This window comes from Oncorhynchus kisutch, linkage group LG7 (genome assembly GCF_002021735.2).
Source record: "Oncorhynchus kisutch isolate 150728-3 linkage group LG7, Okis_V2, whole genome shotgun sequence".
Classification (NCBI taxonomy): Eukaryota; Metazoa; Chordata; class Actinopteri; order Salmoniformes; family Salmonidae; genus Oncorhynchus; species Oncorhynchus kisutch.
In genome coordinates, this window is record NC_034180.2 from 17,418,059 (window position 1) to 17,476,715 (window position 58,657).

Sequence of the window (58,657 nt, forward strand, 5' to 3'; positions counted from 1 at the left end):
TAAAGATGAATAAAAAATTTTTTTTTTAAATGAGGCTGTTTCGCTGCTAGACAAGGCTCTGCTGATAGCCAGGTGTAGCAGTGGTAAGGATTCACTCTATGGTGCTGAAAAGAAAGCTCAGCTTTATGTAGGCCCTAACAGTTTGTGGGCACCACAAGACACCATTATAGTGCAATTCATGTATTGTTTAGTGTTGTGTTGTGCAGTGGCTTTGCTGGCATGCATCTAAAAAAATTAAGTTGGCGTTTGCCCAACCAAGATGTTTATGCTAAAATCGCCACTGCCATACAGTATGACCTGTGATAGCATGTAAATGGAGTCGGTAAAGTGATAGCTACCACAGACATCATGGTGAGAGTTAAAGCTGAGTATAACGTATTTCAAATCAATCCACACTCATGTCTCAGCTGTGAAACTGTAAATGTCAAGTCAATTAGCTATTTTGTTAATAACTTCAATATTTAAAACGCAGCCATTATTTTTTACCTCTTAAAAGATATCTACAATCCACATAAAAGTTGTGAATTCAACACTTCAAATTCAACCCAGAAAAAAACGATTGCGCAAAAAGGAAATATGAATTTCAGTGTACAAGTATTTACATTATTAGCAGAAACAAATGAATTAATCCATCCATCTTCTTTACCTAAAACCTAAAAGAACATTCACACTTAAAATGAAAAGGGAAGAAAATTGTAAAACACAAATGCACTGTACATGCATACTTACAGTGACTTCAGAAACTATTCATACCCCTTGACTTATTTCACATTTTGGTGTGTTACAGCCTGAAGTCAAAATGGAATAGATAGATTTTTTTTCACCCATCTACACACAATACCCTATAATGACAAAGTGAAGAAAAAAAATATATATTCTTCTTTTTTTTCTAAATGTATTGAAAATTAAATACAGAAACATCTCATTTACATAACTATTCACACCCCTGAGTCAATACATGTTAGAATCACATTTGGCAGCAACTACAGCTGTGAGTCTTTCTTGGTAAGTGTCTAATTCTTCAAGCTCTGTCAAGTTGGTTGTTAATCATTGCTAGACAGCCATTTTAAAGTCTTACCATAGATTTTCAAGACAATTTCATTTAAAACTGTAAATAAGCCACACAGGAACATTCAATATTGTTTTTCTAAGCAACTCCAGGTTATATTTCTCCTCGTGTTTCAGGTTATTGTCCTGATGAAAGGGGAATTTGTCTCCCAGTGTCTGTTAGAAAGGAGACTGAACCAGGTTTTCCTCTGGATCTTGCCTGTGCTTAGCTCAATTCCATTTATTTTTATCCCCAAAAAACTCCCTTGTCAATAACAAGCATACCCATAACATGATGTAGCCACCACCATGCTTGAAAATATGAAGTGGTACTCAGTGATGTGTTGTGTTGGATTTGCCCCAAACATAATGTATTCAGGATATAAAGTACATTTCTTTGCCATATTTCCACATTGCAAACATGATGCATGTTTTGAAATATTTATATTCTATACAGGCATCCTTCTTTTTACTCTGTCATTTAGGTTAGTATTGTGGAGTAAATACAATATTGTTGATCCATCCTCAGTTTTCTCCTATAACACCCATTAAACTATAACTGTTTTAAAGTCACCATTGGCCTCATGGTGAATCCCTGAGCGGTTTCCTTCCTCTCCGGCAACTGAGTTAGGAAGGACGCCTGTATCTTTGTAGTGACTGGGTATATTGATACACCATCCAAAGTGTAATTAATAACTTCACCATGCTCAAATGGATATTCAATGTCTGATTTTTTTTATTTGAACCCATCTGCCTATAGGTGCTCTTCTTTGCAAGGCATCGGAAAACCTCCCTGGTCTTTGTGGTTGAATCTGTGTTTGAAATTCACTGCTCGACTGAGGGACCGTACAGATAATTGTATGTGTGGGGTACAGAGATGAGGTAGTCATTCAAAAATCATGTTAAACACTATTGCTGACAGAGTCCATGCAACTTATTATGTGACTTGTTAAGCACATTTTTACTCCTGAACATACTTAGGCTTGCCATAACAAAGAGGTTGAATACTTATTGACTCAAGACTCATTTCAGCTTTTCATTTTAAATGAATTTGTAAACATTTCTAAAAACATAATTCCTTTTTGACATTATGGGGTATTGCGTGTAGGCCAGTGACACAACATCTTAAATGTAATACATTCAGGCTGTAACACAACAAAATGTGGAAAAAGTCAAGGGGTGTGAATACTTTCTGAAGGCACTGCAGGTAAGGATCACTTAAAATAAGTGGAATGTTTGAACTCACAATAACTCACATGATTGTTTTTTATTTCTCCTCACTCACCACCTCAGTCAGTTATCAAAGTTAGGAGGAAAGTGCTTATTTCAATTCATAAAGGTTCAGTGGCCAGAATAACAAAAACAAGTTTTTGATTCAAAGCCATAAGTTATAAAGCAATGACATGACATCATAAGGATCTCATACGCTTCGGTCAGTGGGACACACTGTTGCATAAGTGGAGATCATATACAGCATATAAATAGTAGTCAAATATTTTCCATCGTCAACAAGAGAGTACTTTTCTAATATATAAAGACATCTCACAGTATACATAATATTCACTTCTCTATTTGTGCAATAGCATAAAGATAAAAACACAACATTGAGAATCTGCAACATAAAACATTTCAAATGGATACATTTACATTAAACGTAGCGGCACAAATCAGCAATTTCATTCCACAAAGTAAAAGATATGTTTTAGTGCAATATTCATTGATAATAAATAACACTGTCACGTCAGACAATTCTGATTAAAAGTTCCTTAAAAATGATATTCACTTTTCCCTTGCTTAATATGCTCGTTCAAAACATAGGTAGAAAGCAAAGAAAAGGCACAGACAGACCTTTGCTGTTCAATCAAAAGCACCAAACTGGACAATAAGCAAGTCTATGCAAAATTTGGTCAGACTCAATTTGCAAATACTTTCATATTTCAGATACTTCTGTTGTTACTTCCTCTCCAATGTTTTCAATAATCAAACCCTTAACTATCATCACTCGATATGAATACAATAACAGCCTATTTTCAAAGTAGTCAAATCAAATCAAATGTTATTGGTCACATACACATATTTAGCAGATGTTATTGCGGGTGTAGCGAAATGCTTGTCCACGTATACATGTCCACATATACATGTGTATGCACATACTGTAGGTGTTAAGAGTGGGTTATGGAGTATAATCAACATCAATAATTATGTTTGTGTGCAAGTGTATGCAAGCTTAACTAATATATAAGCATTTACTTTAACACCATGTTTTGCACCTGTGTCCACCGCTTCAACTGACTTCTTGCTTGTCCTTCGCTATGAGGATTCTGCTGACCTAAATGTTCAAAAACTCTTAATTCATAGAGAAATTCATAGAGAGCATGAAGTCTTGTGTTGTTCCTGTATGTCAAGGTTTGTTCTTCGCTCAGATATAGATATAGTCTGTGGGAGACAGGAGGGGAGGGGCTTGTTAGATGACTGGCCTTTACACTACTAGCATGCAGAAACCTGAACCGACTGAGAGGAGAGCCTCCAACACCCAACCAAAAGGGACTGGATGAAGTCATTTTGTATGTCTGACTGTCTGTCTGTCTGTCTAGAGGAATGAGATTGAGAGATACTGTGGATGTATTCTGGTGCCAGATCTTCTTGTGCTGTCTTGCCAACTCCTATGTGACCATAAAAGTTGGCAAGACAGCATAAACAGATCTAGGACCAGGCAAGCTGGGGACTGGGCGATGGATGAGAGGCTCAGCTGCTCCTGGAGGAAGCTCCAAGGTACACTATATATACAAAAGTATGTGGACACCCCTTCAAATTAGTGGATTTGGCTATTTCAACCATACCCATTGCTGACAGGTGTATACAATCGAGCCATCTCCATAGACAAACATTGGCAGTGGAATGGCCTTACTAAAGAGCTCAGTGACTTTCAACATGGCATCGCCATAGGATGCCACCTTTCCAACAAGTCAGTACATCACATTTCTGCCCTGCTAGAGCTGCCCCGGTCAACTGTAAGTGCTGTTATTGTGAAGTGGAAATGTCTAGGAGCAACAACGGCTCAGCCGCGAAGTGGTAGGCCACACAAGCTCACAGAATGGGACCGCCGAGTGCTGAAGTGCGTAAAAATCGTCTGTCCTCGGTTGCAACACTCACTACCGAGTTCCAAACTGCCTCTGGAAGCAACGTCAGCACAAGAACTGTTCGTCGGGAGCTTCATGAAATGGGTTTCCATGGCCGAGCAGCTGTACACAAGCCTAAGATCACCATGCGCAATGCCAAGCGTCAGCTGGAGCAGTGGAAACGCTACCTGCCCCAATGCATAGTGCCAACTGCATTGCATGGTTCAGGAACGGCCCCTTAGTTCCAGTGAAGGGGAATCTTAACGCTACAGCATACAATGACATTCTAGACGATTCTGTGCTTCCAACTTTGTAGCAACAGTTTGGGGAAGGCTCTTTACTGTTTCAGCATGACAATGCCCCCGTGCACAAAGCGAGGTCCATACAGAAATGGTTTGTCGAGATCGTTGTGGAAGAACTTGACTGGCCTGCACAGAGCCCTGACCTCAACCCTATTGAACACCTTTGGGATGAATTGGAACACCGACTGCGAGCCAGGCCTATTCACCCAAAATCAGTGCCCAACCTCACTAATGATCTTGTGGCTGAATGGAAGCAAGTCCAGTGGAGGCTGTTATAGCAGCAATGGGGGGACCAACTCCATATTAATGTTCATGATTTTGGAATGAGATGTTAGACGAGCAGGTGTCCACATACTTCTGGTCATGTAGCATATGTCCCAAATGGTACCCTATTCCCTATAGAGTGCATTACTTTTGGCCAGAGCCTTATGCAACCCCAGTCTATAGATGCTCCTCAGAAGTGATCCTGAGGGAGGCGATGGCCTTGGTGCAGGTCTGAAGACCCTCTTCCTGCTTAGGGTCCCTGACCGTGAGGACAGAGACAGGATCTTTCTCCTCCTCAGAGTCCCAGGGTGTCTGGTGGGGGGACGGCCTCTCCCTTTCCCGCTCCTTCTCCTGCTGCTGGGCTACTGAGTCCTCTGCACCGAAGCCCGCCACACAGACAGATCCCTCCTTATTGCTGTCCTGGTGGAGCTCAGTCTTCTGATGGAACAGGGTTGACAGATGGGTCCGGTCAGAGCTGCAGGAGGGCAAAGTGCGCAGTACCTGGATCCCCCCGATAGGGACCATGGGGAGTAGAGTTCGAGCCTGCTGCTGGGAGTGTAGGGGAAGGTGGCTGAGGACGTTATGATGTGTACAACTGGAGATGTAGGGACCAGGCAGTTTGGGGAGCGTGCTTCTCCTCTGATCCTAAAAACAACAAGTTATAGTGACTACCAGAAGACAGTTTTCTACAGTTTAATGCAGGGACTCCAGGGGTGGGGAAAAAAATGAATAAAGGTTTTATATCAAGAATACTAACAACCCAGCTGACAAAGATGGTTGAAATGAAGTCAGTGCAACTAGTTTTGCATGGACAAGCATACTAGTCAATCTAAAAATGTGTGTATAATATAGTGTATACAACTATATTACATACCAAATCCATTTCAATGGATACTCCCTTGTGGACAAGTTCAGCCTTGGCTTGTCGCTTGGTTTTATCGCCAGACCCTCTGTGTTGCGAGCCCCCTCTACGTGGAGACACAGCCCTCAGCACCACCCTCTGTCTGCCCCGGGCCGATGGCTCCCTCCTCCCAGGCAGGTCCACTCCGCCTGGGGATAGGGGCCTCTCCATGCAGGCCGGGGAGAGGTGCTGGATGGGGTTGAGGTTGGGGGAGCTGGGCCTCAGCTGGGAGGTGTCCCATCGAGGTGAGAAGCGACCCCGGGGGGAGAGGTCCCTACGGGGTGATGGGTAGCGGAGCTGGGAGGGGGACGGTTCCGTCAGAGGGGACTCCCAGCCAGTGGACAGCAGACCGGTGAACAGACAACCCTGGTCAGGAGACAGCATGGCCAGGCTACAGTCCTCCTCCACAAGCCTCTCTCTCTCACTCTGCTCCTTGTCCAGGCTGGAGGCCAAGACAGTCCTCCGGTCTGGCCCTGTGCTCTTGCCTGAGATGGAGGTGTGGGGATGGCACGGTGGAGGCACGATGGAGTTGGTGAGGCAGCTGGGGAGAGAACGGAAGGTACTGAGGGTACAGCCATGGAGAGCCGACGACACAACCTGGGTGATGGTGGTAGAGGTAACCGACGGAGAGGCTATGTCACAGGGCTGAGGGCTGGTGCTCTGGGAGCGGATTTTTGGAGTGGAGCCACCGTCGTAATCATCATCGTCATCTTCGTCGATGTCATCTATCTCTTCATCCATGCCATCGGAGTCGTCTGCGTCCGAGAACTGGTGTTTGGCTGAGCTCAAGACCCCGGTCTTCGAGTCTTGCTGGATGTCATCTGTATTGTTCGAAAGAACAGGAAAAAATAAAGACAAATATAATATTAAATTCCTTTCTGTCATTAACTCAGTGTTACATATCTGAATAATTCATATTAGGGAGTGAAGTATAGTATACTGGTCATTGGTCAATATTTTACCAGATTCCTGTGTCTCTGTATCATCCACTGTGACTGACACACCAAGCTCAAGACACTTCTTCATGTGAGCCTTTGACTTCATATGCTTGGTCAGGTTTCCTGTAGGACAACAAACATTTAAAGATTCATCTTGTTGAGCTTACTACATTAATTTCCATTCAATTGTACATTTTGGAAATAAATGTTCCTATTGTCATCAATCAATCAAATCAATTAAATCATCAGTTGTCACAAAGTGCTTTTATACCTCTTGTTTCATTCGTTTCAATGGAATAAAAAGACGGGATACCCACCTTTCGTTTTGAAAGCGAAGTTGCAGACCCTGCAAACGTAGGGTCTGACGTCAGTGTGGGTGCGTATGTGTTTCTTTAGCATACTAGGTTTCTTACAGCGGATGCCACACTCCTCACAGATATACTTTCCTCGGCCTCGGCCCCTCACGTACACATAGTCCTCATTGGACTTGAACCTGACGGAAGGGAAACAGTCCTTAATGTGATGTTCTATAAAAAAGCTAAGTTAAGTGAATTCATATATTTCATCTAATTCCAGGTCACCCTTCTGACCTCAATAGGACTACCGGGTTAAATAAATAAATGTACTAATATTTTGTACCACCAGGCGTTACCCCTATATAAAACATTACAAGCTAACATTATAATGAACATTCTATTGCTTATTGATACATGTGATAGTATCATAACTGACCCTCCGTCAAAGATTTTGATCTGGGTTGGTGTTGGTGTTGGCGCTGCTGTATGTTTCGAGGAGACCTCCATGTCTTTCCAGTCCTCCTTCGCTGCTTTTACCCTGCAGCTGGCATCCTTCACTTTCCTTCCACAGGAGATCACATCCAGCTCTTTGAGCTCCGGTTTGCTCTGTAGCTAAATGAGCCAGATAAATAAACATTAATATGAAGGAAGAATTTAAGAAAAAAATGTAACCCCATTTTCTCTCCATGATCTTGTCTCATCGCTGCAATTCCCTCGGGAGAGGCGAAGGTCGAGTAATGCGTCCCCAGAAACCGCCAAACCGTTTGCTTAACCCGGAAGCCAGCCGCACCAATGTTTCGGAGGAAACACCGTTCATCTGACAAACAAAGTCAGAGTGATGAGCCAAGTAAAGCCCCTCCGGCCAAACCCTCCCCTAACCCGGGCGACGCTGGGCCAAACCCTCCCCTAAACCCGGACGACGCTGGGCCAAACCCTCCCCTAACCCGGACGACGCTGGGCCAAACCCTCCCCTAACCCGGACGATGCTGGGCCAAACCCTCCCCTAACCCGGACGACGCTGGGCCAAACCCTCCCCTAACCCGGACGACGCTGGGCCAAACCCTCCCCTAACCCGGATGACGCTGGGCCAAACCCTCCCCTAACCCGGACGACGCTGGGCCAATTGCCAATTGTGCGCTGCGCTATGGGACTCCCGGTCACGACCAATATTGACACAGGGATCGAACCCCAGGCTGTAGTGACGCAGCAACCTTAGACCGCCACTCGGGAGGTCAAGAATATACATTCTGTTAACATGCAGTTTAGATATGTTTAGGTAATGGAGTTAGGTAATACAGGATATTAACAATGTAATATGGTTACAATATTATACAATATTAGATAGTTTATGATGTAACTTGAGTCAAGGATGGTAAACATACAATATGGAAATGTAAGGGTGACTAAATCAAAAATGAACAATAAAGGTTCTCACCAGCTCAATCCTCTGCCTCCATAAGAGTGAGGAGGAGACCAGTTTCCCAGTCCCAGGTTGGTACATGGCAGCCATGGTGTACACCCATGTGTTAGTCTTCTGTTTGGAGCGGAGCAGAGCCAGGGTTGCACTGGTGTTGAGGTTAGGAGGGTTGGGGTTATGGGAACTGACGCACCACGTAGTGTACACAGAGGACATAGGAGAAGTGTTGTGAGTGCTGTTTGGCTTGGTGTAGTTCAGATAGCACCAACTCACAACTGTCGTTGTGCGAAGACTTGGAAACTGAGATATCAGTTTGGTGTTTTCACCGTCAGAGATGAGGATGCCTTGACCTTTGACTACCTGCACCATAATTTCCATCTGTGACTTGCTGTCCATGCCAGACTCTTTGAAATAATTTAGGGAAAACAGAGAGGGTGGATGTAGGCGTGTTTCGGTTGGGCAGTTGTCCATAGGGGAATCAGGACATTCTGACCCTTGTTGCTGAGGTGAGATGAAGCTTTCACTTGCTCGGTCGTCTTGAGAATGACGTGAGGATGACACAGACAAAGAGGATATAGAAGAAAGGCCTGACAGTGATGCTCCCTGGTTGGTGTCACTTTTAAACTCAGTCTTTAAACTGTACTTGCTCTCTTCGGTCACATTACAGTTCCCTAACTCCACAGCACCCAACTCCTCCACTATCTCACCGTACATTTTCTCCTCTTTGACACGTTTCTGCTGTTTTACCTCCGTGAACAGGTCCAAGCTGCTGGCCGGAGACAACATGCGCTTGTTGGATCCACCACTGGATCCACAGTTGGTGGTGGAGATAGTCCTGGAGGTCAGGGTTAGTGGGATGCCTGTCTTAAACTTAGCTGGTGACAGATCTAGAACTTGAATCTGGGCTGGGTTGTTGGTCAACAGTCCTCGGGGGTGTCCTAATAACGCATCTAAATTTGTGGATAAATGTGCAAAGTGAGAAGTGAGAGAGTTTTCGTATGGATCCTCTACAACCTGTGACACAGTGGTGTATGTAATGCTACCGTAAGATGGCACGTGAGCCTGTACTCTAACAGGAACTAAGAGACCGGAGTGTGGTGGCTGAGGGGCAAACATTGGCAGAGACTGCGAGAGCAGAGAAGTGGTTGAGAGCGACAGGGCATTGCTGAGGTACTGAGGAAGAATATTTAGCGGAAGGACTGGATGTGTAAATTCAGGGTCAACATTCAAGGACGCCTGTCTTACCAAGTTACCCCGTCTGGGTTCTGAGTAACTGGCGCCGAGTTCCGCATGTCTAACTTTGGCCATTGGAGAGAGACTGCCGTAGTCAAATGATACGCTTCGGACCTCTGGGAGCTCTCTGCGCTGAGAGTTGCATGGTGCCTGTTCTGAAGAGGAGCGTCTCATTTCATGTTGTTGACGCTGGTTCAGGACAGAGAGGGAGTGGGTGCTTCCTGGCACAGCTAAGAACTCCAACGCTTTTCCAAACTCATCCTGTCTAGCTGCCAGGGGAGCTGGCTTGGGGATAAACTCTCGCTCTCTCTCTTCTCGGTCAAACGAGAAGCTGGAGCAGTAGGATAGGTTGCTATCCTGACTAGGGCTTCGGGAGAGGCTCGTACAGGCCGACTCGAAGCTAGACTCACCAGAAGAGTGCTCCAAGTCAGCTAAGCGCAGTCTCTTCTTCTTTGGAGGGAGTTTTTCTGGGGGGAACTGAGACAGGGTTTCACTTCTTTGAGGCCACTGGAACTCCTCTACATATCTATCGGGCTCCTTCGCCTTCACCTGTTTCACCTCCGCTGCTTTCTCTTTCTCTGGACTGTCAGGTTCTACAGTCACCCTGATCTCTGGGACCTGTATGTTGGACTGACGGACTAGCTTAGGTGTCATTTGATGTGATTGGTCTAACAATCTACTGTCACTTTTATCTCGGGTTTCGGTTTGCTCCACCACTTCCATTGAGGAAGGCTTTTCCCGTCTCTGGCGGTTGTAAGACTCGTCCGAGTGAGACCTGCTCAAGGAGTTTGTGTGTTGAATCACAGAGATGACATTACCTAAAGCTCTCTTCTCTGTAGTGTCTTCCAACATGTCCATGTCCAGTCTATCACACTGCGCTCTATCCTGTGTGTTCACGCCTTGGGCATGCACTTTCACTGAAGGAGTCGTGGTTAGAGCACCTTGAGAGGCTTGCTTTGAATCACAGTCCCTCGTCTCTTCAGCGTGGTCGTAGTCTGTGTGATACTGGCTTGCTATATCCTCCTCCTCTCTGATACAGTTTTCCTTCCGTCGTTTCCTCGTCGCAAATTCCATCTCTACTCCAAGGTTGGAAATATCAGAGATGTTTCCGTAGTGGTCAGGAAGTTCTGTGTGTCCATCGTGTGCAGAGTGTTCAAAGGCAGCCTGTCGCCTGAGTCTCCTAATACCTCCAGGGGACGCCCTCTCATCAAAGGAGTGGCTGCCTCGCAGGCCTTGTGGCATGTCCAGACACGCAGCTGAGGACGTGGGCATCGAGTTGCTCCGCACCAGCTGCCCAGAATCGGAGAGCTCTAGTTGAGCCTCTTTAATTTCTTCCCTTGTAAATGAATGTGTGTTTATTCTGATCGATTCTATCATTGATTCCTTTTCTTGTGTGAATACGCGGGAAACACCTCGCTCTGAAGACTTACGATCACTTATTAAGTCTGTAGTGCAAGTCACAACTGTTATGGCCTGTTTCGGGTTCGGTTTGTAACACTTCCCAAACATAATCTCTTGATAGGACTTGGCGTTTGTGTTGGGAGGACCACCGGTTTGGTGTTCTGCGCTCTCAGAGCGTGAGAAGTAGCCTGAGTCTGTGCTGCCTTTGCTTCCCTGGCTAGGCAGGGAGAGAGATGTGTCAGTGTCACTGCTCCTTTTCTCTGAGAGCCGGAGAGCCAGCCTCTGCTTGATGGCGCTGGATTGAATTGCACGATTGACCTGAGAAACAGCTGGAGCTTGATCACCATTGATCTCTGGGAGCCTGGCTGAATGCTCCTCAGATAATGTTGATGTAACTCCCTGTTTCTGGGCAATGAGATTCAGTACTTTCACAGCAGTGGTGCTATCTGGTTCCTCGACTGAAACAGAGTCCAAGAACGATGAATAGTCATCATCCGTGTCAGAGCTCTGCTCAGCATCAGAGTATAGCTCTCCTTCTCCTTCTAAAGATCCCCGGTCCTCAATGTTGGCATTGTAAGAACCCAGTTCTGAAATTGGCACTGTCCCAGCTTTGACAGAGTGAGCATGAGATTTTCTGTGTTTGTATAAATTGCTCTTGGTTTTGAAAGAGAAGCCGCAGGGAACGCAGGGGTAGGGTCGCTCCCCAGTATGTGAGCGAATATGCTTTTTAAGTACGCTGGGTTTGGCACATGCCCTCCCACAATAATCACAAACATACTTCCCAGGCCTCTGCTGCTGTTTCTGCTCCAGCTTACTACACACGTCCTTGGATAGCTCCTCTATCCCTGACTGGGAACAGTGTTGAAGAGACGCGGGTAAACTGGGGGCGCTCCTCTGAGGAGAGGGCCCTTCACAGTTGCCATGGGATAGCGGAAGTGCAGAAACCGAGCGATCTGCCGTTTTCTGTCGAGCAAAGGGAACTGCCTGTCTCCCCAGTGGTGGATATGATGTTAATACGTTGTAATGAGGATGACTGCAGGCTTGATCCTGTAATTGGCGTGGTGATTTCCCTAATTGTCTTAGTTTCCCTGAGTCAGGCTTGTCTGTTGAAACACATGTGGTTCTACTCTGGTCCTCCTCAGGTTGTGGGCATTGGTGCCACCCCTCCCCCTCAGAATCAACCGAAGGGGGCATTTTAGTTTGGGCAGTTGTAGGCTCTGGCGCTGCCCACTTTGTCTGTGTAGCTGTCTTTTTTAGATCCTCTTTAGAGCATTTCACCTCCACAGTAGCTTCTAGTGACTCCATGACGATTCCTCTTCAGGGTTGATATCCAACAGACAATAATGTCTGTGATGTAAATGTAGTAATATGTGGAGATAAAGGGTCATCTGAAAGACATCAGAAAGCTGAAATTATTATCAGTGAAATTGCATACCTCAAAACATTACCTCAAGGACACCCAAGCATTATTCCTAGCAAAGACAGAATACAAGATGAGTCGGTAGATGCAAAGATGGCTTACTTACAAAAATAACGTACTTTATGTTCCTTCCTCAAATAAACTTGGTACATAATGACCAGTGTTCACAGCAGGAAAGAAGAATCTGGCTCTTTACTAGACTTTTTCCAATCCTGTTACCTCATAGTATCTCATATTACACACACACATTGTGCACTACAATCACAATGTGTGTGTGTGTGTGTGTACTGTATTTGTGTGCACTTGGACTCTAAACTCAAAGACATTGGATGTACGTACTGTATATTATCCTGTCCTATATCTCAGTTCCATACCATGGGGCTATCTGGATCTCGGAGCTATTACTGTGCCTTCATCACATATGGCAGCCTATCCCCTTACATAGTGCACAACTTTTGACCAGGGCCCGTAGAATGAGATGTAATCTTGTCCCATACCTCAGCAAAATGCAATGGGGTTGGGTATGTAATCTTGTCCCATACTTCAGCTCTCTACCATGGGGCTCCACAATATGCTGCGTCTCAGAGGGAACATCATTTTCATTTTCTCGGTATCAAAGGCTGTGTGCTCTTTAACGAGGTTATGTAAGATTATCTGGTTCAAACCCACTGAGCTACTCTTAATTAGGACATTCTATGAGTGACGCCCTCTCTTTTTGTTTCTTCCTACTGCTCTCTTTCTTACAACCATCCTAGTATTCTCTCTCTCTCTCTCTCTCTCTCTCTCTCTCTCTCTCTCTCTCTCTCTCTCTCTCTCTCTCTCTCTCTCTCTCTCTCTCTCTCTCTCTCTCTCTCTCTCTCTCTCTCTCTCTCTCTCTCTCTCTCTCTCTCTCTCTCTCTCTCTCTCTCTCTCTCTCTCTCTCTCTCTCTCTCTCTCTCTCTCTCTCTCTCTCTCTCTCTCTCTCTCTCTCTCGGGGATGATACAAATCCAAGGTGACTCAAGATGCAGAGATAAAACACGCATTAAATCAAAGAGGCTGTGCTTATACTGCAAGTATGTCCAACTAATATTCAAATGGAAGTGCTTTAACCTCCCACTTGACATATGGCTAAAGACTACAGTAATCAGATAGAGTTTTGCATTCCTCACTTCGACAGACAGACCAAAGAGGATAATCCAGTATATTCTGTGTACTGTAAAAGGTTGATATTTTGAACATTCTATGAGAGAAGGTTTCCAGAGGTATCAGGGCAGAGGTGACAACATTGTAAGAATGTTGTGAGGGAGGGGACAGGGGATCTATCGCTCCTCAAGGTCGTTCTGACCTCATAGCTGGGTATTTTTCCATCCTTCCCAACTAAAGCAATGAGAGGAGGAACTACAAGTGCAGGGTGTCAGGGAGATAAGCCTGCCTCATTGAAACAATGCATACCTCGCCTCTGAATTACACCACAGAGAGAGGGAAGGGAACAGACCCTTTAGTATGTACACTTCCCAACCTCTTTTAAGTCTATCTATTCCTCATGTGGGTAAAGCTAACGGTCGTGTCGTACGTTACAGTAATATATCTCATTCGTGGTATATCAAAACTGTTCACAGAAAGATGCTACTTTACCACTGCTGTGCATAGCCAAAGAGCTCTATTTTGATTTAATCTGACCACATTTTTTTTGTTACCTTTATTTAACAAGGCAAGTCAGTTAAGAACAAATTCTCATTTACAATGACGGCCTACACCGGCCAAACCCTAACGACACTGGGCCAATTGTGCGCCGCCCTATGGGACTCCCAATCATAGTCGGTTGTGATACAGCCTGGAATCAAACCAGGGTCTGTAGTGATGCCTCTAGCACTGAGATGCAGTGCTTTAGACCGCTCCGCCACTTGGGAGCCCCTGATAAATAGCATTGGCACTTGGATTGGAACCGGTGCTATGGTTAGATGACATGAAGATAGAGCTCTTTGGCCACACACACACACACACACACACAAGTGGTGAGTTTGACATTGAAAAACTAAAGCAAATGCAGAAAAGTACTTTATACCTACAGTAAAATATGATGGTGGATCTTTGCTTTTATGGGGCTATTTAGCTTCAACTGGTCTTGGCGCCCTTGTTAAGGTCAACGGCATCATGAACTTTAACAAGTACCAGGACATTTTAGTCAAAAACCGGGTGGTCTCTACCAGGAGGCTGACACTTAGCCGCAAGTGGATCCCAGCAAGACATTAACCCCACGCACTAATCAAAATCCACAAAGAAATTGTTCATTGACCACAAAATTAACATTTTGCAATGACCATCTCAGTCTCTGGACTTGAACCACATTGAAAACCTGTGGTTTGAGTTGAATTGGGCAATCCATGCAGATGAAGGATATCAAGGATCTGGAAAGATTCTGTATGGATGAATGGTCTAAGATCCCTTCCAATGTGCTCTCCAATCTCATAAAAAGGCTCAGTGTGGTTATCCTTGCAAGTGGTCAGTGCTAGAGTATCTTCTTTCAATGTATTACTCATTAAACAAAATCTCTTTCTCTGAGCAATTGTATTAACATAATATAATTTCCCCATTTTTTTAGCATACAATATAGCTCAGTATTTGTATTATCAGTTTTATACAGCCTTTTTTGCAAATCTTTATCAAGGATGCCAATATTTATGGATCTGACCGTACATGCTGATAAGACATGGATGGTACAGCAGCTGAAGCATGTTGAATGGAGACATTGGGAAGTATACTGTATGTAGGTTATTGAAAACGACTTTATAATACCACTGCATCATATCACGTTCAAGCTATACAGAACATATCCCATAACAGGGATGACAGCCATGTAGGCCAACACTAGCCCCTCATCTATACATCTTATTAGGAAAATACATAGCGCCAGGGACACTGAGGCAGAAAGCCCATGGCATGACAGCCCACAGCATGCAGATTGAACACCAATGCAAGATGAGGCTGCTCAGAATACATGCAGTTAAAGCACAAGATCTGTGGTAAGAAAATAGTATCTCCTTATGCAACAGACAGACATACATGCAAATATAATCCTCATACAAACCTGACATTCGTATACTCCCTTCTTGTCCCATATCGCCAGTCACATACCTCATGTTGCAAATTCCAGCGGTCCATTCTCCATCCCTGGGTAATAACAACAATGATCAGATTTAGCGAGGAGTAAAATCTCAAAAATCTTACGTTTTTGCCGCTGCTGCAGGCTGACTGAGTATTCGTTCAAATATCTATTGATGTGAGCTAGTCAACAGAGAAAATACCCAAGCATGACGCGGACAGACCCAGGCACAAAAATAGCAAAGGGGCCCTGTGAGGGATTATACAACAGCCAACGTTTAAAGACATTTTCTCAAACACAGCATTTACACTTGTTTTAGTGTGGGTCCAAAACACAGCAGACAGATACACTTTCTCAGTGTGGGGGCAAAACAATGTTTAAACCCTTCATATACCAAAACGCTGCTTTTACCAGCGACCTGAACACAACAGACAGCAATGTTTTCTTAGCTAGAGGTTCAAAACATAGCAGACACTTACATTTCTCAGCGGGTCCAGAAGGGAATAGAATATTCAACTACACTTTCCCGGTGTGGGTGCTTTATACACCAAAAGGGATTCTACCAATGTCTGGGATCCTTGATTACACTAGTCTGATAACCTGGGATGACCCAAATACACAGAAGACAGACCCAAGGTCAGGGTTCATAGTGAAGTATAGTTAGGGATTTACCCTCCTCATTGGGCCACAGCAGACACTTACTTTCCCTCTGGGTGATGGGAAACAATTCACTGTGATCACTGACAACTACAAAGATATACAGTACCAGTCAAAAGTTTTAACACACCTACTCATTCAAGGGTTTTCTTTATTTTGACTATTTTCTACATTGTAGAATAATAGTGAAGACATCAAAATTATGAAATAACACATATGGAATCATGTAGTAACCCAAAAAAGTGTTAAATCAAAATAGATTTTAGATTCTTCAAAGTAGCCACCTTTTGCCTTTGACAGCTTTGCACACTCTTGAGATTCTCTCATCCAGCTTCACCTGGAATGCTTTCCCAACAGTCTTGAAGGAGTTCCCACATATGCTGAGCACTTGTTGGCTGCTTTTCCTTCACTCTGCAGTCCAACTCATCCCAAACCATCTCAATTGGGTTGAGGTTGGGTGATTGTGGAGGCCAGCTCATCTGATGCAGCACTCCATCCCTCTCCTTCTTGGTCAAATAGTCCTTACACAGCCTGGAGGTGTGTTTGGTCGTTGTCCTGTTGACAAACAATTTATAGTCTCACTAAGTGCAAACTAGATGGGATGGTGTATCACTGCAGAATGCTGTGGTAGGCATGCTGGTCAAGAGTGCATTGAATTATAAATAAATCACAGACAGTGTCACCAGCAAAGCACCCCCACACCATCACACCTCCTCATCCATGCTTTACGGTGGGAACCACACATGCAGAGATCATCCATTCACCCACTCTGCGTCTCAAAAAGATACGGCGGTTGGAACCAAAAACACAAATTTGGACTCCTAAGACCAAAGGACAGATTTCCACCGGTCTAATGTCCATTGCTCATGTTTCTTGGCCCAAGCAAGTCTCTTCTTATTATTGGTGTCCTTTACTAGTGGTTTCTTTGCAGCAATTTGACCATAAAGGCCTGATTCACGCAGTCTTCTCTGAACAGTTGATGTTGAGATGTGTCTGTTACTTGATCTCCGTGAAGCATTTATTTGGGCTGCAATCTGAAGTGCAGTTAACTCAAATGAACTTATCCTCTGCAGCAGAGAACTCTGGATCTTCCTTTTCTGTGGCAGTCCTCATGAGAGCCAGTTTCATCATAGCGCTTGAGTTTTTGCGACTGCACTTGAAGAAATTTTTTGAAGTTCTTGAAATGTTCCGGATTGACTGACCTTCATGTCTTAAAGTATTGATGGACTGTCATTTCTCTTTGCTTATTTGAGCTGTTCTTGCCATAATATGGACTTGGTCTTGGACCAAATTTGACCAATCTTCTGTATACCAGCCCTACCTTGTCACAGCAACTGATTGGCTCAAACGCATTAAGAAGGAAAGAAATTCCACAAATTCACTTTTAACAAGGCGCACTTGTTAATTGAAAGGATTTCCAGGTCATAAAGCTGGTTGAGATCATTCCAAGAGTGCGGAAAGGGTAGCTACTTTGAAGAATCTCAAATATAAAATATATTTAGATTTGTTTAACACTTTTTGGTTACTACATGATTCCATGTGTGTTATTTCATAGTTTTGATGTTTTCACTGTTATTCTATGTAGAAAATTGTAAAAATCAAGAAAAACCCTTGAATTAGTAGGTGTGTCTAAACATTTGACTGGTACTGTATATCCTCATCATATATAGGTATGCACTTGTACAGTATAAAGAGGGGGTTGCAATTTGAATGAGATTGAATCACTATAGCCTAACACCACTCTTCCACGGTCTGTTTAGCTCCTATGCCATGCTCTCTCTATCTTCCGAACCTGGTGGTTAAACTGTTTGAATTCAGAAGTGGACCAACAACGGTGAAAATGTCCCAAAGCATAATTTGTTGGCTAAAATTAGGACACCAACCGCAGGAGAGCAAACTGTCTTATTATATAGAAGTGCAGCCTAAAGCGCTTGTAAGGTGATGCCAAAGGAACTTTTCCATCCTTGGTTGGGCAATAAAACTCTGTTCCGTTCTGTTCCCTTATCAATGCTTTGTTCAGTCTGAGCTGGCTGTATACTGTGCAGCCTTTATACTACTGCAGTCACATCTACACCCACAGTCATTTTTAAGCATTAATTGTTTATGAACGTAATTACAATTATTTCTTTCATCTTTAAAAAAAAAAGTTCTAATTTAAACTGAATTTGATCTACACTACGTGACCAAAAGTATGTGGACGCCTTCTCATTGAACATCTTCGTCCAAAATCATGGACATTAATATGGAGTTGGTCCCCCCTTTGCTGCTATAACAGCCTCCACTCTTCCGGGACGGCTTTCCACTAGATGTTGGAACTTTGCTGTGGGGACTTGCTTCCATTCAGCCACAACAGCATTAGTGAAGTCGGGGCACTGATGTTGGGTAATTAGGCCTGGCTCGCAGTCGGCGCTCTAATTCATCCAAAAAAAGAGTTTGATGGGGTTGAGGTCAAGGCTCTGTGCAGGCCAGTCAAGTTCTTCCACACCAATCTCGACAAACCATTTCTGTATGGACCTAGCTTTGTGCACAGGGCATTGTCATGATGAAACAGGAAGGGGCCTTTCCCAAACTGTTGCCACAAAGTTGGAAGCACAGAATAATCTAGAATACTGCAGCATTAAGATTTCCCTTCACTGGAACTAAGGGGCTTAGCTCGACCCATGATAAACAGCCACAGACCATTAATCCTCCTCCACCAAACTTTACAGTTGGCACTATGAATTGGGGCAGATAGCGTTCTCCTGGAATCTGCCAATATTCAATACGGCCACTCAACTGCCAATGTTCGTCTATGGAGATTGCATGGTTGTGCGATCAATTTTATACACTTGTCAGCAATAGTTGTGGCTGAAATAGCCGAATCCACTCATTTGAATGGGTGTCCACATACTTTTGTATATATAGTGTATTTGAACTACTGTGCACAAATCATTACATGTAACATAACTATGGATACAATATGTGCATCTCTGTCATTTGTGTGAATCTTGCCCTTTTAATACAATACAATTAACACAACTATGAATAACTGCCATGACTCCCAGGTGTGTAAGAAGACCAGACAAAACCAATGGAAAATAAAACATAGATCAATGATGGCTAGAAGACCGGTGACGTCAATCGCCGAGCACCGCCCGAACAAGGAGAGGCATCGACTTCGGCAGAAGTCGTGACAATCCCCCTCTTCAGTTTCAGTAGGTGTTATTGGGTGAGAACAACTGGATGCTGCAATGAAAAGGAGTCCTTGGTAGGGTTTGCACCATTTATGTACTGTAGTTAAAAACATTTTAGGATAGGCTTATTGTTAACATAAAACCTACACAGCATAACAAAGGGTTGCTTACTAAACTTATGTAACAGTTATATGAAAATAATATAAATGCCCTTATCGTTATACATAAACTTCACAGTTCTGTCCAGACATACCCAAAGTACAACTTAAATTTACTCTAAACGAAGTTATTCAAAATGCAACATATCAAGAAGAAAAGACGCCGATATACAGTATATGGGACTGCTTTACTAAGTGTAGTACTAGTACATATAGGGATAATAATTTAGGCTTGAAGCTAAACTGCACTGCATTGCAGCTAAATCCATTATGCTACCTGTCTGTATTCAGTATCTGGAGGAGCGACACTAAAATGGCTGATACTGTGCAGTGAAGGTCAAGTTGCCAATCTATAAATATAATGCTCTGTCACAAATGGCACCCTATTCCCTATAATGTGCACTACTTTTGACCAGGACCCATATAGGGAATAGGGTACCAGTTGGGATGCACCCATGGTCTGTCCCCTAGACCTCCCACACACACTGCTTGGCTCTGTGCACACACACACGTTTGTTTTACTATCCTTGATTGATTGACATTCAATTGATTCCCATTCAAAATCCTATTTTCCCTAAACCTTAACACCAAATGCCTAACCCTAATTTTAACCCAAACCCTAAGACTAAAAGCCTTTTTCCTTGTGGAGACTGGTAAAATGTCCCAATTACAATCATTGTGAGGATTTCTGGTTCCCACAAGGATAGTGAAACCAAACACACACACACACACCACCCTCTAGTAGTGAGCCAATAAGGATATAAGTCATACAGTGCATTTGTATTCAGACCCTTTGACTTTTTCCACATTTAGTTACAATACGGCCTTATTCTAAAATTGATTCAATAGTTTTCCCCCCTCATCAATCAACACACAATACCCCCTAATGACAAAGCAAAAACAGGTTTCTAGAAAATTGTACAAATGTATAAATACAAAAATAAAAAACAGAAATATCACATTTACATAAGTATTCAGACCCTTTACTCAGACTTTGCTGAAGCACCTTTGGCAGTGATTACAGCCTCGAGGCTTCTTGGGTATGACGCTACAATTCTTGGCACACATGTATTTGGGGAGTTTCTCCTATTCTTTGCAGATCCTCTCAAGCTCTGTCAGGTTGGATGGGGAGAGTCTCTGCACAACTATTTTCAGGACTGTCCCAAGCACTGGCTAGGCCACTCAAGGACATTGAGACTTGTCCTGAAGCCACTCCTGTGCTGTCTTGGCTGTGTGCTTAGGGTCGTTGTCCTGTTGAAAGGTGAACCTTCGACCCAGTCTGATGTCCTGAGCATTCTGGAGCTGGTTTTCATTAAGGATCTCTCTGTACTTTGCTCCGTTAAACTTTCCCTCGATTCTGACAAGTCTCCCAGTTCCTGCAGCTGAAAAACATCTCCACAGCATGATGCTGTCACCACCATGCTTTACCGTAGGGATGGTGCCAGGTTTCCTCCAGACGTGACGCTTTGCATTCAGGGTAAAGAGTTCAATCTTGTTTTCATCAGACCAGAGAATCTTGTTTCTCATGGTCTCAGAGTCCTTTAGGTGCCTTTTGGCAAACTCCAAGCAGGCTGTCATGTGCCTTTTACTGAGGAGTGGCTTCTGTCTGGCTACTCTACCATAAAGACCTGATTGGTAGAGTGCTGCAGAGATGGTTGTCCTTCTCGAAGGTTCTCCCATCTCCACAGAGGAACTCTGGAGCTCTGTCAGAGTGACCATTGAGTTCCTGGTCACCTCCCTGACCAAGGCCCTTCTCTCCGATTGCTCAGTTTGGCTGGGCGGCCAGCTCTAGGAAGAGTCTTGGTTCCAAACTTCTTCCATTTAAGAATGATGGAGGCCACTGTGTTCTTGGGGACCTTCAATGCTGTAAAAATGTTTTGATACCCTTCCCAGATCTGTGCCGACACAATTCTGTCTGTCTCTTCGCTCTCCAAACAATTCCTTCGACCTCATGGCTTGGCTTTTGCTCTGACATGCACTGTCAACTGTGGGACCATATCAAATAAAATTGTATTAGTCACATGGGCTGAATAGAACAGAACAGTGAAATGCTTACTTACGGGCCCCTAACCAACAATGCAGTTAAAAGAAATACGGATAAGAATAAGAGATAAAAGTAACAAGTAAAGAGCAGCAGTGAAATAACAATAGCGAGACTATATACAGGAGGGGTACCGATACAGAGTCAATGTGCAGGGGCACAGGTTGTTTGAGGTAGTATGTACATGTAGGTAGAGTTATTAAAGTGACTATGCATAGATGACAACAGAGCGTAGCAGTGGTGTAAAGAGGGGTGTGAGGGGAGGGGCACTGCAAATAGTCTGGGTATCCATTTGACTAAATGCTCATGAGTCTTATGGCTTGGGGGTAGAAGCTGTTTTAGAACCCTCTTGGACCTAGACTTGGCACTCCGGTGCCGCTGGCCGTGCGGTAGCAGAGAGAACAGTTTATGACTAGGGTGGCTGGAGTATTTGACCATTTTTAGGGCCTTCCTCTGACACCGCCTGGTGTAGAGGTCCTGGATGGCAGGAAGCTTGTCCCCAGTGATGTACTGGGTTGTTCGCACTACCCTCTGTAGTGCCTTGTGGTTGCATGCCGAGCAGTTGCCATACCAGGCATTGATGCAACCAGTGGTGCATGCTCTCGATGGTGCAGCTGTAGAACCTTTTGAGGATCTGAAAACCCGAGTACCCATGCCAAATCTTTGCAGTCTCCTGAGGGGGAATAGGTTTTGTTGTGCCCTCTTCATGACTGTCTTGAAGAGGGCAGTCTACTTTTAAGCAGTAGCGTGCCGTGGTTCTGGGGCCTGGGCCTTCAGTGAAGTCCTACACAGTCCCACCTGAATTAATCCACCTCTTATTACCATCATTATGATGCCATGGCTCTAGACACGATACATTTAGACAGAAACACTGTATAACCAGGCATTGCGCCACCTTGAAATTGACATTTTTATTCAGAGAATTGCAGGGGAAGAGTACAATACCTTTTCATTGTGCGGCTTCGTTGCCCTGCGCGCTTGTTCGTTGAGCTGTAGATCCACTCGGGTGTCCCCAAAAGTTTCCAAAAGAACCATTGCTTGTAAGTGCCCAGCCGTACTTTGGTGTCTCGTTGCTGCCTTGGTTAGACAACTCAGGTTTGCAAAGCCAGTGTGGCTCCAAACACCAAATCGATCACTTGCAAATAATAGGCATTCCCAGCAGTACAGTTTGCAGTGCTTCTCGGAGCCTGTGAGTCATTGATAGCGCCCATAGTTGAAAGTGGCGAATGAACCCCTTTCCCGCCTGTGACAGGCTTTGTAGCGTCGGCATCTACCTCTCCTGACAATGTCTAACTTTTCTTGAAAAGTTTGTCTTGAGAATGGCGTTATAATTATATCCTCGACCAAATCGATATCTTCTCCTTCCGCCATTGTGGGTTGAAAAAAGTTTAGTAGTACGCGAATTAATTCGTTGATCAATTTCAGTTTCCTAGTTCTGGGACCTGCCTCTCAATATTGGTAATCCAATCAAAATACGTGCACGCACTATGCCTGCTAGCTGGCTCCTGTGTAACACTGGAGCCAGCTAGCAGGCGTACAATAGCCAACTCTAAAGCTGATTGGTTGACACTAAATTTTTATTTCCATTCACTTTAAGCTACAAGCGTTGATTCTGAAGGCCTGAGGGCAGATTTTAGACCCCTGGCAACACATGATTGGATTTAGATTTTAGACCCCTGGCTGAATATGATTGGATAAAAGATCTAAGATAAAGACCAGCCCTCCAAATCTCAACCTGGGGCTGGAAGCAGTGCAACCAAGAGGAACGCTATGAAATGAAGAGTGTAACTCTTACTCTGGGGAATAATTTAATACATATTAGTGGGAAAATATATTTTTTAAATTATATTCTGATGATGTTTAGGCCAGCAGAGAAGGCCTTGCTGGCCCTGACGGCCCACCACTGCTTTTAAGATATGGCTTGATCAGAGAAAACAACATGAAATTGCACTGACATTCCCAAGAAGGCTTGCTTTCCTCTCTTGGCATCCTGGCTGGAATCAAATGTCCTTCTCTCCATGATAAGAGAAAGAACAGATATGACCAGTCTAACATACATTAGCAGTGTGCTTTCTCTTGCGGAACTGGTGTCTTCTAAGGTCTAAGTATCCTATCCTGAGAAATAGACCGATGGAACATGAGAACCCCTTGCTCACCCCCTATTTCACGTCATGGAACATTTTCGTAACAATTCCGAAAAACCTCCTCTCTCCACAAGGCACAGGCCAAGCGCGTGCATTACAGATAGGAGTAGACAGACAACATTGAGACACGTTGCAATGCTCACAGATTGGACATATAGGTATCGTTCACACTTGAAGGCTTCGATTTAAGAAATTGTCCTTTTTACTTCTGGACATTAAATTAAAAGTAGGCTACAACGACTGACGGTTGAAATTAAGCGCATGCTAACTAACAAAAAAAGACCGCATAGCCTATACCGCAAATCGGAATACAGGACCTGTGTTGGAATCATGTGTGCTTGACTAGTTCTAATCGTATCCTATTCAAGGTTGCGTTTACAGTCGGAGAGAAATGCAGTGGATATTTGCCTCCATTCTCTATAGCTGAACGCGCTGGTCTGTCGAATTGTGACATGCATCGGTGCGTTAAGACATGTTACCACATGTTGCTTGATAGTGCTGACGGTAGGCAGTAGAGGGGGCTCGCGTACCGCTGATCGGCCAAGCATTTGACAGAGGATAAACGTACTCTCCCGAAACTGGAAGAGGCTATGCTATGTATCATTACTGTTTTACAATAACCTGCGGCATTTATGGATACAATTTTGTTGGCCAAAATATTTGATAACAGTTAAAGGTTTATTCAATTCAAATACATTTTATGTCATTTGTAAAGCCGTACAACACAATTAAAACGTATCAAATGCATTCAATTCCTAATAAAAAGTACATAAATGGATTGGCATTAGTTTAAGAAGTTTCTGTGATGGTCAGTCACAATCCTGAAAACAATATACAAATCTGATAAAAGCCTTTGAAATTCACATGTTCAATTTCAGTGCATACAGCATCAATCCCTTAGAAAAAGTGCAAAAATCATTATTAAATACCAATCACAAAAATTATTCAAGTAATTTAAAATCAATTTCATTAGTCTTCTTAACTAAAATAAAAAACAGATGAAACAATTGTTTAAATTCAGGTTCCATACTGGCCTCTAAGTTTCAGAATTACCATCAGTTTTCCACAAAGAAAGGTCCTCCCCACACACACTTAAAAAAAAAACTCTGGGGCCATTGTGAACTTTTGGTTACACCATGGTTTAAACAATTGGTCTAAAATGGCCAATTGGCTAGGTTGGGTTGGCCTATGATAAAAGCTAGCAGCTAGCCATTTTAGACCAATGGTTTAAACCATGATCTAAGCAAAGGTTCATGGTCTAAGAAAAAGTATAGCCCTTCTGTAAAAGGAGTGGCACATGATCTGCAAGCTATTTTACTTCCTCACAATTATATAAACTGGGTGTGCTCATTTGAATTGACCGGTGCCCCAGGTGGGTGGAGGTTTCACTTCAGGACCATTGGAATGGTCTAAAATGTGCAAACTCACCAGGCAATGCAAAACAAACACACCCATAGTTGAAAAGCGAGAAAAAACAGCTAGTCCATCATTGAGGCCCTCCCACCAGGTCTGCAGTGGCCTAGCAGTGCACCCCTCTGCTTAAAACCAGGTCATATTCAGTAGGCACAAAACAGAAGAAAAAGGACAAACAAACTATCTGACCTTGTTCAATAAGAAGCACTTGTTTTTGTTTTCTTTTTTTTTTGCTAATAAACACGGCCCTGCATTCTTTCCTATGCGGCACCGGTCAGGCGTAGGGTCCAGGCCCAGTGACATGGCATCTGACTGTAAGACAGTTGAGGCAGAAACACCTTCAGACCACGAGGCTTCACCGGCTCCCAGTACAGTGGCTTGTGACCAAGCAGCACCACCTGTGCAAATAACAGGTGATCAGAGTGGAAATGCAGATTTGGTAGCTTGTTTGTTCTACCAGTCTGTCCTGTTTTCCTCAGATGTAAAAAAAAAAAACATTTTTTATTTTTATTATTTTTTTAACTTGGTCCCTTTCACCAACTGCCAACCAACACTACCTGGTTGTATATATTTAAATGGAAATTGTCAGTATATCATACATTTTCTTTTTGCAATTGATAACACAATATTTTCAATCTAATTACCCATTCTACATGTGAAAATGTATACAGAAAGTAGCTGTGTGATCCTGTAGCTTACCTGAGTCTTTCCTGTAGAAACAATAGGTTCATTCAGAACAACATATCCGCTTGGAGGCCAGTCCAGGAGAGTTGCATAGATGGCCTTGTCCTGTGGTTTAGCAGTGTACCTATTGGAACACAGTCAAAAGCAATAATGAGCCGTTTATTAGTGAAAAGCTGTGCCTTTTTTTTAATAAGAAATGTTAACTTTAATTTAAACTATAGGACAAACAAGTTTTGGAACATATGGTTCCTTTTGTGGACTTATATCGAAAGCCTGTCATGAGAGCATCTGGTAGGCTTACCATAGAACATATTTTTTATTTTATTTTATTTCACCTTTATATAACCAGGTAGGCAAGTTGAGAAAAAGTTCTCATTTACAATTGCGACCTGGCCAAGATAAAGCAAAGCAGTTCGACACATACAACAACACACAGTTACACATGGAGTAAAACAAACCTACAGTCAATAATACAGTAGAAACAAGTCTATATACGATGTGAGCAAATGAGGTGAGATAAGGGAGGTAAAGGCAAAAAAAAAGGCCATGGTGGCAAAGTAAATACAATATAGCAAGTAAAACACTGGAATGGTAGATTTGCAGTGGAAGAATGTGCAAAGTAGAAATAAAAATAATGGGGTGCAAAGGAGCAAAATAAATAAATAAAATAAATACAGTAGGGAAAGAGGTAGTTGTTTGGGCTAAATTATAGGTGGGCTATGTACAGGTGCAGTAATCTGTGAGCTGCTCTGACAGTTGGTGCTTAAAGCTAGTGAGGGAGATAAGTATTTCCAGTTTCAGAGATTTTTGTAGTTCGTTCCAGTCATTGGCAGCAGAGAACAGGAAGGAGAGGTGGCCAAAGAAAGAATTGGTTTTGGGGGTGAACCTGCTGGAGCGTGTGCTACAGGTAGGAGATGCTATGGTGACCAGCGAGCTGAGTTAAGGGGGGACTTTACCTAGCAGGGTCTTGTAGATGACATGGAGCCAGTGGGTTTGGCGACGAGTATGAAGCGAGGGCCAGCCAACAAGAGCGTACAGGTCGCAATGGTGGGTAGTATATGGGGCTTTGGTGACAAAACGGATTGCACTGTGATAGACTGCATCCAATTTGTTGAGTAGGGTATTGGAGGCTATTTCGTAAATGACATCGCCAAAGTCGAGGATTGGTAGGATGGTCAGTTTTACAAGGGTATGTTTGGCAGCATGAGTGAAGGATGCTTTGTTGCGAAATAGGAAGCCAATTCTAGATTTAACTTTGGATTGGAGATGTTTGATATGGGTCTGGAAGGAGAGTTTACAGTCTAACCAGACACCTAAGTATTTGTAGTTGTCCACGTATTCTAAGTCAGAGCCGTCCAGAGTAGTGATGTTGGACAGGCGGGCAGGTGCAGGTAGCGATCAGTTGAAGAGCATGCATTTAGTTTTACTTGTATTTAAAAGCAATTGGAGGCCACGGAAGGAGAGTTGAATGGCATTGAAGTTGTATGCTGTCATTCTGGGCTCCTGCTGTGGTGTTAATAATAATAATAATAATAATAATAATAATAATAAATGATTAGCTTTAGGAATCACACTTAATTTTTTTTTATTACAGACTTGAAATGCTTCCAGCGCCGACAGAGATGGCCGACTCGCTTCGCGTTCCTAGGAAACTATGCAGTTTTTTGTTTTTTTACGTGTTATTTCTTACATTAGTACCCCAGGTCATCTTAGGTTTCATTACATACAGTCGAGAAGAACTACTGAATATAAGATCAGCGTCAACTCACCATCAGTACGACCAAGAATATGTTTTTCGCGACGCGGATCCTGTGTTCTGCCTTACAAACAGTACAACGGAGCGGATCCTATGCAGCGACCCAAAAAAACGACTCCGAAAGAGAGGGAAACGAGGCAGTCTTCTGGTCAGACTCCGGAGACGGGCACACCGTGCACCACTCCCTAGCATTCTTCTTGCCAATGTCCAGTCTCTTGACAACAAGGTTGATGAAATCCGAGCAAGGGTAGCATTCCAGAGGGACATCAGAGACTAACGTTCTTTGCTTCACGGAAACGTGGCTCACCGGAGAGACGCTATCCGAAGCGGTACAGCCAACGGGTTTCTCCACGAATCCCCCCGACAGAAACAAACATCTTTCTGGTAAGAAGAGGGGTGGGGGCGTATGCCTTATGGCCAACGTGACATGGTGTGATGAAAGAAACATACAGGAACTCAAATCCTTCTGTTCACCTGATTTAGAATTCCTCACAATCAAATGTAGACCGCATTATCTACCAAGAGAATTCTCTTCGATTATAATCACAGCCGTATATATCCCCCCCCAAGCAGACACATCGATGGCTCTGAACGAACTTTATTTAACTCTGCAAACTGGAAACGATTTATCCGGAGGCTGCATTCATTGTAGCAGGGGATTTTAACAAGGCTAATCTGAAAACAAGACTCCCTAAATTTTATCAGCATATCGATTGCGCAACCAGGGGTGGAAAGACCTTGGATCATTGTTACTCTAACTTCCGCGACGCATATAAGGCCCTGCCCCGCCCCCGAGATGTTTCGTATTGCGTCAGATAACAACATTGACGAATACGCTGATTCGGTGTGCGAGTTCATTAGAACGTGCGTTGAAGATGTCGTTCCCATAGCAACGATTAAAACATTCCCTAACCAGAAACCGTGGATTGATGGCAGCATTCGTGTGAAACTGAAAGCGCGAACCACTGCTTTTAATCAGGGCAAGGTGTCTGGTAACATGACCGAATACAAACAGTGCAGCTATTCCCTCCGCAAGGCTATCAAACAAGCTAAGCGCCAGTACAGAGACAAAGTAGAATCTCAATTCAACGGCTCAGACACAAGATGCATGTGGCAGGGTCTACAGTCAATCACGGACTACAGGAAGAAATCCAGCCCAGTCACGGACCAGGATGTCTTGCTCCCAGGCAGACTAAATAACTGTTTTGCCCGCTTTGAGGACAATACTGTGCCACTGACACGGCCTGCAACGAAAACATGCGGTCTCTCCTTCACTGCAGCCAAGGTGAGTAAGACATTTAAACGTGTTAACCCTCGCAAGGCTGCAGGCCCAGACGGCATCCCCAGCCGCGCCCTCAGAGCATGCGCAGACCAGCTGGCCGGTGTGTTTACGGACATATTCAATCAATCCCTATACCAGTCTGCTGTTCCCACATGCTTCAAGAGGGCCACCATTGTTCCTGTTCCCAAGAAAGCTAAGGTAACTGAGCTAAACGACTACCGCCCCGTAGCACTCACATCCGTCATCATGAAGTGCTTTGAGAGACTAGTCAAGGACCATATCACCTCCACCCTACCTGACACCCTAGACCCACTCCAATTTGCTTACCGCCCAAATAGGTCCACAGACGATGCAATCTCAACCACACTGCACACTGCCCTAACCCATCTGGACAAGAGGAATACCTATGTGAGAATGCTGTTCATCGACTACAGCTCGGCATTCAACACCATAGTACCCTCCAAGCTCGTCATCAAGCTCGAGACCCTGGGTCTCGACCCCGCCCTGTGCAACTGGGTACTGGACTTCCTGACGGGCCGCCCCCAGGTGGTGAGGGTAGGCAACAACATCTCCTCCCCGCTGATCCTCAACACTGGGGCCCCACAAGGGTGCGTTCTGAGCCCTCTCCTGTACTCCCTGTTCACCCACGACTGCGTGGCCACGCACGCCTCCAACTCAATCATCAAGTTTGCGGACGACACAACAGTGGTAGGCTTGATTACCAACAACGACGAGACGGCCTACAGGGAGGAGGTGAGGGCCCTCGGAGTGTGGTGTCAGGAAAATAACCTCACACTCAACGTCAACAAAACTAAGGAGATGATTGTGGACTTCAGGAAACAGCAGAGGGAACACCCCCCTATCCACATCGATGGAACAGTAGTGGAGAGGGTAGCAAGTTAAGTTCCTTGGCATACACATCACAGACAAACTGAATTGGTCCACTCACACAGACAGCATCGTGAAGAAGGCGCAGCAGCGCCTCTTCAACCTCAGGAGGCTGAAGAAATTCGGCTTGTCACCAAAAGCACTCACAAACTTCTATAGATGCACAATCGAGAGCATCCTGGCGGGCTGTATCACCGCCTGGTATGGCAACTGCACCGCCCTCAACCGTAAGGCTCTCCAGAGGGTAGTGAGGTCTGCACAACGCATCACCGGGGGCAAACTACCTGCCCTCCAGGACACCTACACCACCCGATGCTACAGGAAGGCCATAAAGATCATCAAGGACATCAACCACCCGAGCCACTGCCTGTTCACCCCGCTGTCATCCAGAAGGCGAGGTCAGTACAGGTGCATCAACGCTGGGACCGAGAGACTGAATAACAGCTTCTATCTCAAGGCCATCAGACTGTTAAACAGCCACCACTAACATTGAGTGGCTGCTGCCAACACACTGTCAATGACACGGACTCAACTCCAGCCACTTTAATAATGGGAATTGATGGGAAATGTAAATATATCACTAGCCACTTTAAACAATGCTACCTTATATAATGTTACTTACCCTACATTATTCATCTCATATGCATACGTATATACTGTACTCTATATCATCGACTGCATCCTTATGTAATACATGTATCACTAGCCACTTTAACTATGCCACTTTGTTTACATACTCATCTCATATGTTATACTGTACTCAATATCATCTACTGTATCTTGCCTATGCTGCTCTGTACCATCACTCATTCATATATCCTTATGTACATATTCTTTATCCCCTTACACTGTGTATAAGACAGTAGTTTTTTTGGAATTGTTAGTTAGATTACTTGTTCGTTATTACTGCATTGTCGGAACTAGAAGCACAAGCATTTCGCTACACTCGCATTAACATCTGCTAACCATGTGTATGTGACAAATAAAATTTGATTTGATTTGATTCAACCTTTAAAAACAGGCAGATTGGTCAGGACTAGGTTGCTTGTTTACAACTTTTTGGTAGCATTTATACTTTTTGCAGGAGTGAGTGATGGGATTTCTTCAACATTCTAAAGCTCCCATTGTTAAAAACTCCCCTTCTTAAGATGTGACTTCCAACATTCCATTCACTGTAAACTGACTTGACACAAATCAGCTACTTTGACCACTCCCCAAAGATAGAAAAAAAACACAAAATGTAAGGTAAAACTTGGTATAGTTATATCCTCTGCTATTCAAACCTTAAAATTATAACAGAAATATATTCTACCAATCAAACGATACAGCTGTTTTAGTAAAGGCGTCAACTACATTCTCTCAACTTTAAAAGACAACTGAAAATGTGACCACTTTTCCAACAACTTAAACAGTATGACATATTAGTCTACTTCTCTGCTTTACAAAATAAGCAATCATAATATAAATATATTCTACCAAATCAGGATATGCAGCGTGTTAGTTAGTATTATAGTACATTGTAAATAGTATGTAGTACGATTAGTACACAGTATGTCGTTTTAGTAAGTAGTAGGCATGACAGTCATGACATTCAGACAGTCTCTTTACTAGTCTGACAGTTTGTGAAGGAATAGTCATTGCGGTCAAATTGACACTCCATTTAGGGCAACAACGGCCATTTCCAATTTGTCAAACTTGATTAAAAAAAACTTGTCAGGATTGTAGAACCCACCAACAGTAACTGTCACTAATATTACACTCAATCTACATACAGTAGACTGAGAAACCAAGATGGCAGCATGTCAGGCTTTGTCTGTGGTAGTGTTTGTAGTCCAGTGTTCGTAAGTCAAATTGACCATTTTATCGTGCCGTGACCTAACCCAAAATTACATTTTTGGAATGTATTGTTGTGCAGCAACACTGAATAAGGCCTTTGCTGAACCACACTGTGCCTTTACTATTGTCCAGGCTCAGTTGTCAGCTGAAGTCTCTTTTAAAAGCTGATAATTTTTTTTAAAAGTTAATGGTTTTCAGGAAATTTAAGATGAAACCTCAGATTCTTCCATGTATAGTCACCAGGCAGGGCAAGCACATAGAAACTTACCTGGGTTTCTTGTTACATGACTGTCACCTTTTAGGTCGTGTGAAAAAGCTCAATCTCAAGTTGGGTTTTTATTTTTGAAATAAGTCATGTGTCATTACGTATGCTGGACACTGTACCATGGGGCACGGAGGCTTGTTACAAACGCCAAAGCTCTCACCCATCACGGCACCCTCTATTCGGGAGTGGGCTGGCCTTCCTTACCACTTCTGAGACAAAGTCATTGTCTGATAATTATCGCCTACGCTCACAGGACTGTATCGCTTTGACAACAGAGCTGGGTAAAAAAAAGCGTTCTAGTACTCTGACCCCCCCCCCCACCCTCTACGTGGAAAGAGCTACAAAACATGAAACTACAGGAGCTTGTCTCCTTAAATTATTCTAAAGAGAGGGTTAAATCTGTGGTGGAAAAAGCATATATATATATATATATATATATATATATATATATATATATATATATATATATAACATCACTAAAATCTAAAACCGACAGTAATGTACATCGTACCATCTCCTTCCTGGCCTCAAAAGAAAAACAAGCCTTATGCCGGTAATAAAATCCTATTTTCAGCTTCCTTATCAAGTTATCTACATACACAGTGAAGCTCAGCTTATCATCAACCCACACACCCAAATATTTGTACACTTTAACTTGCTCTATAGTATGTCCAGCCAATGTAGCAATGACGTGATTTGTAACATGCCTGGCATTTGAAAATACCATGCATTTTGTTTTACCCGAATTTAGAATCAGCTTTAAAATCATACAAATTCTATTGTATGATGTTAAATGCTCTTTGAGCATTTTCAAAAGCTAAAGATAAACTACTACCACTTGAATAAAGAACAGTATCATCTGTATAAAAATGAACATCCGCTATTTCAATAAGATCCCCAATGTTGTTGATATACAAAATGAACAACAGTGGGCCCAAAATAGAACCTTGCGGAACACCTGAGCACACCTCTATGGACTCAGATTTACAACCATCCACCATTACACATTGTGTACGATTTGATAGGTAATTTATAAACCAATCTAGAGCATGACCAGTAATTCCACAACATTTTAACCTTTGCACTAACACAGCATGGTCTACGGAGTCAAAAGCCTTCGACAAATCAATAAAAACAGACACACAATATAACTTCTTATCAAGAGCACAGTGGATGTCATTTAAAACCTTCAATGTTGCTGAAACAGTGCTGTGGCCAGACCTAAAACCCGATTGCATTCCATTTAAGATGTTGTTTTCTTGGAAGTAGGTCTTTAGCTGCCTACTAACTAAGGACTCCGGTACCTTTGACAGTACAGACAGTTTTGATATGGGTCGATAGTTGTCAAGTAGCGAGGGATCTCCACCTTTCAGGAGAGGCAGTACAAAAGCAGATTTCCATAAGTGGGGGATTTCCTTAACATCAATCATAAAGTTAAAAATACATGTTAAGGGGGAGCAATGATGTCTGCGGCTAGGTGTAGGAGGCGGGGTTCTAGTTCATCAGGGCTTTCAATTTACGGATCATAGCAACACCCATATTTCGAAGACGTTTAAAAGCCATCCAATCATCTGCCAAACCAGTCCCTATTGCTTTAGCCCACATAGCATTTCGTTCCCTTATGATTTTTTAAAGTTCCTTAGTAAACCAAGGGTTCTCTCTGCCCTTAATCCTGAATTTTTTGAAAAGGGGCATGCCTATTGCGTACATCCTGGAATGCGTTGTGGAAGTAAGAATAGGCTAGTTCAACATCAGGGATTAATTCCATTCAATGCTAAATATATCATGTAAAAAACCTTGAATATTAAACCGCTTCCAGTTTCTTTTCTTAATAACACGTGATATTACAGACATTAAACAAATTACTAAAATAGCCTCTAACAATTTAAACTTCTTCCACTAACATAAAACTACTTCTGGACAGTTGAAGAAAGTAAAAACATTTTCTTCATGAAAAAAAAAAAAAACATTTCTAGTTGCTATTATCATGAACATACCAGATCCCAGGTATGATGCTGTCGTTCTGGGCCCTCCATGCGGTGGTGTTGTAGATGGCCTCTCCATTGACCCCCAGCCACTGACCCATCTGCCTCAGACGCTCCTCAAAGATGGGGGCGATGCGTCCGTCATGTGTAGGTCCGACGTTCAGCAGCAGATTCCCTCCACAGGACACGGTCTCCACCAATGTCTGAATCACGCAAGACACAAGTATGCAGTCATAAAGCCTTTATGACAGCTATATGAAATATTATAACATCTTCCATAGGCAGGAATGCAGCCAACCCTGCACTGCTCCCAGCAACATTTTGTTGCGTAGTTTAGTTGTGTGGGGCTGGAAAAGTAACCAAATTTCAGTCTCCCCTATAACAAAATACATTTCTACTAGTTTCGTACATATATTAGTCTAGGAGAGAAGAATGAAGCCAAACAAGTCATGCTGTCGAGTTGAGCATTTAGGTTACCCAAAAAACAGTGACAGTGATTTAGACTGAGTGTACTTTACAGTTAAATTATGCTGTTTGAGTCATACTAAATCATATGCAAACAGGATTCAGCTACAAAAATGTGTTATGGTAGTGGAATAAGTTTTATTGGGTAGTAAGAGAGCTTAAGGGTCTGAATCTCCGGTTTACCATAAAATAAAGTGCTTTTTCAGAACCATTTAAAACTGACCGCCACAAGCTGCTCGATAGTGAAGTAGTCTTTAAGCTGGGCGTTTCTCCTGTAACCCCAGGAACCTTTGTCTATCGTAAAGCAGTTCTCCCATTTGTGTTTGAGCAGGTGTCCGGGCTGGTAGCGATCATCGCAGGTGTAGTAGCCTCCATGGGTACAGATGCTGCCGTAGCCCCAACGATCATTGGTCACCACGGTCTCTCGCACTGGGCTTTGGGTGGGGGCACATTACATGAAATCATATCATGACGCATGTGATGTTTATACAGTTGGCGCATACATCATACTCCATAGCATTAACTGACACATTAAATAGACCTATAAACTTCAAAAAGACATTGGTGTAGATTTTTATACATATACGGCCAGTTTCCCTGGACACTACTGTAATGATTTGTAGTTACACTGTAATAACATGTAACTGGTGTTAAATGCAGTCTGTAATTACAGGAGTGAGTAATTAAAGTTTCCGATCGCGATGCACCATATTTCAGCCTACGTAAAAAAGTGTAAGCCAATTGAAAACCGACCACCTCATTGACAACTCTGCAATTACGATCTGGAGTCTGATGCCCAGGCCCCAATGGCAAAAAACGGGTTCACAACAAACAAATAAAAAGTTATATAATTTAGTGGTGCAATTGACAATGGGTCAATTACTTTAACCATCAATTAACAATTTTTTGACACATTAATAAAGAGCTAGGGTTCAAATTGTGAGATAGTCATTCGTGCTTGTCAAATTGTAAGCCTGGTTGAATAATAGTTTATAAATGCATTTAAAAATGGTCATAAGACAAACTTTTATTCCATCATGTAACCCATCAAGGGTTTCACTGATGAGGAGCACTCACTTTGGATGGGATGCATTGGTGCAATTATTTATTTATACCAGGAATTAAGGCATCTGCCCATTTGCGCAATACACTCAAAATAACGACGACCTTGAACGTGTCTACATGTGTAGACACTGACATGTAACAGTGCGAAAAGAAAGGCGGTCGAGTAGATGGTCAGTGTGCAAAATCCAGTCATGAAAGATTGCCTTGAAAGAAACATGCGTTGTAGGTCAAAAACATAAACACAGGAGAGAGAGAAAATTTCCCATGAAATTTCTTTTTCATTTTTGGAAACTGTGACGACCCTCCCACTCTGTCTGCCGTATTATGTCTTTGTTCTTGTTTCCTTATTAGGATGCCGGTGGGCGGAGTTGGGAGGGTCGTCAGCTTTATGGGAAACACCTGGGCCAGGTGTCTCCCAAGATAAATAGACCTCTTCCACATTCATGGAGGAGACTCTCTCCATGCAGACACCTTTGTAGATTGTGTTGGGGTTCTTGGTGGCCTTTTGTTTGTTTGCTTTGGCACCTTTCAACACCCTGCATTATCACATTCATGCATGCAAAACACTCACTTACACTACTGATTACTGCTTACACACACCATTGTATATTTTCCTTAGTTGCTTTAGTTAATAAATATATATTTTGTTACTCCTTATCTCCACGTTGTCTCCCTTTGTTACGGGCTTTGAGCCGGTTCGTGACAAAACATTGATTGTGCTAGACGATTTAACATTGGTAGTTAGCTACCGAGGTAAAGACAGATTCAGGTTGGATATTCGCCTGTAGTTTTCCTTACGTCCACAAACAGCAGTTAGGGACCATCAACAGTGACAAATCAAATGTCAATAGCTCTAACCTTCACTCCTAAAAAAAACAACAACAAAAACACTTCAAAACTGTTTCTAGGAAACCCAATGGCATAAACAAACATTGCACACTTTTTTGCTGTCGATATACATCTCACACTATTTTAAATTATTTATTTAAATTTTTACATTTCAATATCTCCTTGGTCATGTGACCTACTGACATCAAACAAGGTTCAGAATGTCCCCTGACTACCCTCTATATTGCACACCCTTTAGTTTGTCCATTTTCATCTCACACGATTTTCCATTCATTTTTCAAACTTTATAATTTCAATAGCTCCTTGGTAATGAGACCTACTGACAGCAAACTACTTTCAGAATGTCCACGGATTGGTGGAGACGGGCACCACGAGGCATCCAGTGAGGTAACGCAACTGATCCCGGAGAAGCTGGCGGGAGCCCCGGGAGAGTTATTTTTTCTTTGTGAAGGACAGGGCACCCTGGAATGGGTTCGGCCCGAGAGAGGGCCCCAAGCCCTGGAAAGCGTTGCGGTTTTGGCGGCGTCCGGTGAGCTTTCCCTGGCCCTTGAAATTCCCGGGTGAGAGAGTGTAAATCTCACGCCGGGCCGTACCCATATCCGCAGCAGGTCTCCAAGGTGAACAACCTATGGCATGTTATAATAATGTAGTTTTAAGAGAAGTTGTCAAAACAAATCCGTAACTTCGGGATAAGGATTGGCTCTAAGGGCTGGGTCGGGCTGGGCTCGAGCCGCGGCTGTGGGAGCAGTTCCTCCATTGTCCTCGCAACCACTGGAAGTTCATTCTACGGCCCATCTTGCGGTTTCTCGTGCGTGGTCTCGCAAGGGGCTGCGTGCTGGGGTTCGTCGGCGGGCCGAAGGCAGACCAGTGGGGGGGGGGGGGGGGACCGGCGGCGGAAACTCTGGACACGCGCCAGGCCCTTCTCGTGGATCTCCCCAGCTACGGCGCTCGCCGGGGAGGTCTCCTCTACGCTCACTAGACTTGAGGCTGAGACTAAACCCATTGGCCCCGCAGTGACAGGGCATTGCATGGATCTGTCTCATGCCCTACGAAGTGGGGAGAGGTATCTCCAGCTTGTCTGGGGAGGGAGGCCTACATCTGATGTGGGTAGTACCATCCACGCCCATTTATTTGCTGCGGAACCATAAAACAGACGGAAGAAGCCTAGGTTCCCACTGGGCATGGATCACTGAATGTCAACTTGGATGAAATTTAACGGTGCGTTAAACCTGCCGCGGTCGCACTGAAATCACCCGTGACCCCCTCTTGTCAAAGTGAGGAAAGGGGATGATTATTCTCTGTTGCTTCTTCCGGCACCCGGTCGATGGTGCCGCTAGATACTGCATTGGGTATTTGGTTCTCAAGCCTATAAGTACTGCGCTGGCACTTGATATCGATTGGGTGTAAAAACACAGTTAAAGGCTGCTGAAGGTTAGTAGCGGCAACTGATGTCCTGTTTGTAAGACAGAAAAGCCTCTGATAACACCGGGCATGACTGAAATGGATGTCAATTTGATGATATCTGACCGTAGCATGCTACCCTTCGTGGTCGCACTCAAACCACCTTCGGCGTGGCTGTGACCCCCTCATGTCAAAGTGAAGAAATTCGATGAAGCTGGGGTAAACTGCGGGAGATTATTAAGAGTCTCGAGGCATCCAAATTCATCGTCATCTAATTAGTGACGAGCATGATTGGCTGAATGAGATTTCCACTGTCCTTACCTACCATCTGTTGAAACCACAGCCAAGGGAACGGGCTTGACGGAATAAGCGGGGAAAGAAGACCCTGTTGAGCTTGCTGCCCCTCTCTTGAACCTGGTGCTAAATCACTCGTAGACAAGCTGATTCTGGGTCAAGGTTTCGTACGTAGCAGAGCAGCTCACTCGCTGCAATCTATTGAAAGTCAGCCCTTGATCCAAGCTTTTGTCTGGGAAAGAAGGAGTCTTCCTCCAACATCCTCCTTCTTTACTTACGGGTTACCAGGTGCACAGAGAAGGGCCAAGGGCCAAACACAGAGTGTGAGAGAGCCTAGGCAGGCGGGTAGAAGGCATAAGACATTGGGCTCTGGATAGTTAGGGGGCTAGGTGGTGAACGTCCATCCACCCGGGCCCGTCCTCTGGTGGGACTGCGAGTCGGTTGGGACTGTGGAAGGCAAAAGGTCACCAGGTGCACAAGGAGGCCTCCCCCAAGGCGGGGGGCACTCAGAGTCCGAGCAGGGACGGCCAGACTCAGGGGCTGAGGGCAGCACCCAAGCCATGGAGGTTGGAGTGGGGACTTAGTCTGTGAGCAGAACAAAGGTGGGCGGGTCACCAGGAGCACAGAGCCTGTTTCGAAATACCAAGTTTACAGAGCCTGTTTCGGGTTACCGGGTGCACGTGGATCCTGACAGCGGGACTATAGACGCTTTAGTAATTCCAGGGAGTAAGGTATACTCTAAGGCCAATGGAGACGGGTGTTGACCGGGTAGGGAGACTAGGTGTGGAGGCCTGGAGGTCTGTAGTTCCAGGGAGTAAGCTATACAAGCTCAGGCCCAGGGAGAGGGCAAGGGAGCAGGCAGGGAGTGTAGCTAGCCATCTAGGCTACTCACCATACTATAGGCTACAGGTTTGAGTCACCATTAGAAGTTATTTTTATGTTATTGAGTAGGCACACACACACGCCTTTGTTTGATCGAATTATTAATCTAACAATACAATTCCTTATTATTTTGTAAGAAGTGTCAAGTATTTTTACATGTTGCAATTAAGTTGACTAAAGTTGAAGCTCATCTTTTGTTTCTGGGTATTGTAATGAAACGGCAGGGAGCAGGTCTCGAACTCTCGACCTTCTAGCCCGAGGTCCGGTGAGCTATCGACTGTCCCGCAAAAGCATGCTCATGCAGCAGAGTCGATTTCCGAGCTTATAAACCCAGGGTCGTTCTTTTCATTTAGTAATGAGTAATTATATAGAAATTGCCCATAGATAACTATAAAAAGTTACACTTCACTTTAAATAGCTAAATTCTGGTAAGAACTAACGAAAACCTTATACTTATGCAGTACTAATTTTTTCACTTGGATGGCGCTTTTAGAAACTGATTGTCAGAATGGGTAACTTATTTTGTAGGTAAACAATAATTACAAGTAAGGACACCTAGTAATTACATTGTGTTGTACTAGTGAGTTTATTTTCTCACTTGGATGGTGCTTCAGGAAGCCTTAAAATAAGGGTCAGGATGGATCATGTACTATATAAGTACACATTAAGTACCCATCAACATACACTTCATTTTAACTAGCTAAATCCTGTGTAAACACCCAGTAATTACATTGTACTTTTGTAGATATTACATGCACTTTGTGGTGTACTAGTGCGTCTATCCTCCAACTTGGATGGCGCTTCCGGAAGCCTTAAAATAAGGACCAGGTTGTCAGGATGGGTAATGTACTATATAAGTACACATTAATGACAAGTAAGTATCCCTCAAGATACACTTCCTTTTAAAAAGCTAAATCCTGTGTAACACCTAGCAATTACATTGTACTAATGCAGATATTACATGTACTCTGTGGTGTACTTGTGGATCACTTGGATGGCAAGGAGGTACACGTTGTTATAATGGGTAACGTACACATTTTTAGGCCCCAGTTAGTAATGTTGACCTATTTCTGATCTGTTATTGTAAACTCAACCACGTTAAACCAGATGGTACACTTTTGGGGGGCAACACCTAGCAACAAAATCTTGGAGTGCCCATTCACGGGTAGCTAATTAGAGCCCATTGAGCCTTCAACCTTTGTAATCTCGGACACCCAGTACATCTGTCCACAAGAGATTACAATCTTGTGACAGTTATTACTGAATCTGATGCAACAATGAAGAAACTAAACACTAAATTGAAGAATTTAGTGGAAACTTGTCCATTTGTAACAAGCATTAGACTGCAATTACCACCAATTACATGTTAATACAGTGTAACTATGAGTTATTACAATTAACTACAATACTTGTTAGTGTAATTACACTAATAAGGACCCCTTAAAATGAAGAGTTACTGAAATTTGCATCAACTGGAAGTGTGCAGATTTTTTCTGCTTTCTTCAGTTTTGCAATTAGCCTCTAGCACCTTCACTAATATGTTTTGGGAGTGTGGTAGATTCTGTCTATTATCTCTATGACTGTACCTCTCGTTGTATAGCCAAGCCAGGAATCCGGTGCTGTTCCAGTATTTATCAGGAGCATCCCCATCTCCATCGGACCACAGCAGCTCCGGCTTGTACTTGTTGATGATCTCATAGAGCTCGGGAAGCGTCTTAGTTGTGGGGAAGAGGTTGGTAGTGTACAGGTTGGCAGCGTCCTGCTCGTAAAGCGGGTTAAACCACTCAAACAGAGAGTGGTACAGTCCCAGACGCAGGTCGCTGTTGGCTCTGAGTGCTCCAGCCATTTCTCCGACAAGATCACGTTTTGGACCCACGTCCACTGCGTTCCAGTTCCAGGAGTTCTCCGAACCCCACAGAGTGAAGCCTGCAGATAGAACAATAACAATAAACCACAAATACATTTTTATAGGCCTAATCTAGTGGAATCATATGTATTACTTTATTAAAATGGCTACAGCAACACACACACACACACACCTTCATGGTGTTTCGTGGTGAGGACAATATATTTTGCCCCGGATGAGGCAAAGATGTCAGTCCATTCTTTGGGATCAAAGAACTCAGCTGTAAACTGTGGTGCAAAGTCTTGATACTTGAAGTCTGGAGGATAGTTCTTCTGCATGAAGTCAACATAGGACTTTATCTTCTGCTTCTGCCAAAACCACCTGGAGTAAACATCCATACACATGATAAAACATATATTTTTTTAAATATGGGCTTGGGGAGTGAGGTACAGTTGATCAAAGCATTTAAATTCTTCCGTAATCTATCAAATTTATTGAATTGACCACAGCAGAAAATGTATATTGTGCATTTAAAGTAGGACTAGTGAGGAAGAAACAGCTTATTACTTTCTGTATTGTACAAAAGTATAGGCTAACCAGCTTACCAGAACCACTCGCTACCAAAGCTTGGAACAGAAAACACTCCCCAGTGAATGAATATTCCGAACTTGGCCTGGTCATACCACTCTGGCAAAGGTCGGGAGTCGATGGATTCCCAGGTAGGCTCATATTTACAACTGCATGCAGTAATCATCAGTAGAAGTGCGACAGAAACGAGGGCTAACTTTGAAGAAGACATAACTCCTACGAAGTCAGGTAACCGAAAGCTGCGTTCAGTTGAGTTTTTGCATCTAAAATAGCTTACCGATATCACATGATGCTTCCGCAAATGAATCACATGAGAAAAACAGGAACACCTTTGCTAAAAAACAATAGACTCCGCTCATTGGACGCTGATTGGATAATGTAAACGGTGACGAACCAGGAAGTGGAATCCACAATATTTCGTTAACGTGACAATTTGGGGAGAGCTTTTGCAGAGCATGTTTCTTTGAAAATTATAGGCTATTTAGTCTAAATTTCTCCAACTTTAAATAAATTAAGTTATCCATGAAGGGCTTTATTGACTGCCACTGTCACATCTCTGCAAGAGATTTTGACAATGTAGGACTTTTACGTAACGCATATTTTATTTAAGCTTTACCAATTGTTGGTTCTGTATTAACGTTAGATATGACAGTCTGTCTGTTTTGTCTAATGCTTTAATCAATTTATTGTATTTTCTTTCAGGACATAGAAGATGTGATTGAGAATTCTAAAAAGGTAACTGTAACTTGCATAGTTGTTGTTGCTAATGTCGTAGTCCAGGGGAGGTCCCCTAGTCATTGGCGTGTCCTACATTTGACCACTAGCCGGCCTCTGCCAAGTACCCTGCCCTGAACTTTAGTACTTTTACTAGCTGGCTACCACCCGGTCCTCGACTCTGCACCTTAGAGACTGCTGCACTATGTACATAGTCATTGAACACTGGTCACTTTAATAATGTTTACGTCACTGTTTTACCCACTTCATATGTATATACAGTATTCTAGTCAAGGCTAATTCTATATAACTACTGCTGTACACACCTTTTCTATTCATATACTGTCCATAATGTCAATACACACTATGAAAATGTTTTAATGTGTGTATTGTTCGGTGTTACTGCACTGTTGGAGCTAGGAACATAAACATTTCGCTACACCTGCAAAATATGTTTACGTGACCAATAAAACTTCATTTTGTTTCAGGCTGGGCTTTTAGCCCTACTAGCAGTAGCAGAAAATGTTGGAGAGTTTGAAAAGATTATACAGCTGTCACAGAGGTTCCCAGGCTTTATTTTCCCTTGTTTAGGTGTCCATCCTATACAGGGGACAGCTCCTGAGCCACAGAGAGGAGCCGTACTCCAGGTATGTGCCCCAAACAAAGATCATAATCTTCATCGCCACCACCATCATCATCATAATGCATGTCTACTACGGCACTGTTTGTTAAATGGTCATATTTTCTCTATGCAGGATTTAGATGCTGCTTTGCCCCTGATAGAGAAATATAAAGACCATCTTGTTGCTATTGGGGAGGTAAGTAGTCTTTGTATTGATTTTGTGTGCAAATTGATACAGATCCACACTAGTCTCGTCCAGCAGGCAAAACTCTCTACATACACTGCTTTTCAAAAGTATTCTTACCCTTTGGATTTCTTCACATTTTATGTTACAAAATGTATGTTACAAAGTGGGATTAAAATACATTTAATTGTCTTTTTTTTTGTCAACAATCTACTAAAAATACTCCAATGTCAAAGTGGAAGAAAATGTATATTTGTTCAAAAGATTAATCAAATCTACATAACTAAAATACAGTTGTTGCATAAATATTCTGCCCTTTTGTTTAGGCAACCCTAAATTAGTTCAGGAGTTGAATAAATCACATAAGTTGCATGGACTCACTCTTTGTGAAATAATAAAAAATAAAAAAAAATGACTAACCCTTCCTCTTTCCCTCATACATACAACATCTGTAAGGTCCCTCAGTCAAGTATTGAATTTCAAGCACAGATTCAACTACAAAGACCAGGGAGCATTTCAAATTAGTAGATGGGTAACAATAACAATTCAGACATTGAATATCTCTTTAAGCATGGTCAAGTTAATAATTATGTTGTGGATTGTGTATTAAAACACCCAGACACATCGAAGATACAGTCGTCCTTCTGAACTGAGCTGCAGGACAGAAATGAATGGATCAGGGATGTTACCATGAGGCCATTGGTGATTTTAAAACAGCTACAGAGTTCAATGGCTGTGATAGGAAAAAACTGAGGATGGATCAACAACATTGTAGTGACTACACAATAATGACTTCAATGACAGAGTGAAAGAATACAAATATACAGAATACAAATATTTAAAAACATGCATTTTGGATGCAACAAGGTGCTAAAGTAATACTGAAAAAAGACACGGCAAAGGAATACACTTTTTGGCCTGAATGCAAATTTTTATGTTTCGGGCAAATCCAACACAACACGTCACTGAGTAACTGCCTTCTTATTTTCAAGCATGGTGGTGGCTGCATCATGGTATGGGTATGCTTGACATCGACTAAGACTGGAGAGTTTTTCAGGGTGAAAAGAAACAGGATGGAGCTAGACAGGCAAAATCCTAGAGGAGAACCTACTTCAGTCTGCTTTACACCAGACACTGGAAGAGTAATTCACCATTCAGCAGGACAATAACCTACAACACAAGGCTAAATCTACACTGGAGTAACTCACAGCTGTAATCGCTGTATTGAAGAAATCCAAGGGGTATGAATACCTTTGCAATGCACTGTATGTGGTAATAAGCCTGGGCTGGGGTTAGATCCACACTAACTAAGTGGTTGGTTGATGATCTTACATCACTGATAATCAGTCATCATTGCCTTCACTTACAGGTAGGCTTGGATTTCACCCCCAGATTTGTCAGTGGTGACGCAGACAAAGACAGTCAAAGACAGGTGCTTATTCGGCAGGCAGAGATTGCAAAACAACTGGACCTTCCGCTGTGAGTCCTACACTAATATAAACCAAATCAAAATTATTGATCATGCGTTGTTGTTTGCATTGATACATTTTCCTCGCAGTCCATTTGTTTTAATCAATATATCTTGTCAGATGTTTTTTGTAACATGGTGTATCCATTGTTTAGAAATGTCCATTCAAGATCTGCAGGCAGACCTACTATACACCTGCTAAAGGAACAAGGTAATTTCATATATTTCTATGTACACTACATGACCAGAAGTATGTGGACACCTGCTCGTCGAACATCTCATTCCAAAATCATGGGCATTAATATGGAGTTGTTCCCCCCTTTGCTGCTATAACAGCCTCCACTCTTCTGGGAAGGCTTTCCACTGTTGGAACATTGCTGCAGGGACTTGCTTCCATTCAGCCACAAGAGCATTAGTGATGTTGTCAATTAGGCCTGGCTTGCAGTCAGTGTTCCAATTCATCCCAAAGGTGTTCGATGGGGTTGAGGTCATGGCTCTGTGCCGGCCAGTCAAGTTCTTCCACACCGTTCTCAACAAACCAATTCTGTATGGACTTCGCTTTGTGCACAGGGGAATTGGAAACACATGGAAACCCATTTCATGAAGCTCCAGATGAACAGTTATTGTGCTGACGTTGCTTCCAGAGGCAGTTTGAAACTCTGTAGTGAGTGTTGCACCTGAGGACAGATGATTTTTACACGCTTCAGCACATGGCGGTCCCGTTCTGTGAGCTTGTGTGGCCTAGCACTTCACAGATGAGCTGTTGTTGCTCCTCAACGTTACCACTTCACAATAACAGCTGTCGTGGAAATTCTAACCAGAAGAAGAGAGACTAGTTTCTTCAAACAACAACTTTATTATAAGATTTGCAAAAATGGAGCAGTTAACAATCACTCAAAGGTGCAGAATTAAGAGCCCAACGAACAAAGTTGGCTCTTAGCTTTTATGGTAAAGTCCAACCTCTTTGTCTATGTGGCAGTTAGCAGATATGGTCAAACGGGTGGGGAACATAGTGTGTAAAGGGCATTTTGCTTGTCTGTGCAAATTGATAGCTGACGTTGCCACCATTGTCTGTTCCTTCCTGCAAGTTTCCACGCAGATGAGTTCCTACAAATCGTACAAATGGGATGTCACATACTGTGGTCGCACCCGGTTCTTATCTGTACACCCAGACTTATGACTAATTCACACAAGACAAGCCTGCGTCAGCAAAAAAAACACATGTAACAATGCACAATTCTCTTAAGAAAAAACAGCATATGATATCAAAGTAATTTTCCACCACAGTCCTCCCTTTTGAGACTGTCTCAACCTAATAGAAAATTACTTACAAGCATTTTCATCAAACAAGCATTAACATGAGGGGAAAGATGAAAAATTGAAGACTTTCTAAGACTTAGTACATTATAATCGTAAATGACCTCCATTGTCATTGAGTTTCAAACCTTCACATAGTGCAATTCGTTCTCAGAAGGGGAAAAATAACATAAGAATTAAACATCGGTACACGCTTCATCACCACACGCAAGGCAATCGCTTCGTTTGGTGTTTGTTTGCGAGATCACTGATGAGCTCTTTCAGATGTTCCACTACAATAGTCAAGTTACCCTCACCCTGGGGTATGAATGTACAGCAATAGTCACTTATCCTTCGGCACACTCTGCAGAAGTTGTGATGCTACTACTACAGCGAACTTCCCTTCTGGTAAGATGGCTTCCTGTATACAGGTATCTTTGGCTATTTCAAGCATTGTACATTCTTTGGCAAACCCCTCACTGAAAGTTGACAATAATGTCTGAAATGAAAACATTATCTCTGCTAGAATCTACAACTAACACCCTTGTGCAGCAAACGTTCTGTCTCAAACACATGCCCTGTATGTGCTTAACCTCTGGCTACAAATGCATTTGCACATAAATCATTCCATCTAACCCATAACATGTTAGTCACTACTGCTAGTCCACTTATATAGTTTAAAACATACTCATATCAATGGTACTATATCATCGAGAAAGCCATATGTATTGATGCGCTTTAACATTAGAATCCTGATAACATGGTAAAACAAAACCCCTACTATCATTGGTTATAAAACCCATCATGGTTATACAACCCAAATTTAGAAAGACTCAACGTGAAACACTAAGGACTGTCAATCACTGAAATTCAAGACCCTCGATTTAGCACACGCCCGACACAGTTAGAATGTACATTTACAAACAGGGGACCATATATATTACAGTTTATACTACTTATATTACCAGTATGAACTTTTCTCATTATAGCCCCCATTTGTATCTGTTTAACTGTCGCGAGTGGCATGTTAATGACAGATCGGTATCTCAATGCATTTGAATTTAAATTACAATACGCTTCCCAGTGTGTAGACCTCCAAAATCAACATGATACTCCAAATAAACAGTTTAGGCCAACTCTAAATCAATTTACAGGCATAGTTGACCCCCCCCCCCCCTCCCCCCCCTGAGTCACTGAGCTCTTCAGTAAAGCCATTCTAATGCCAATGTTTGTCTATGGAGATTGCATGGCTGTGTGCTCGATTTTATACACCTGTTAGCAACGGGTGTGATTGAAATAGCCGAATCCACTCATTTGAAGGAGTGTCCACATACTTTTGTATACAGTGCATTCGGAAAGTATTCAGACCACTTGACTTTTTCCACATTTTGTTACGTTTATTACGTTAAACACTACGTAGTACTAACACTACAACACTTGTTTGCTCGTTGTGTAAAAATAATGTTTATGCATTTTATCTGAACAGATGTGAGGCTTGTATTGTCTGAACTATGTCACTTAATGTGCAAATTTGAACTTATGCCTCTTCCTTAAAAAAAATGTTTTCCCACAAGAAATGTTGTTACGTTACAGCCTTATTCTAAAATGTATTACATAGTTTTTTCCCCTCATCAATCTACACACAATAACAAAGCAAGAACCGTTTTTTGTAATTTTTTGCAAATGTATTAAAAATAAGAAATTGAAATACCTTATTTACAAAAGTAAGACCCTTTGCTATGAGACTTGAAATTGAGCTCTGGTGCATCAGGTTTCCATTGATCATCCTTGAGATGTTTCTACAACTTGATTGGAGTACACCTGTGGTAAATACATAAGTAAGACCCTTTGCTATGAGACTCGAAATTGAGCTCTGGTGCATCTGGTTTCCATTGATCATCCTTGAGATGTTTCTACAACTTGATTGGAGTCCACCTGTGGTAAATTCAATTGATTGGACATCTATATAATTTTTATTTAATTTGACCTTTATTTTACTAGGCAAGTCAGTTAAGAACAAATTCTTATTTTCAATGACGGCCTAGGAACAGTGGGTTAACTGCCTGTTCAGGGGCAGAACGACAGATTTGTACCTTGTCAGCTCAGGGATTTGAACTTGCAGCCTTCCGGTTACTAGTCCAACGCTCTAACCACTAGGCTACCCTGCCGCCCCATAAGGTCCCACAGTTGACGGCGCATGTCAGAGCAATTGTCCGTAGAGCTTCGACACAGCATTATGTTGAGGCACGGATCTGGGGAAGGGTACCAAAACATTTCTGCAGCATGAAGGTCCCCAAGAACACAGTGGCCTGTATTCTTAAATGGAATCAGTTTGGAACCACCAAGACTGAGCAATCGGGGGAGAAGGGCCTTGGTCAGGTAGGTGACCAAGACCCCGATGGTCACTCTGACAGAGCTCTAGAGTTCCTAAGTGGAGATGGGAGAACCTTCCAGAAGAACAATCATCTCTGCATCACTCTACCAATCAGACCTTTATGGTAGAGTAGCCAGACGGTAGCCACTCCTCAGTAAAAGGCCCACTTGGTAGTGGCAGCATCATGTTGTGGGGATGTTTTTATGCTGCAGGGACTGGGAGACTGGGAGAGGATCAAGGGAAAGATGAACAGAGCAAAGTACAGAGATATTCTTGATGAAAACCTAGTCCAGAGTGCTCGGGACCTCAGACTGGGGCAAAGGTTCAACTTCCAACAGAACTACGACCCTAAGCACACAGCCAAGACAATGCAGGAGTGGCTTTGGGACAAGTCTCTGAATGTCCTTAAGTGGCCCAGACAGTGCCCAGACTTGAACCCAATTGAACATCTCTGGAGAGACCTGAAAATAGCTGTGCAGCGATGCTCCACGTCCAACTTGACAGAGCTTGAGAGGATCTGCTGAGAAGAATGGGAGAAAGTCCCTAAGTACAGGTGTGCCAAGCTTGTCACGTCATAGACTTGAGGCTTTTTAAAATAAGGCTGTAATGAAACAAAATGTGGAAAAAGTCAAGGAGTCTGAATACTTTCTGAAAATACTGTAGATATAGGATAGACACTTCAAAATTCACCATTCACCAATGGTGACTTTAAAACAGAGTTTAATAGCGGTGATAGAAAACTGAGGATGGATCAACAACATTGTAGTTACTCCACAAAACTAACTTAAATGACAGAGTGAAAAGAAGGAAGCCTGTACAGAGTAAAAATATTCCGCAACAAGGCATTTAAGTAATACTGCAAAAAATGAACTTCATGTCCTGAATACAAAGTGTTATGTTTGGGGCAAATACAACCCAACGCATCACAGAGTAGGGCTTATCATATTTTCAGGCATGATAGTGGCTGAATAATGTTATGGGTAGGCTTGTCATCGGCAAGGACTAGGGAGTTTTTTGGGATGAAACGAAATGGAATAGAACTAAGCACATGCAAAATCCCCCCAAAAAACCCGGTTCAGTCTGCTTTCCAACAGACCCTGGGAGTTGCTTACCAAGCAAGACGACATTGAATATTCCTGAGTGGCCTAGCTACAGTTTTGACTTAAATTGGCTTGAAAATCTATGGCAAGATTTGAAAATGGTGATGATCAACAATCAGCAATGATCAACAACCAACTTCAGAGTTTGAATAATTTTTAAAAAGAATGATTTGCAAATATTGTACAATCCAGGTGTGCTAAGCTTTTAGACTTACCCAGAAAGACTCACAGCTATAATCACAGCCAAAGGTGTCTCTAACATGTATTGACTCAGGGGTTGAATCCATATGTAATATATTAGTGTTTTATTTTTTTTACAAAGGCTCAAATTGTTCTTCCACTTTGACAGAGTATTTTGTGTAAATCGTTGACAAAAAATGACAAATCCATTTTAATCCCACCTTGTAACACAACAAAATGTGTAAAAAGTCAAGGGGTGTGAATACTTTCTGAAGGCACGGAATCTGCCAAGTTAATTCATATAGTAAACAATGCATGTCTCAGGACTACCTGGCCTGATGACTCCTAGCTGTCCCCACTCCACCTGGCCGTGCTGCTGCTCCAGTTTCAAATGTTCTGCCTGCACCTACGGAACCCTGACCTGTTCACCGGACGTGCTTCCTGTCCCAGACCTGCTGTTTTCAACTATCTAGAGACAGCAGGAGCGGTAGAGATACTCTGAATGATCGGATATGAAAAGCCAACTGACATTTACTCCTGAGGTGCTGTCCTGTTGCACCCTCGACAACCACTGTGATTATAATTATTTGACCCTGCTGGTCATCTATGAACATTTGAACATCTTGTTCTGTCATAATTTCCACTCAGCACAGCCAGAAGAGGACTGGCCACCCACCTCATAGCCTGGTTCCTCTCTAGGTTTCTTCCTAGGTTCTGGCCTTTCTAGGGAGTTTTTCCTAGCCATCGTGCTTCTACACCTGCATTGCTTGCTGTTTGGGGTTTTAGGTTTGTTTTCTGTACAGCACTTTGACATCAGTCGATGTAAGAAGGGCTTTATAAATAAATGTAATTGATTTTGACTTTCCACTAGGTGTTGAGAAAGCTCTTCTTCATGCTTTTGATGGGAAACCCTCAGTTGCCATGGAGGGAGTGAAGGCTGGGTATTTCTTCTCCATTCCTCCATCTATAGTAAGAAGTGAACAGGTAAAGAGTTTTATAATTATAACTTTATTTTTCTGTAAGTGTATTAAGGCTTTTGTTAAATTCACTTTAAATTAATTGGGATTTGATTTTGTATTCTCACACTAAGTAGTACTAACACTACAGCACTTGTTTGCTCGTTGTTAAAAAAAAAAATGTTGATGCATTTTATCTGAACCGATGTGAGTCTTATACAGTCTGAACTATGTCACTTAATGTGCTAATTTGAATTTATGTCTCTTACTTAACAAAATTATGTTTTCTCACAAGAAGCAGAAGCTAGTGAAACAGCTGCCGTTGGAGAGCATGTGCCTAGAAACCGATTCACCTGCCTTGGGTCCAGAGAAACAGGTAGGATTGCTAACTTATTTATTTACACTCAAAAACAAACCGCAATATACACTACCGTTCAAAAGTTTGGGGTCACTTAGAAATGTCCTTGTTTTGAAAGAAAAGCACATTTTTGTCCATTAAATAACATAAAATTGATCAGAAATACAGTGTAGACACTGTTAATTAATGTTGTAAATTACTATTTTTAGCTTGAAACGGCAGATTTTTTTTTTTTTATGGAATATCTACACAGGCGTACAGAGGTCCATTATCAGCAACCATCTCTCCTGTGTTCCAATGCACATTGTGTTAGCTAATCCAAGTTCATCAATTTAAAAGTCTAATTGATCATTAGAAAACCCTTTTTCAATTATGTTAGCACAGCTGAAAACTGTCCTGATATTTAAAAAAAACAATTAAACTGGCCTTCTTTAGACAAGTTGAGTATCTGGAGCATCAGCATTTGTGGGCTCGATTACAGGCTCCAAATGGCCAGAAACAAAGATCTGAAACTTGTCAGGCTATTCTTGTTCTGTGAAATGAAGGCTATTCCATGCGAGAAATTGCCAAGCAACTGAAGATCTTGTACAACTCGTTGTACTACTCCCTTCACAGAACAAAGCAAACTGTCTCTAACCAGAATAGAAAAAGGAGTGGGAGGCCCCGGTCCACATCTGAGCAAGAGGACAAGTACATTAGTGTCTAGTTTGAGAAACAGACGCTTCACAAATCCTCAACTGGCAGCTTCATTAGTAGTAGTAAATAGACTCCGGGATGCTATTTTAATGGACAAAAAATGTAGCTTTTCTTTTAAAAACAAGGACATTTCTAAGTGACCCCAAACTTTTGAACGTTAGTGTATATAAAACATAACACAGTATATATACTGAACAAAAATATAAACGCAGCATGTAAAACAAGGACATTTCTAAGTGACCCCATATTTCATCAGCTGAACTAAAAAGATCCAACCACACTAAAATTATATTTCCCTCAATTGTTGTGCACAAATGTTTTTACATCCCTGTTAGTGAGCATTTCTCCTTTGCCAAGATAATCCACCCACAGGACAGGTGTGGCAGATCAAGAAGCGGATTAAACAGCATGATCATTGCACAGTTGCACCTTGTGCTGGGTACAATAAAAGGCATCTCTAAAATGTGCAGTTTTGTCACACAAAACAATGGACACAATGCCACGGATGTCTCAACTTTTGAGGGAGCGTGCAATTGACATACTGACTGCAGAGCTGTTGCCAGATCATTCAATGTTAATTTCTCTACCATTTGGAAGTAGGTTCAACTGGCATCACATCCGCAGACCACGTGTATGGCGTTGTGTGGGCAAGAGGTTTGCTGATGTCAAAATTGTGAACAGAGTGCCCCATGGTGGCGGTGGGGTTATGGTATGGGCAGGCATACAGTGCATTCGGAAAGTATTCAGACCCCTTGACTTTTTCCGCATTTTGTTACGTTAGTCTTATTCTAAAATATATATATTTTTTAATCGTCTTTAATTTGCACACAATATCCCATAATGACAAAGTGAAATCGGGTAAATGTATATTAAAATGCAGGTGTGCTAAGCTTGTAGCATCATACCCAAGAAGACTTGAGGCTATAAATGCTGCCAAAGGTGCTTCAACAAAGTCCTGAGTAAAGGGTCTGAATACTTATGTAAATGTGATATTTCAGGGTTTTATATTTTATACATTTGCAAACATTTATAAAACCTGTTTTTACTTTTGTCATTATGGGGTATTGTGTGTAGATTGATGAGAAGAAAAAAAAACAATTTAATCGATTTTAGATTAAGGCCGTAATGTAACAAAATGTGGAAAAATTCAAGGGGTCATTTTGTCAAAGGCTATTTGAATGCACAGAGATACCGTGACGAGATCCTGAGGCCCAGTGTCGTGCCATTCATCCGCTGCCATCACCTCATGTTTCAGCATGATAATGCAGAGCCCCATGTTGCAAGGATCTGTACACAATTCCTGAAAGCTGAAAATGTCCCAGTTCTTCCATGGCTTGCACGCTCACCAGACGTGTCACCCATTGAGCATGTTTGGGATGCTCCGGATTGACGTGTACGACAGCGTGTTTTAGTTCCCGCCAATATCCAGCAACTCCGCACAGCCATTGAAGAGGAGTGAGACAACATTCCACAGGCCACAGTCAACAGCCTGATCAACTCTATGAAAATGAGATGTCGCGCTGCTTAAGGCAAAAGGAGGTCACACCAGACACTGACTGATTTTCTGATCCACGCCACTACTGTTTTTTTTAAGGTATCTGTGACCAACGGATGCATATCTGTATTCACAGTCACGTAGATTATGGCCTAATGAATTTATTTCAATTGACTGATTTACTTATATGAACTCAGTAAAATATTTGAAATTGTTGCCTGTTGCGATTATATTTTTGTTCAGTGTAGATTGAAATCCATATGCCATTGACTTAATCCTGGTTTGAAAGTGTTTGTACATCAAGTAATGTTTGAAAGTGATTGATGCATCTAAGAATATATTTTAGAGATGGTATTACTAACACTAGTCATGCTTTTGCATCTTAAACATAGGTGAGAAATGAGCCAAAGAATATCTCTGTCTGTGCTGAGTACATCAGTAAGATCAAAGGGGTTCCCTTGGAAACGGTGATGGAGGTGACGACACAGAATGCCCTGCGCCTGTTCCCTAGGCTCAAGACATTACTCAGAACCTGAACAACCAAGTCCGGGTTTCAATCCAAGGCATGTTACATAGTAGTGCATGGCTCTTGACCCCTGCCATAATCGGCATCCACGTCTTCGGGGCCCGGGGAGCTGACATGCACAGTGTTTACCGTGAATGTGATCTCCGCGAACGTCAGGGAAATTTCCTTTCAATGGTCAGCTATCCAGTGCTCTGCTCTATAAGAGGCCTTGGATTGAATCTCACCCTCTTGGGTGAAGTTCCTGAAAGTCACCACTGTGTCACCTTGGTGTTATATCAGCAAGGATGTAGAGGGAAATAAGGCAACCGAAAGGCCTACAAACTGAACAGCATTTATAAAGACTTTCAAGTTAGAGCTGCTTTTGGACTCTGTATGCCTAGGAGTTGAGGTGTAGAGTTTAAAAAAACAAACTTTGAGATTGAAATGTTTCAGTATTTATGTTCATATCCAACATATGTTATGTAACAAGCTAAATAAATATGACAAATGTATTTCTTTAAATAAATATGATTAGATTTCTTGTGCTACATTCCTTGTGCTACATGTAAATTATGTGTTACAACGACACCAGACAATATATTTAGTTTTGGTAGACCTCATCTGTTATCTTAATAGGAAAAACGGTATTGAAAGAAACAAGCTTTCCCACAGAAGTGCTACACCAGGAACACTACCTTATAGCATAACCTGGAGAAAACCATAGAAACACAGCAATGGCTTTTTCATGAAATTACAGTAGCACTACATTCTTTACGGACAAATGTGACTCGTTTCAGGAAACTAGGCGTATGTCGCATGTCACTACTTTTTTTAAATCAAAATGCATTTTTTGGGCAGAAATGCCTTCTGGAACATGTGAACTTTCATGTGCCTTAATAACAAACTTGTATTCCATCCGGAAATTGTTAAATTACAAGCCTAGTTAGTTTAGTGACGGAAAGACCGGAACCTTCCCGCTAGCCATGATTGGCTGAGATAATGGATGGTCTGGACATGCCGGGAGATGAGTTTGGATTGGTCTACCATGTAGCATGCTTCTGTTTATGACGTGAGCTGCTCTGTATGTGTTGATAGTACTTTCTACCACACAGTTTTTGAAATCTATAACGTTAGCCATTGAGAACTACAAAGGTTTTGCTACTTTTCTCAACAACATTGATGCCCTGAATTTAGCAGGCGCTATCGACAGATCAGTTGGAAAAAAGTGATTTGCTACTTTCTGCATACGCCACGGTCAGTGTGATCTGGAGTAACTTGACACAATGCTGGCAAAACAAGATGTAGCTGCAAGAGTTAAATGTTTCCAGTCTGTCATGAAGCGTTCATCCATGTATACGGGTAAGAGTCTAGCTATATTTTCAGATATTATACGTTTCTAATTTTGTCAGAAAGTTGTTTTCATGGCAAGTTAGTGTACTGTTAGCTAGCTAGCGAACGTTAGCTTGCTGGCTCGCAAGTGAACATTATGTGTATGATCTGTGTAGTAATATTATTCGAATCAGAAACCGTTTGCATTCTTAGTTAAAGCCTTATGTTAGCTAGCTAACATTGAACCTGGTTGGTTAGCTTTAGCTACCTGCAGATTCATACTACAGCTATGACAATGTCAGCTATGACAATGTTTGTATTGGTTGGTAGTAGTATGAGTTGGGATTATGCTGGTTCATTGTTTAGTGAGCTACGTCTGAACAAAAGATAAGACTATGTCTAAACAAAACACTTTTCCAGATGATTACATGACCCATCAAGTTAGCTAAGTGTGTCTGGGGGTGATTCATATTTGGTTGTTTACTAAACCAAACGAATCAGTCTGTGAATCCTTAAAGAGATGGGTGGGACTAACACTTAAGAGGGTATGAACGATGTTGAATGGGTGTACATAAAGAAGAGCGCTCTAGTAGGTGTACCAAAACATTCAAGGGCCATTTTCTCAAGTGGGATTCGAAGTTTATCAACTTTCAAAGCAGAGTTACTTTCCTATTCTTCAACTGCAGTGTATGATATACAATTTTCTAGCTCTGAGTCTCAACTTTTATCCAACGTAAAAAATAAAATAAAAACATTTCAAATTTTGCTACATAAGACCGAATCATGGCGGTCGTTAAGAAATGTTCCTGCTTTTAAACCGCAATATTACAGGGATTGAATTGTATATTTTACATTCAGGAGGTATACAACAAAGTAATAGAGAATAACTTGTTACACAAATGTTATTCAAGCAGCTAGCCAGTACATGTTAGATTTTATTCTGGGTTCGTATTGAGTACAGCAGTAAGATCTCCCTATGACAGAACCCATAATGCGTTAAGTCATTCCCCCATTGTGGTCCCTTTAGTTCAGTCTCAACCCTCATAGTGATAGTGGTGTCAGTCCATGGGTTCCTGGTACTACATGCAGTAAACTAGCAATTCTCAACGGGTGGGTCGCAGGAAGTTTTTAATGGGTTGCGGGTGTTATGAAAAATTATTACAGTCTAATTTTAACCCAGTTAGAAAGTGTTGTTGTAATGAGACAGAGTAAGTGAGACAGAGTAAATGAGACAGTAATAAGTGGACAGAGTACCACATTCCAGGCCAAGATTTACAGTTCTGTAATTGACGCCACCCCCTTTCAACAAGACCAATAAACTGCTCTCCCTTTATCTCTTTATGACTCAGAATGGCCCTGAGTACTCAGAAAACATATACCAGACCCTTCTGCAAGTCAGCAGACCACCTGGTGATCTGCATGTGCATCCCAAGAGGACAGTCAGGAATTGTTACTCTTTGTAATGAAGATAAAATGCCATCAAGAGTACAAAAGGGCATTTAAACATGTTTTCTTCACTGTATTAAAACTGAAGGACTCATGACATGTTGATGTAACCTGAAACAACGTGATGTCTTTCTTCTGGTTTTCCTATGTCATAAAATAAGTATAATTGGTATTTTAGTGTAACATAAAATATATGGAATTTACACAGGAAGTGTTTGTACAGGCTACATATTCTATGTTAAAGATTATGAAACGGTCTTCTGTACAAGAAAAACACAAGGTTTATCTCATAAGAACATTAATTTGCGGGGTTTACCTGATCAACAGGGCGTTCACGTGTCACACTGTCCGGCCATTAGAGCCTGCCTGCCTGCCTTTGAGCCTCTCTATAAATAAGAGGACTTACGAAACAGACGTCAGATCCAGTTCTGCAAGGCGAGGCCACGCCCGTGGGACGAATGATCCCATCTCCTTGGAAATTCAAAATACAGATCGAGGAAGCCTTATTCAACTCAGACAGAAGAATCACCTGAGAGGAACTTTGCGAACAACACACTCTGCTCACTCACAATGAAACGCTGAGTTGCATCTCTCCCTAAGGGGACCCAAACATTCCACTGCACCCTAGTGCCTTAACAAGCTTTATCTCTTTGGACTGAACGGAATTGAGGACTGAGTACGAGAAACAAAGAGAACGGGCTCCTATGCGTGTGAGCGCTGACGAAGGAAGAAGCTTCTTCAGCTGTATGCTCCAAAGCCAGGACCACTGGCCTTTTTCCTGTTTCATATCTGTCATAACGGAAACCCAACTGAACCAGATGACACTCAGCTAAAAAATACACGTAAATACACGACCGGTCAAAAAGTTTAAGAAACACCTTATCATTCAAGGGTTTTTCATTATTTTTTACTATTTTCTACATTGTAGAATAATAGCGAAGACATCAAAACTGTGAATCCCTTGGAATCATGTAGTAACCAGAAAAGTGTTAAACAAATAGATTATTATTTATTTTTTTGCCTTGATGACAGCTTCGCACACTCTTGCACACACCTTTAGCTGAGTGTCGGACGGATGCCGAGCAGTTGCCATAACAGGCGGTGATGCAACCGGACAGGATGCTCTCGATGGTGCAGCTGTAGAACCTTTTGAGGATCTCCTGAGGGGGAAAGGGGGTTGTCGTGCCCTCTTCACGACTGTCTTGGTGTGTTTGGACCATGATAGTTTGTTGGTGATGTGAACACCAAGAAACTTGAAACTCTCGAACCCGCTCCACTGTAGCCTCGTTGATGTTAATGGGGGCCTGTTCAGCCCTCCTTTTCCTGTAGTCCACGATCAGCTCCTTTGTTGTCCTTGAACCACAATGCCAGATCTCTGATCTCCTCCCTAAAGGCTGTCTCATCGTTGTCGTGATCAGGCCTACCACTGTTGTCATCAGCAAATGTAATGATGGTGTCGTGCTTGGCCACACAGTCGTGGGTGAACAGGGAGTACAGGAGGGGACTGACCATGCACCCCTGAGGGGCCCAAGTGTTGAGGATCAGCGTGGCAGATGTGTTGTTGACTACCCTTACCACCTGGGGGTGGCCCATCAGGAAGTCTAGGATCCAGTTGCAGAGGGAGGTGTTTAGTCCCAGGGTCCTTAGCTTAGTGATGAGCTTTGAGGGCACTATGGTGTTGAACGCTGTGCTGTCATCAATGAACAGCATTCACACACAGGTGTTCCTTTTGTCCTGGTGGAAAGGACAGTGTGGAGTGCAGTTTAAATTGCGTCATCTGTGGATCTGTTGGGCCAGTATGCGAATTGGGGTGGGCCTAGGGTTTGGTGTTGATGTGAGCCATGACCAGCCTTTCAAAGCACTTCATGCTGACGTGAGTGCTACGGGGCGGTAGTCATTTAGGCATGTTACCTTTGCTTTCTTGGGCACAGGGACTGCTTGAAACATGTAGGTATTACAGACTCGGTCAGGGAGAGGTTGAAAATGTCAGTGAAGACACTTGCCAGTTGGTCCGCGCATGCTCCGAGTACACGTTCTGGTAATCCGTCTGGCCCCACAACCTGAATGTCTTTCTCACATCTGCTACGGAGAGCGTGATCACAGTCATCCGGAACAGCTGGTGCTCTCATGCATGCTTCAGTGTTGCTTGGCTCAAAGCGAGCATAGAAGGCATTTAGCTCGTCTGGTAGTACTTGCAGGAGATGACCACCTCAAGCTCTAAACCCTCCGAGGTATTAATCACACCTGTGCGGAGAGGGGCATTCTTTTTACCAAACCACGTGACCTTTGTTTTGGAGGTGTTCAGAACAAGGTTAAGGGTAGAGAACGCTTGTTGGACTCTAAGAAAGATTTGTTGTAGAGCATTTAACACAAAATCCCAGGAGTGGCCAGCTGAGTATAAGATTGTATCATCTGCATATAAATGGATGAGAGAGCTTCCTAGTGCCTGAGCTATGTTGTTGATGTAAATTGAGAAGAGCGTGGGGCCTAGGATCGAGCCTTGGGGTACTCCCTTGGTGACAGGCAGTGACTGAGACAACAGATGTTATGACTTTATACACTGCACTCTTTGAGAGAGGTAGTTAGCAAACCAGGCCAAAGACCCCTCAGAGACACCAATACTTCTTAGCCAGCCCACAAGAATGGAATGGTCTACCGTATCAAAAGCTTTGGCCAAGTCAATAAAAATAGCAGCACAACATTGCTTAGAATCAAGGGCAATGGTGACATCATTGAGGACCTTTTAAGGTTGCAGTGACACATCCATAACCTGAGCGGAAACCAGATTGCATAGTAGAGAGAATACTATAGACATCAAGAAAACCGGTCAGTTGATTATTG

General features: G+C 42.7%; 3 protein-coding genes across 4 annotated transcripts; 1 reads left to right on the forward strand and 2 right to left on the reverse strand.

The window, feature by feature from the left end:
- Positions 1 to 2,299: 2,299 nt before the first annotated feature.
- Positions 2,300 to 15,600, reverse strand: LOC109894243 (human immunodeficiency virus type I enhancer-binding protein 2 homolog). Its single transcript, XM_031828562.1, has 7 exons — positions 15,407 to 15,600; positions 8,303 to 12,306; positions 7,304 to 7,479; positions 6,889 to 7,064; positions 6,596 to 6,694; positions 5,607 to 6,454; positions 2,300 to 5,377 (listed from the first exon to the last, which is right to left on the reverse strand). Exons 2-7 carry the CDS (start codon positions 12,221 to 12,223, stop codon positions 4,910 to 4,912), a joined length of 5,688 nt encoding a protein of 1,895 aa, XP_031684422.1. The 5' UTR covers positions 12,224 to 12,306; positions 15,407 to 15,600; the 3' UTR covers positions 2,300 to 4,909.
- Positions 15,601 to 24,251: 8,651 nt separating this feature from the next.
- Positions 24,252 to 41,410, reverse strand: fuca2 (alpha-L-fucosidase 2). Its single transcript, XM_020487567.2, has 7 exons — positions 41,111 to 41,410; positions 40,699 to 40,886; positions 40,246 to 40,585; positions 34,392 to 34,602; positions 33,716 to 33,906; positions 25,707 to 25,815; positions 24,252 to 25,405 (listed from the first exon to the last, which is right to left on the reverse strand). The coding sequence occupies exons 1-7, from the start codon at positions 41,302 to 41,304 to the stop codon at positions 25,268 to 25,270; spliced, it is 1,371 nt and encodes a 456-aa protein (XP_020343156.1). The 5' UTR covers positions 41,305 to 41,410; the 3' UTR covers positions 24,252 to 25,267.
- A 70-nt stretch (positions 41,411 to 41,480) lies between these two features.
- Positions 41,481 to 53,591, forward strand: LOC109894245 (putative deoxyribonuclease TATDN3). Of its 2 annotated transcripts, none has more exons than XM_020487568.2 (9): positions 41,481 to 41,669; positions 41,796 to 41,828; positions 42,296 to 42,454; positions 42,563 to 42,625; positions 43,983 to 44,092; positions 44,237 to 44,292; positions 49,903 to 50,015; positions 50,283 to 50,363; positions 52,929 to 53,591. In XM_020487568.2, exons 1-9 carry the CDS (start codon positions 41,616 to 41,618, stop codon positions 53,070 to 53,072), a joined length of 813 nt encoding a protein of 270 aa, XP_020343157.1. In that variant the 5' UTR covers positions 41,481 to 41,615; the 3' UTR covers positions 53,073 to 53,591. The 2 variants fall into 2 exon arrangements, with proteins under 2 accessions (XP_020343157.1, XP_020343158.1); XM_020487569.2 differs by having other exon boundaries at positions 41,482 to 41,669; positions 50,286 to 50,363.
- Positions 53,592 to 58,657: the final 5,066 nt, after the last annotated feature.

Excerpts from the sequence above, each read along its gene's own strand:
- fuca2 (XM_020487567.2), bottom strand. The coding sequence starts at position 41,304 with ATGTCTTCTTCAAAGTTAGCCCTCGTTTCTGTCGCACTTCTACTGATG. Across the intron at positions 40,586-40,698 it reads CACCACGAAACACCATGAAG|GCTTCACTCTGTGGGGTTCG; the intron begins GTGTGTGTGTGT and ends TTCTATCTGCAG. Across the intron at positions 33,907-34,391 it reads CTATCGAGCAGCTTGTGGCG|ACATTGGTGGAGACCGTGTC; the intron begins GTCAGTTTTAAA and ends TGCGTGATTCAG.
- LOC109894245 (XM_020487568.2), top strand. The coding sequence starts at position 41,616 with ATGAAGGGCTTTATTGACTGCCACTGTCACATCTCTGCAAGAGATTTT. Across the intron at positions 44,293-49,902 it reads ACACCTGCTAAAGGAACAAG|GTGTTGAGAAAGCTCTTCTT; the intron begins GTAATTTCATAT and ends ACTTTCCACTAG. Across the intron at positions 50,016-50,282 it reads CTATAGTAAGAAGTGAACAG|AAGCAGAAGCTAGTGAAACA; the intron begins GTAAAGAGTTTT and ends TTTTCTCACAAG.
- LOC109894243 (XM_031828562.1), bottom strand. The coding sequence starts at position 12,223 with ATGGAGTCACTAGAAGCTACTGTGGAGGTGAAATGCTCTAAAGAGGAT. Across the intron at positions 7,065-7,303 it reads ATCAAAATCTTTGACGGAGG|GTTCAAGTCCAATGAGGACT; the intron begins GTCAGTTATGAT and ends CCCTTCCGTCAG. Across the intron at positions 6,695-6,888 it reads CTTCGCTTTCAAAACGAAAG|GAAACCTGACCAAGCATATG; the intron begins GTGGGTATCCCG and ends GTTGTCCTACAG.